Here is a 72,089-nt window from a genome sequence, read left to right as displayed (position 1 = left end):
TGTTTGACTTTTACTTTTTCAGAATAACATATTTACTAATGTTTCTAAAATTTTGATAAAATAATAACCAAGACAAGTATTATATTAATGACATTATAAACTATTCTAAAAAAATCATTTAACACTATGAGTATTTTATTACAAATCTAAATTATGTTCATTACTAGTATAAAGAAATCATCATCATGAGCAACAACACATAAATGGGTCATCAATAGGGATGACAATAGGTAGGGTAGGAAAAGTATAATAGTAAACATCCTCATACTCGCATTATAAGCAATACACGTAACCGCCCTCATACCCGCATTTGTAATATGAGAGGAGTGGTTGATGTCCAAAACATACGTTTTGCTCTAGGGACTTTTCCTTCATTAATGTATTATTTAATTTAATACAAAAATACAATTAATGTATACAATTCAATGATTTAGTAAATGATATTTTATACTATTCAATTCATATAATTAAATTCTAACAAATTTCACATTAAATAAGTAAATAAAAGAGTATGTAAAATAATTATAGTTATAAATTGAATATAGCTATCAATCTGAACGGATCTCATTCATAAGCTACTGTTGTGATGGGGTGTACATCTACCACTCAAGTATTTCATGAAGACAAATAGTCTCTAATGCAAACAATCTTATACACAATATATAAAGGATATATATTGAATTCAACCGTATCAATCATAGGTTCCCTTGACTATCGTTTCACAATGTCAGGAGAAAAATCACATAGTTAAATTAACATGAAGACAAATATTGTCTAATAAATACAATCTTACATACAATATAGGGTATATATTGAATTGGTGTGTATCAATCACAAGTACATCTTAACTATTGTATATGAGAAAGGTCAGAAAAAAATTACATAGTTGAATCAACATCATTACCCATGTGATTAGAATGATAAAAAAAACCTAAAAAATGAAATCAAAGACATCACATGATAATTAAAAACATACAATAACAATAAAAAATAGAAATATTAAAAATTAGATATACATAAATTAATATCATATACAGACAAAAAGATGTACAAACAACAACCTTTTAGTTGATTAAGAAAATATCATAATTTGTGTCTAAATCAGAACCTATCTAAATCCAAATGTGATGGAAAAATCACAATGCTGTAAAAGAAGAAATTATTCTGCATGGTGAAATATTGTCAAAGATCTAGCCCAAAAATACAAGGGTATCATCGATAAAAAATGTTAGCTATCAACAATAAAAGCTAAAAACAAAAGAATCCGTTAACTTTCTCTTAATTTAAGAAATTTCAATGATTTTGGTAAGCTGATAGTAGAAGATTAGTTCCCAATTCAATATTTATTTTATCAAATCAACACAGTAACTCATGCTTGTGTTCCTTTGCAAAAAGAAGAGAAATAAAAAAAAAATTCAAGTTATGGTTTAGAGGAGAAAGATGATGAAATAGTTTTTGTATCTTGCTAACACCCCTATCATCAATTCAAGTAGAGGATGTCAACCTTTTTCATACCTTGTCCATGGTGGTGCTAGAGGTGGCATTATCATCAGTCATGATTTATTGTTTTTAACTTGCGATGGACAATAGCCCCAGGAACTACAGAAGGTAGTGTTTTGTTTTTCGGATCAAACAATAAAACAAACAAAGGGCTTTAATGGAAAAGTGCGCAAAGGGTATTTTAATGATCTTGACAAGGAAAAATGAGAAGTTAGGGATGAAGAAGGGTTGAAAGAGAAGGTGGTTTTGGAGATGAAGAGGGATTGAGAGAAAAACATCAACGATTTTGTTAGGATTTTTTATTTGTAGTTTTGGATACTTTATATTTAACATCAAGTATTTCATAAAGGCAAATATTGTCTAATAAATATAATCTTATATACAATATAGGGTATATATTGAATTGGTGTTATCAATCACATGTACATCTTGACTATTGTTTAACAGAAAGGTCAGAAAAAAATAACATAGTTGAATCAGCATCATTATCAATGTGATTAGAATGATAAAAAAACCTAACAAATGAAATCCAAGACATCACATGATAATTAGAAAAATACAATAATAATAAAGAATAGAAATATTAAAAATTATATATACATAAATTAATATTATGTACAGAGAAAAAATGTCCAAACAACAACATTTTTGTTGATCCGAAATATATCGTAATTTGTGCCTAAATTGAGACCAATCTAGATCCAATTGTGATTTAAAAATCACAATTCTTAAGAAGAATAAATTATTCTGCATTGTGAAACATATTTAATGATCTAGCATGAAAATACATTGCAACCATAAATAAATATTGTTAGCTATCAACAATAAAAGCTCAAAACAAAAAAAAATCTGTCATGTTGCTCTTAGTTTAAGCAATTTAAATGTTTCTACTAATTAAGTTGATAGCAAAAGATTAGTTCTCAATTCAATATTTTTTTTTATCAAATCAACACAGTAACTTGTGTTTGCATTCTTTAGCAAGTGAAGAGAAATAAAAAAATCAGGACAAGGTTTAGAGGAGAAACTTGATGGAATTTTTTTGTACCTTGTTTAAAAACAATATATGTCCAATTAAGATTAAAAACAGCTTAAAACTTCTAAAATATATGTCCAATTAAGATTTTTAAGCCAATTTGTTATGATTGTCGATATAAGCCCCTTTTCTTGTAGTGTTACCACCGTAACATTTGATTAATTTTAAAAATCTATCACAATAAATTCACTACGTACCTATAAGAATTAAAAGATAATAATTCAAGTGTACTAGCTAGAACTTCAAATATTTGAAGCTTGGCTACCTCTCATTATGTGTCTCTCTCAGTAGAACTTAATGAGAATTCCCCATGTTCCCTTCCTTTTGTTCATATTCTGCTACTTCTTCTTGATACACCATAGTGTTTACTACACTGGGGTTTTAGCCCAAATTGTTGAGGATCAACAACAATCATGGCTCAAACTGAAGTTGATTAACATGTTTTCACAACTTTTAGACAACAAAACAGATGTAATCCAATGCAAAAATCAAACAACTTTATTTAATAAGGAAAACCAGCCAAAAGGATGGGAACATAGAAACAATTAATACACGTGCTGGCATACCCTAATTTCATCCGGGGACCATCTGTTTGTTGGGATGCGACCCTCGTTTGATCACTTCGAGGTACTTGACGCCCATCGTTAGGCAATCCGTGAAGTTCCGTGACATGTCGGGAGTTGAAAGAACATTATTGCGCAATCCGTAAAGTTCCGTAGCATTTCAGAAGCCAAAGAGGGGATGGTTGCTTAATTCGTAAAGTTTCATGACATTACGAAAAGAAAACAAGTATCGTTACGTAATTCATGAGGTTCCGTAACGTTGCGGAAAAAGAATCAGCAAAAAAGGGGAAAAGGGGGTGTATTTAGTAAAATGGGGGTGCAAATAGTAATTTTCAAATCTAGGCCCTTCTAGAGGTTTCTGGACATTTTCTTGCTTAAGGTGGAAGCACCCTAGCTCGCCTGGGCGAGCTAGGTGGCAACCACCTCCCTTGTTTTGTTAAAAAATGGGCTTTCGGGATACCCGTAATGCTTTCGTAAAATTTCCATAACCCTAAATAAGCATATTTCACTTAATATGGGTGAGAAGGAAGAGAAAAAAGAAAAAAAAAATCAAGTCCTATAGGCTTCCATAACTTTTCCGTAAATAACGAAAGAAGGGGGGCGAACATATCAAAATGGGGGGTGCGAATAGCAATTTTGAAATTTTGAAGTGGGTCTTCCAGAGTATTTTTCGAAGCTGGATTGCTTCTGGAGGAAGCAACCCAGCTCGCCTGGGCGAGCTGGGCGGCAACCTCCTCCCCACTTTTCCTATAAATAGGCTGAAGGGGGTTGTTCTAAGGATCCCTCAGCCCCCTAGCTATGTATTTCGGCTATTTTAGGTGGAAAAAATTGTTTCTGTGAAGAAAATCCAAGTCGAGGTACTTCCGTAACGCTTCCGAGATGTTTCTGTGAGCAAATCCGTGAAGGTTTTCTGTTGTTCTTCACCGTTCTTCATCCGTTCTTCGTTCGTTCTTCGTTCGTTCTTCGTTCTTCGTTCTTCATTCTTCATCCACTCATGTATTTCATGAAAACAAATACTGTCTCATACAAACAATATTATGCACAATATAGGGTATATATTGAATTGGATTGTATCAATCACAAGTACATCTTTAATATCATTTCATAGCAAGGTCAGAAAAATAGAATCACAGTTAAATTAACATCATCACCAATGTGATTAGAATGATAAAAAAACCTAACAAATAAAACCCAAGACATCACATGATAATTAGAAAAATACAATAACAATAAATAATAGAAATATTAAAAATTAGATATACATAAATTAATATTATATACATAGAAAAATATGTACAAAGAACATTTTAGTTGATCTAGCAAATATCATAATTTTTGCCTTAATCGAAACCTATCCAAATCCAAGTGTGATTGAAAAATCACAATGCTGCAAAAGAATAAATTATTCTGCATTATGAAACATTGTCAATGATCTGGCACAAACATGCATCACGGTCATCAATTAACAATGTTAGTTGTCAACAATGAAAGCTTGAAACAAAAAAAAAATTATTAGCTTGCTCTTAATTTAATTAAGTAGTTTAAATGCTTATGGTAAGTTGATAGCAAAAGATTAGTTCCCATTTCAGTATTTTCTTTTAATCAAATCAACACAGTAACTCGTGTTTGTGTTCCTTTGCAAGTGAATTGAAATAAAAAAAAATCAGGTTAGGGTTTAGAGGAGAAAGATGATGGAAAATATTTTGTACCTTGCTAATACCCCTGTCACCAATTCAGTTAGAAGATATCAACCTATTTCATACCTTGTACATGACGGTGCTCAAGGTGGCATTGTCGTCAGCCCCAATTTATTGTTTTTAAATTACTATGGCCAATAGTCACAAGAGTAGGAGAAGGTATGGTCTTGTTTTTCAGATCACAAAATATAATAAGTAGAGGGCTTTAATGGAACAATGTGCAAAGGGTATTTTCATGGTCTCTTAAACGATAGAATTTGACTAAAAACAATAAAGATAAAATTGCAAATTTTACTCTTTAAACATAGAATTTGGCTAAAATATCAATCAACACATTGCTAGTAGATAATGCAGTCTCCTTAGAAGGTCGTTTCCATTCGAAAAAGTGTACTCCTTTGTCAAAAAATGGACACGGATGACTTTTTTTGGTCAACTTTGGTCAATCTTGCACTGCAGGATCCTTTTCGAGGTGGAGATGATTCATCCTCAGATCAAAAGCCATCTCATCATCAGAAGAAGCATTACCACAATAAGGAAATTAACATTGAAAGCATCAGAACTATGAATATGACTCGATTTTGCTAGCAATAAGCTAGTTGTATTAATGAGTGGGTAAACGATCTTTACTCATGATAGCTCAGACAAAATCGCCAGCAACAAAGTCCACTGATTGGCGCTTCTGGTAAGCTTGTAACTCATAATTTTTAGTTGAAATTGTAAATTTAGACATGCAATCTTAATTCTCAACACACTTTTTGGATGAGTCTTCCAAGGATTGTGTTGCCTTCTCTAACTTTTCTTCCTTTTCCAGCGATAAGGTAAAGCTACAAAATTGAGTCTCCCAATGTTTGATATAAGTTTTGTAAGACCATCTTTAATTCGAACAAGTGGCTTAAAGGTGTAAATGCACAGTCCTTCCAAGCGAGCAACTCAAAGGTGTAACACCATCTTAGAATTTCGTATGAGCATCTTCAATGAAAATGGAAGACTTGAACGAAAATGGTTGGCTTGCTCCTCATTGTTCTGGGAATAGATAAGGATCTATATAATGAGCACAATGTATGAAGGATGGAAAAACTCCAATTTATGTAATCCCAGGTTAAGACTTGTAGTTCACACTAATCAATGACTAAGAAGCAAGAACCAAGCCATGTTTACAGAAAGGATATAGAAAAAATGACTTTCAAGTCTTCCTTTGAAGAAAAGAAGCAGATTGAGAGTGAATTGACACAAACAGATCAAGTCAATATGGTGAATGATACTACTAATACCATATTAATACCAATAATCGTAAAAATTAATAGAGAAAATTTTTCTCCATTATGTAATTGTTGGTAAAATGATGCGAGAATGATTACAAGTGTTGATCTCACATTTTATAAACAAACTTTCACAATTAGTGATAAAAGAAATAGCAAAATTGAATATTGAATATTGAAATAAAAAATTCTTACCAATTCCAACTAAATGTGTAGTTGCAAATTATCATCTAAAGTTCAAGCATTTATGACATGTTTGATTCTCATTCTAGTTGTAAATAGAGGAATTGAAAAATATGGAAAAGTTTAACAAGAAATTTGAGGCAACAACAAAATCAAAATGGCATAATAATTAAACAACAATTAAAGGCATCCCAATATATAGTTTAAGATTGTCTCGTCATTGGTCAATATTAATTAGTTCCAGAGCTTTTATTTGTCGTACGTCGTTTCTTACGCAGCTCCATAATGACCTGGATACAAGCAAACAAGACCACTAGTTACAAACAAGATAAATTAACAATTTATTACATGGTATCTAAAACTCAGAAGTAAACTATAAGTTCAGGTTATAAAAAAGTAAATATACACTAATTAAGAATAAAAAAGTAGCTTATCATACATCAATGTCATTAGAAGCTCTAATTAGTAAAGTTTTTCTTTTCTTCGTTGTAGATGTTGAACTCTCTCCCGCTAGTGTCTCTTTCTTTTTTACCGAAGTAGTCTTCTTAGAACTATTAATGCAAAAGTTAAAGATATATAGTTGATCAGAAATTAAATATACACTAAAAAGTATAAAAATGACTAGATTTATTAGTAGTACTTAGTAAATAAATAGGAGGATTATTAAAAAAAAATTATACCTTGTTTTTAATGCTTCTTGAACCTCGTTTATGTCTATTTGTTTTGCCTTGTTTTTTGAAACCTCATCTTTCTCCAAATCTTCAAATTCAACACATCCAAATAATTTTCACTGAGCATATTAACTCATTCTAAAAGTGTAATACATTCAATATTATAAAAACTTTATAAGATAGTAATCAATTATGGTCCCATATTCATTGAATTTGTAAGGATCATAATTTATCGAGAATAAGGAGCAATATTTAGCAAGACCAATATAAAAGGAATGTGGATGTTATCTTAATTAACAATTTGGGAAATAACATGTATAAAGGAAGGTATACATTTGTTATATAATCAACGCTCCCTCAAATTACTCACACCTACAAAGGATCAGGAGAATACAACAAAGATTACATCGGAAGAAAAATAATAACAAACACAATAATTTAACGTGGTTCGACACCTCTTACCTACGTCCACGGAACTGTCTCAACAATATTTTCCTATCACATAATTGATTAGAAGATTGTAATCCACCCTCAAATAGTGTATCACTTTACAAACCTGAGTACCACACTCAATGGTTACGAGAAATGATAACACTCTCACACAAAGACACTTTTCTCTCAACAAAGTGACTTTGTTTCACAATCTCTCTTTTCACACACACTCTCTTCATGCGTATCTTCTCCATTAATTCTCTTCTCTATTTATAGTGAAGATTGACACTGACTATAATAAATAAGTTCTCTAGGAAGTTGAAACAAAAACAACTTCCAATTCATCCAATCAAATACGTTTCATCTAGTAAAATGCAATCTTTCACTTTGTATTTAAACCAGCTAAACCTTTGTGATAAAAATTCAATTCCCACTATGTATTAAATGCACCTTATCTTTTTCGCTTGAAACACTACAATTCTCCCCCTCAAGCCAAAAGAGAAATATCCTTCGATCAATTTGAAAGTGAACAAACTCCTCCTCCAACGGAAGTATCTCCCAACACTTCTACAATATTAGAAAACTTCATTTTCTTCTTCACTTTGCAATCATGGTTTCTCTTCAAGGCTTGTCCATCCAAATAACAAAGGTTACCTTTATTTTTTTGTCCTTGCAATACCAAGTATCTCCCCTTGTACACCTCATCCAAATTCAAAGTTTATCTTCCAACATAATAGAGTAATTCTACACCATAGTTAGCCAAATGATCAGCGCATACATTACTATCTCAGAAAATATGGGAGACACGAAACTCCATTTGGGCCACAATAGAATAAAGTATTCATCCAGACATTTCTTAAATCCTAAGGAGCCACATTGATAACACTAAAAGCCTTGAGGACTAAAAGGGAATCCACCTCCAGCCAAAGCTTGCCCTAACCTTTGGAATGAGCTATAGAAATAGCCAAAACAACTCCCTCTAGTTCAGTTGTAAAGAAAGAAATATACCCACATATAAAACATATCCTCCTAAGAAAGCACCAGAGTAATCATGAAATAACCTACCATAGCGAAGGGAACCATGAAATGATTTTACCAGCCTTGGGTGCATGAATATTGATGTTAAAAGCTTTGATGACCTGAAACTCACTCAAAGAGGATCTCATACAGCTTGAAGTAAGATAACCGGCCCACAAGCAAAATATGAGCAAACATAAGGATCATTGCTTGCTGCTATGAGACAAAAAGATTATGAAAGCAGGCTTGATTGTGGCAACTTAAGATCGCCCAAACCACAGTGATAAAACTAGCAAGAACAACATCTTTAGCTTGCGGGCGAACAACTAATTTGCCAACAACCAAGATAAGATCCATAGGAGAAGCAAGATTAAAACCATGACCAGTTAAGTTATAGATGATAACCAAGACCAAATCTAATCTCCAACCCAACTTCTTCTAAAAGAGAGCATACTTTGTGCAAAGCAAGAATGGCCAAAATTCTTTGTAACATTTCGTAGAAATGGAAAGACATTAAAAAAATATATGGAAAATTCTGGTTGTATACTTTGTAGGAGTTTTATCCATCTTTAGTCATAAGACATGTAAGATGAAGAGAGAGAAAGTATGAATCGTAATAGGAGTCGCACAAAAAAGGTACCTTGAAAGAAAAGGTGACATTTGACAGCAACAAAGAAAAACAATGTCATGAATAGCTCTGTGGAATATGTGAGAATGTTTGGATTAAGATTTGGATAACATGTAGGGATTCCCTAGTTCTTTTATAGTGAATTCAGCTAGATTTCTATGGAACCCACAATACCTTTTAGAGGTATCATTAGGGGGCATTGTTTGTCCATCAAAATCAATTAATTACCTACCAAAGATTGTTTCTCTATACGAATCAATATCCATGTTAGTGTTTGAGCATTCACCTAGATTAAGGATTCTCTTGTGAATTGCATCACTTGCTCCAATGACAGTTGAATTCAAATCAACAAATATTTTTTTTATTTGAATTCTACTGTCAAAACATTTTTACATGAACTTTTCATGCTACCATGTTTCATATTTTCACAAAGAAATGTGTAAGCAAAACATTTCCTACCTTTGTTTTTCCCTTTAGCCTAACTAGTATCCCATTGTGCATAGCATTATTGTAACAGGTAGATTTACTCATTTTAAAATGAATGGTTGAATATTTTTTTCACTTTATTCAGTGTTCCCTTGACATTCCAACATCTTTAATCATGTAATTTCAAAATTTATGCTATTCTTTGTATCGTAAATTTAATTTTTCTACTCTTCCTTCACATCCTCTTGCCAAAAAATATATGGAACACTTTTTCTTGAACATATACATATTCATGATTTCCATTATGCATAAGAATCATATCAAGAGAGGAAAGATGACATAAAATAATTAAGTAAATCAACATATTATATCTAAGAACCATATTTAAAATATGCTAGTTAAACATCATAATTATATATTAGAGGCTAAGGACTAACTCACCTCCAATGTCCAAGTTTTGGGTATTCTCATTCTCAATCATTTTCAGATTGATGCTCTTGAAAACCCTTTATCAAATCCAACCAAGAATTACAAAATCAAAAATAGATTACTTGGACTGATAGAGATATGGTCAACAAGCAAAAAAGAAAATCTGAGAATTTGAATCAAGGAAAACATAATTTCAAAATTTTATCTAGATTCACCTCTTGACCCTCCTACCTTGCTTAAGTGTTGAGATAGAACCTTTAGCAAAAAGTTAGAAAGCGTGATTCTCCACCGACAGACACTTGTAACCTTCAACATAAATATATATGACTATAATGGTTTATTTCAATCATATACATTTTGCTCTAAGGACTTTTCCACCATTAATGAATTATTTAATTTAATACAAAACACAATTAATGTATAAAATTTAATGATATATTTTAATTAATAAATTCATAAAATTAATTTTAATTAATTTCACATTAATGTTGGGACATGTGTCAAAAAAGAAAAAGAAAATCATTTAAAAGATTCAAGCCCCCTTTTGTTGTATTACAACCAAAACATTTGATTATTTTTTAAAATCTCTCTGAATAGACTCACTACGTTCATATAAGCACTAAATGAAATTATCAAGAATGATGTACAAAAAAGGGAAAGAGAGATTAAATTAGCTATGATAGTATTCAATATATTTTATTACCAGTATTAAATATTATACTCTTAATTTCTAAATGTAAGTTTCTTTTATATATGGTTGATATTTTAAAACTAATTTTCTTAAAAACATAATTATATAACAAAATTGTGTCATACCATACATTTTATCATACTAATACATTTTTCAAATAAATTTTTCATTTATATATATATATGTATATATGTATATTTGAAATTTATTCTTCATAATGTTTTATAAAATAATTTATTTAAAATTTTAATCAAACAACAAATTGGCTTTATACCATAGGTTTTATTATAGTAATACCTTTCATCAAATCTAATTTCTTAAATATTTGTTTGACTTTTACTTTTTCAGAATAACATATTTACTAATGTTTCTAAAATTTTGATAAAATAATAACCAAGACAAGTATTATATTAATGACATTATAAACTATTCTAAAAAAATCATTTAACACTATATGAGTATTTTATTACAAATCTAAATTATGTTCATTACTAGTATAAAGAAATCATCATCATGAGCAACAACACATAAATGGGTCATCAATAGGGATGACAATAGGTAGGGTAGGAAAAGTATAATAGTAAACATCCTCATACTCGCATTATAAGCAATACACGTAACTGCCCTCATACCCGCATTTGTAATATGAGAGGAGTGGTTGATTTCCAAAAGATACGTTTTGCTCTAGGGACTTTTCCTTCATTAATGTATTATTTAATTTAATACAAAAATACAATTAATGTATACAATTTAATGATTTAGTAAATGATATTTTATATTATTCAATTCATATAATTAAATTCTAACAAATTTCACATTAAATAAGTAAATAAAAGAGTATGTAAAATAATTATAGTTATAAATTGAATATAGCTATCAATCCGAATGGATCTCATTCATAAGCTACCATTGTGATGGGGTGTACATCTACCACTCAAGTATTTCATGAAGACAAATAGTCTCTAATGCAAACAATCTTATACACAATATATAAAGGATATATATCGAATTCAACCGTATCAATCATAGGTTCCCTTGACTATCGTTTCACAATGTCAGGAGAAAAATCACATAGTTAAATTAACATGAAGAAAAATATTGTCTAATAAATACAATCTTGCATACAATATAGGGTATATATTGAATTGGTGTGTATCAATCACAAGTACATCTTAACTATTGTTTAAGAGAAAGGTCAGAAAAAAATTACATAGTTGAATCAACATCATTACCCATGTGATTAGAATGATAAAAAAAACCTAAAAAATGAAATCAAAGACATCACATGATAATTAAAAACATACAATAACAATAAAGAATAGAAATATTAAAAATTAGATATACATAAATTAATATCATATACAGACAAAAAGATGTACAAATAACAACCTTTTAGTTGATCAAGAAAATATCATAATTTGTGTCTAAATCAGAACCTATCTAAATCCAAATGTGATTGAAAAATCACAATGCTGTAAAAGAAGAAATTATTCTGCATGGTGAAATATTGTCAATGATCTAGCCCAAAAATACAAGGGTATCATCGATAAAAAATGTTAGCTATCAACAATAAAAGCTAAAAACAAAAGAATCCGTTAACTTTCTCTTAATTTAAGAAATTTCAATGATTTTGGTAAGCTGATAGTAGAAGATTAGTTCCCAATTCAATATTTATTTTATCAAATCAACACAATAACTCATGCTTGTGTTCCTTTGCAAAAAGAAGAGAAATAAAAAAAAAAATTCAAGTTATGGTTTAGAGGAGAAAGATGATGAAATAGTTTTTGTATCTTGCTAACACCCCTATCATCAATTCAAGTAGAGGATGTCAACCTTTTTCATACCTTGTCCATGGTGGTGCTAGAGGTGGCATTATCATCAGTCAAGATTTATTGTTTTTAACTTGCGATGGACAATAGCCCCAGGAACTACAGAAGGTAGTGTTTTGTTTTTCGGATCAAACAATAAAACAAACAAAGGGCTTTAATGGAAAAGTGCGCAAAGGGTATTTTAATGATCTTGACAAGGAAAAATGAGAAGTTAGGAATGAAGAAGGGTTGAAAGAGAAGGTGGTTTTGGAGATGAAGAGGGATTGAGAGAAAAACATCAACTATTTTGTTAGGATTTTTATTTTTATTTGTAGTTTTGGATACTTTATATTTAACATCAAGTATTTCATGAAGGCAAATATTGTCTAATAAATATAATCTTATATACAATATAGGGTATATATTGAATTGGTGTTATCAATCACATGTACATCTTGACTATTGTTTAAGAGAAAGGTCAGAAAAAAATAACATAGTTGAATCAACATCATTATCAATGTGATTAGAATGATAAAAAAACCTAACAAATGAAATCCAAGACATCACATGATAATTAGAAAAATACAATAATAATAAAGAATAGAAATATTAAAAATTAGATATACATAAATTAATATTATGTACAGAGAAAAAATGTCCAAACAACAACATTTTTGTTGATCCGAAATATATCGTAATTTGTGCCTAAATCGAGACCAATCTAGATCCAATTGTGATTTAAAAATCACAATTCTTAAGAAGAATAAATTATTCTGCATTGTGAAACATATTTAATGATCTAGCATGAAAATACATTGCAACCATAAATAAATATTGTTAGCTATCAACAATAAAAGCTCAAAACAAAAAAAATCTGTCATGTTGCTCTTAGTTTAAGCAATTTAAATGTTTCTACTAATTAAGTTGATAGCAAAAGATTAGTTCTCAATTCAATATTTTTTTTTTTATCAAATCAACACAGTAACTTGTGTTTGCATTCTTTAGCAAGTGAAGAGAAAAAAAAAATCAGGACAAGGTTTAGAGGAGAAAGTTGATGGAATTTTTTTGTACCTTGATAATGCTTCTCTCACCAATTTACGTAGAGGATATCAACCTATTTCATTCCTTGTCCATGGCGGTGCTCATGGTGGCATTACCATCGGTCTCGATTTATTGTTTTCTACTTGCGATGGCCAATGGTCACAAGAGCAAGAGAAAAATATTTAAAAGTTTAAAAACAGCTTAAAACTTCTAAAATATATGTCCAATTAAGATTTTTAAGCCAATTTGTTATGATTGTCGATATAAGCCCCTTTTCTTGTAGTGTTACCACCGTAACATTTGATTAATTTTTAAAATCTATCACAATAAATTCACTACGTACCTATAAGAATTAAAAGAAATTATCAAGTATAATGTAGAAAAAGAAGAAAAAGATGGATTAAATTAGCTCCAATGTTATTCAATGTATTATACTAACATAATTAAATGTTATAATCATAATTTTTAAATGTAATTTGTTTTATATATGTTTGAATTTTTCTTTTTCAAAATGATTTAAAGCTAAATTTCTTTAAATTTAAGTAAATAAAAAAATTGTGTCATACCATACATTTTGTTATACTAATAATAATATTTTCAAATCTAACATTCTTATTTATACATTTGACTTTTGTTTTTCAAAATGTTTTTAAAATATACATATTTACATTTTTAATTAAATAAAAAAAATTGGCTCATACCATAGATTTTATTATACTAATACATTTCTTCAAATCTAACTTTCTTAAATATGTGTTTCACTTTTACTTTTTCTAAATAGCTTATTTATTGGGTCCCATATCTCATTTAATGTTTGTCTCTTGATATTGTAGTTTTAAAAAAAAAATCATCGATTTTGGGATAATTACTTGACAGTTAATTGTTTTGCTTGCTGGATTTCGTTTGCATGGCTCGCGTTTTTGTGATTTTGGATTTCGAGTTTGAAATTTGGGTTTTCTTTGCCACGATCTCAGTTATTTTTTATTTCATTGTGATTTGATCATTTTTTCCTTTTCCGTTTAGGTAATCATGATTGTGTAATAAAGCACGCACATAAGATGGTCATGGTTTGCGAAGCATAATTACGACGCTCATTATTTCTGATTTGTTATATCAGTTTTTTGTTCCTCTTTTCTATTTGACTCTCATTCTTGTGTATAAATCACATGAACTTGTAGGAATTAGGATTTAATGCTTGAATCTGAAATCACCTTTGTTGTCCATTATTGCTTGATGAAATGTCAATTTGATGTGTGCCTATTCGATGATGTCAATAGAAAATCTCTTCTAATGAATTTAAGAACAGATAATTGCACTAAAGAATTTTTAGAGAGAGAGTGTGTATGTAAGATAAATAGAGAAAGTTATGGATGGCTTTGAAATTGAGCTTTGGAAAGTTCTGATATTATGTAAACATTGATCATTTATAAATCAAAATGTTAATCTTGGAAAAGCATGAGTACATGGCATATGATTGTGGTTTGATCTGACAAGTGCCTTCTTGTTGTATGAAGTGCATAAAAAATGAGTTCTAATTGGTTTCATTTGATTAGACTGCTGACAATACAGGTTAACTTTCTATTACCCCATGAAAAAAGGAGACATTTAACTGTATATCATTTTGTTGTTGTTTACTTTATCAAATTACTTTTTATCATGCATAAGTGTGCATGCACATGCTGCTCTCAAAACCTATTTGTGATTGAACTTTTGATTTATCATTGTGATAGTCTAGCAGGCCAGTCAGGCTGAATTCCAGGTAGCATTGTAGACTCATAAAGAAGTTGAGCCAATGTTCATTGGGTAGATACTGATGAATGAGAAGAGCTACACCACTACAAATAACATATCCAATGGGTAGATACTGATGGTCATGCATTTGACAAAAAGGAAAAAACATAAAGAAAAAGAATTGTAAAATAAAAATAATGGCAAAAGATATCACTAGAAGTCTAGAACTACATAGAAAAAAAATCATGAAAACAAAAATATAGCACCAACTAAACTGTACAAGGGCAGAGTAGAGAGTTCTCCGTTATTAATTCTGAAGATCCTTTAAAGATTATTTCTTTCTTCTTAATGTTTGAATCCCTATCCAAACAGTTCTGCAAATGGGGCTAAGGCATGCATCTATGTTATTAAAATAACTCCTACACACAAGTAGATAAAGCAAAGTTTGCCACTTCAAAATGACACCCATTTAAAAGAAGGGAAAAGTGTCAATGAAAAAATAAAGGAACCAACACTACTAGAAAAATATGATTTGACGACGCACATTCTACGTCGGTGTTGAAGAACCCGTCGTAGTTGTCAACACGGTGGCATTTACGTAATTATATAAGTTTTTTATGTGGCGCGTTTGTTGTACAACGACATTTGTCTGTAACCCCGTCGTTGTAGTTTTGATGGAGGTCATCAAAGACGGTGCTTGCAGGTCACCGTCCTAGAAATAGTCACATACAAAGTCGGTGTCATTAAACACCGTCGTAAATTTTGTAGTTAACATAGTCTCGCGGTAAACACCCTCTCTTGTACCCTCCAAAAACCTAGCGCCCCCGCTATTGCCTGAACTACTTCATCCCGCCGTGAACTCCGTCCCGCTACCATCCTGACGTTTTGTTTCCCGCCGTGGAGTACCTGAAGCCGAAGTGGACCTGCTGCTCCCACCATCGCCACGTAGCCGAAGTCTTGCCTTTTTGAGTGGCGTTGCCACCTTTCGAGTGTTCCTGAAGGTAAGGATGTCGAAGTTTTTGAGTTTTGTTTTGATAATGGTTCAATATGTTATAGTATTAAGGGTTTTTGAGTTGTTCTTTGGTAATGCTTGAATATGTGATTATCGACTTGTTCACTTGCCCTGACAATGTCATCATTCAATATGCAAAAAGGATTTGAAGCAAAATAAGTGAAAATCATGCCCTTTTGTGTTTAATTGTTAGTATTTGAATTGTTTGTGGTTGTACCTTTACATAAACTAAAAACCCTCTTTCCCAATTGGTATCCCATTTGATTTCCAAACATGCTCTAAGACGCTGATATTGAGAAAATGATTTCCGAACATGCTGCAATCCCTTTCCACTCATTGTTCATGTTACTGTACTAGTGTTGTTCACACTTATCGTGGGGAAACTCTGCTCGGGAAAAATGTATTGTTATAACAATCCTTTGAAAAAAATAAATTGTGTGAAACAAGTTACTATAGTATACATCTATCAACTGCAGGCTGCTATTTGGAACTAAGTACGAAAAGGTCACTCATAGAAACTAAGTACAAAAAGGTGCGTATCTTCTGAATCTGAAATACAGTTTTGCATCTGTTTCTATTGGTTCCAGGCTGTTATTATATGGGCTCTCTTCAGACTTTTTCGTATTGTCATATTTCATACCTGTGTTTAGTTCAAATTGTCAACTCATAGAAATAATGTTATTTTGTTCTTCAACGCCTGCATAATATTAAAATTATGGTATGCAATTCCTAATAATAAAACCAATTTTCATATATTTTTAATTTTAAATAGATATTGTATTTTTATGATAGATGTGTCAACATAGATCCAGAATTCTGGATGTTGATTCTATCATTGTTAACTGTGGCTTGTTAGCTATTGGAAATTTGGTTTTGTACTCATTTTATTAGATTCCAATAAGATTGTCTTAGTGAATGATAACTTTAATCTAGACCAAAAAAACTATTGGAAATTTGGAATAGGGAAAGAAAGCCATAGAGAATGGGCAACGACATCTTATATTAGTGCATGCGATTTGCCTCTGTGTCCAACTTGAAAAATTGTGAAGAGTGTAAAATTTATTATCTCCTTAATTAGGACAGCATAGCATCACCTTCATATATAGCTAAAAGATGCAATAGTTTGTTACACCTTACAAGACTATAGAATAAACACTAGAAATTAGTTTGCAACTCTCCTACTTGTTGCAACTCTCCTCTAAGAGAGGAAACTTCTGTAGCCAGGACATCCTTCTGTTTTATAGCCTCCTCTTGAGAAGACTAATAAAAGAACAAGGGAAACTAGGTAATATACCAGTTGCATGATAAGTAAGAAATAAAAGAGAACAAAAAAGACAGCAAAACAAGTTCAATAACTAGGGTCATCGGAATTTTTTTGAAAGATTGAGATAGTTATCTTAAATCTAAAACCAAAAATTACATGTGCCTAAAATTAAGATAAAACAATATAAAATAAAGTATTACAACAACTCTTAAAACTCTGCAATCAACTAAACTTGGTAGGATATTAGCACTTTCAGTTCTTTGATCCTTCTTAACAAGGATTCTTATGAGATCTTTAGGGCAGATATACCTTAAGATCATATAGTTTCCACTTTCCACTACTAAAAATAATGCAGAAAGACCAAAAGCATCAGGTCCTGTAGGAGTAACATCTTGTTACTCTCTGTTATTTTCATTAATATTCCAATTTCTTTAATATATGAAAAGTGTTATTAAATTCTTGCTCGTGTTTGTATGTTTATTAATAAAAGTTTTAAAATGATTTGGATAAAATGGTTTTTTTGAAATCAATCTTGGTTAAAACTAATTTTGAAGTGATGTATCATTTATGTTTTGTTAGTAGTAAAATTCAATGTTTTATCCAACAATGCAAACATTGTCAAACATATTGCTTCAACTTAAAATCCAATTACTTTGTTCGAATCCTAGTACATAGTTGTCTTAAATACTTGAAGGGAGAGTTTTACTGTCAATAATGGTAATCTGAGTTGGAAATTAAAGATTGTCTCAAGTGGAAGATACATGTGATTAAGACAAAAAAACTTAAAATCCAATTATATATTCATATACAACATGACATTAACTGGAATGACAAGCAAAATTTTACAAGACAGGCGTACTGGATGAATAAATGAAATTGTTGGTTGTGAAATAATGTTATTTTCAGTTATGCTGTATAATTTATCCCCTATAGGTTATTAAACTTTTCCCATTGTCATTTCTCAGGGTTTTTAAACATAGGACAACCAAGTGTTATTGCCATTGAGGATCCATAGGTTTTGTTGGAAGAACTGCCTTTTACTTTTATAAAAATGAATATTTTCTTTCTGTCAAAATAAATAAAGCAAGAAAGTGGATTGTATATGATGGATTATTCATGATTTTCCTCTTGCTTATGTTTGCATTTCTCAGTTATGAGCTTATTTCAATTTACTTGGGAGTTTTTTTTTGTTATGGGTGGGGATAAAATAGGGGGTTTGAATGTTGCTGTTGTCAGTTTCTTTTAGTGGACTCTTGACTTTGTAGAGGATATTGAACAGTTATGTCGTATTCTGTAGCTTCTTTGAATCTCTTTTGCTTCTCTTTCCCATGCTATTTTGGAGCAGTTGCTGAATATTTTACCAAGGAATATAATAAAAGTGGAAATTGGAGATATTTGGGAACCAAAATTCTAGGAAAAAACTATTCATACTAGGGTAGTCTACGACAGATTATCTAAGCTGGGGTTGAATAGTCTTGGAACTCTGTCTTCACTGCTTTCTTTAGTAAATGCCTTGCAATTTATTTTTTTACAATATGAAGTTGATTGGCACAAATTATTTTGTACATATTAGGCAAATTTTTGTCATCGATGTGGTTGATTGACTAAAGTTTTATTATTTTTCTGGCTGAATCAGGCACCAAAGAATCACATTGGGAATAACTCCTTTAATTATTTGCAGGTTTGTTTATTTTTTCTAGTAATTGATATTTATTATAATAGTTTTAAAAATGTTTTTCAAATTCCACAAATGACAAACATGTATGATGCCTAAAAACATGTATGCGTTTTTCCTTTTTATTCATGGCATGTAATTGTTCTTTTGAGCCCTCTACTATGATCTTTATTATGTCCTTTTGTCGCAATATCATACAATTACTAATGGAAATAGCTGACATGCGATTTTATGGGGTTGCATAACATGTTATTTTCGTGGTCTTCTAAAATGACCCTTTGTGACATATAGGATCAAAGCGTATGATCCATTCAATTCATTTTACTAAACTACTTTACCTTTTTTAATCTTTCACGTCATAGTAAGCAAATATTTTTACATGACTAACTTAGCAACATATGATATCACGTCATAATTTTGTGCAACATTAGTTATTTTTTCTGTTAGCATTAGATGATAATAACTAGGACTTGCTTCCAGCTTATATATAACAACTATTTTGTCTTTTCCTCATGTTGTTCCTTTAGAAACCTCTTTCTGCACCACCTTGGAATTTTCCTGCTCCTGTTGCACAAAACACACACTATTTTTTTGGCTCAGCAAAAGTAAATATATATTATATATATAAAAGAGTACCAGAGGTACTATAGGTACAAGTATAGTTTAAACACATAGCTGGTTCAAAAGATGAAATTAACATTTAGCTATTATGGACCAGCTACACCCCATAACTTAAGTACATATATGCTGCACCTCTCGGAAGAGGTCTCAGCATGTACCCTCCCTTTCTAATTACACAAAGGCATCTATCAAATTGGAAGACCACTGATTAATAGTAAAAAGAAATAGTAAAATCTTAAGGACAAATAGTTAAGAAACTTGTTCATTAGCTGCAAATATCCTCCCCTCCTCAAGTGCAAACTTCTTGCGTAGCCGCTCTTGGTGCTTAGAAAATCCCAAAAACAAATCCCTCTTATTAGTAGCTATTTTGAATTCTTTAGTTCCTGAATATACAACCTTCAAATTGTTGCTCGTTCCCCTCTTTGAGAATGAGGAGGATCTTCATAGGACTTCATCCAGCTGATGTTTGTCGGCAGTTTCATCATCCACCACCCTTTTCTTCTGTGCCTTCTCACGTTCATTGTTGTTAAACCCATATTTATGCCTTCTTCCCTTCATGTCTTGTTTTATCACAACTTTAGCTGAATCTCCCATCTTCAGCATAGTTAAATCTCCTGTCTTATTGTCCAATGCCACATTTTGATGGCCTGTATCTCTTTTGTTCGTATGTTCTACTGCTTCAGCTTCACAATGCATAGAGCAATCAGAATTTTCCAGTCATCACCAAAGGCTTCTGCATCAGCGTTGACACTCTCCACCCTCTTTGGTTTATGCTTCTGTGTTTTCTTCCATGCTTCCTCCTTATAATTCTCAGATTTATTGGAGGTCCCACTAGAAGGATCAGCACCAATCCGTGCCTGTTCCTCCTCTACCAGCTCAATATCTTTCATTTCACCTTTGCTTTTGAAAACTACACTGTAATTTACAAAACAAAAGTTGAAAGGAAAGATATTGACCTGATAGACGAGGAAGAAGCACAGATTGGTGGTGATCGTTCTAGTGCAACCTCGAATAAAGTTGAGATTTATAACGAGGAGGCACGGAAGAAAACACAGAAGCATAAACCAAAGAGGGTGGAGAGTGTCAATGCTGATGCAGAAGCCTTTGGTGATCACTGGAAAATTCTGATTGTTTTATGCATTCTGAAGCTGAAGCACTAGAACATACGAAGAAAAGAGATACAGGCCATCAAAGTGTGTCATTGGACAATGAGACAGGAGATTCAACTATGCTGAAGATGGGAGATTCAGCTAAAGTTGTGATAAAACAAGACATGAAGGGAAGAGAGCATAAATATGGGTTTAACAACAATGAACGTGAGAAGCCAGAGAAGAAAAGGGTGGTGGATGATGAAACTGGCGACAAACATGAACTGGATGAAGTCCTAAGGAGGCAAATTGAAACAAAAAACCGATGCCTCAATCAGAGAAAAATGTAGTTGTCACTTACTAGGTTTGGTGACCTCTATCTCTGCAGAAAATTACATTAGCCGATGTTAATCAATTCTCCTTCATCATGATCATTTCGATTTGCATGAACGTCGTCAGCTTCTTCTTCTCCGACAACGTTACAAGTGATTTGAGCGGTCAAAGGACTAACATATGTATGAATCATCATCTTCTACATTAACACCAACTGTTTTGCCCTGCAGAACCACGCACCACCTTTCATCACAAGGGTCTTGCACGTAAAATACTTGTCTAGCTTGTTCTGCCATGATGAAAGGGTCATTGTGGTAACCAAGTTTCTTTAGATCTACCAGGGTAAATCCTATATCATCGGTGCGCACACCGGTGTTGCTGTCAACCCATTTACATTTGAAAACACATACTGTAAATTTCACATAATTAAGCTCCCAAATTTCATCAATGATCCCAAAGTAAGGGATGGAAGCTACACAGGGATTGGCGTCATTGACACTTGCAAAGTGTTAAGATTTAGCCCTTAGGGTGACCCCGCTGTTCTGCATTGTACTTTTGTCATCTTGTGCTTTTGTGTAAAATAAATACCTGTTTATGTCGTATCCTTGCCAGGTTATAACATTTCTTTTAGGCCCATCTGCTAGTTTTCTTAATGTTTCTGAAGCATTCTCATCTACAAAGATTGTATCTTTAAACCAATCACAGAAAGTTTTGTTATGCTTTTTCAACGCCCAATTCTTTGACATTTTCGGATTATTCTGTTTGACTAAAGCTTCATGCTTAACTATGTATGGCAAAACTTCATTACTGTTGTTCAACATATACAAGTGAGCTTGTAACAAATCTTCTACACTTGGAGTGATCACCTACAGTCCTCTTGAACCCTTACCACCCACTCTGTCATCATGTCGACACTCAGGAAGCCCAACAGCTTTAGCCTTCTCTAAGTATTCTGAACAAAATTCAATGGCTTCTTCTATAATGTACCTCTCAACAATAGATGCTTCCAGATGATATAGATTCTTTGTATACCCTTTTAAGATCTTCATGTATCGCTCAACCGGGTACATCCACCGTAGATAAACAGGACCACAGCATTTGATTTCTCTGACCAGATGCACAATTCAGTGAATCATGATGTCAAAGAAAGCAGGGGGAAAATACATCTCCAACTGGCACAGTATAATTGCGGCCTCATTTTCCAACTCATCAAACATTACTGGATCAATCACTTTGCTACATATAGCATGGAAGTAAAAGCACAGGCGAGTTATCGTGAACCTGACTTTGTTTGGCAAGATGTCTCGTATAGCCACGGCTAACAATTGTTGCATGAGCACGTGACAATCGTGAGACTTTAACCCTACAAGCTTAAGCTCCTTCAACTGCACAAGGCTCTTAATATTTGAAGAGTATCCTTGTGGAACCTTCACCCGACGAAGACACTGACAAAAACTTATCTTTTCCTTCTTGGACAAAGTATGGCAGGTTGGGGGCAAGTAAATTTTCTTCCCATCAGACCTTGGATGCAACTGTGATCTTATACCCATATCAGCTAGATCTTGACGTGTATTCAAGCCATCCTTCGTCTTGCCTTGAATGTTAAGGAGCGTCCCAATCACACTGTCACAAAAAATTTTCTCCACATGCATAACATCAATACAATGTCTAACGTCAAGATCACACCAGTACGGAAGATCAAAGAAAATGGACCTCTTCTTCCATATGCAACTCTGACTTTTATCCTTCTTTTGGGTCTTCCCAAATACAGTGTTCAGGTGTTGAACCCGCTAATATACCTGCTCACCAGTGAACGGTATCGGTGCAATATCATGCTCTTGACTTCCATTAAAAGCTTTTCTCAGTCGTCTGTAAGGATGATTGGGTGTTAGAAAGCGGCGATGCCTACTGTAGACTATTTTTCTCCCATGTTTCAGTTGTATGTAACTTGTATTTTCTTCACAGATGGGGCATGCATGATGACCCTTAACACTGTAACCGCTGAGATTCCCATATGCTGGGAAGTCATTAATGGTACAAAAAAGCATTGCACGCATTTCAAACGTCTCCTTGCGAAACGCATCAAACACTACAACCCCCTCATCCCATAACTTTCTCAGATCTTCAACCAACGGACTTAGATAAACATCAATGTCATTTCCTGGCTGTCTTGGGCCCGATATCATCATAGACAACATCATGTATTTTCGCTTCATGTACAACCAAGGAGGCAAATTGTAAATTACTAGCAGAACTGGCCATGAACTGTGTTGAGTGCTTAAGGTGCCATATGGATTCATTCCATCACTGGCTAGTCCAAGTCTAAGATTTCTTGGCTCATTCCCGAAATCCGGATACAACCCATCAATCTTCTTCCACTGGGAGCAATCAGCCGGATGACGGACCATTCCATCAGAAATCCTTCCATTTGCATGCCATGTAAGGTCTTTTGCATCGTCCTCGTTAGCAAACAGACGCTTAAACCTTGGAATGATTGGAAGATACCACAAAACCTTCGCTGGGGGGCCCTTGTTGGAGTTTTCATCAGAATTGCTTTCCTCTTCATCCTTCACTTTGTACCGTGAAGTCCCACAGACAGGGCATTTGGACATTTCTTGGAATTCATGCCTATAGAGTATGCAATCATTGGGGCAAGCATGAATCTTCTGATACTCCATACCCATCGGACACAATATCTTTTTCGCCTTATAGTAACTTTTAGGCAATGTGTTGTCCTCTGGAAGCAGATTGTGCACTACCTCAAGCAGTGAGGTGAAACTTTTGTCACTCCACCCATACCTGGCCTTCACATTAACCAGACTTAACACAGCAGACAACAGTGTTAAGGAATTCTTGCAGTCTGCATACAAAGGCTTCTTAGAATCACTCTGCAATCCTTCATACACAGGGGCGTGTGCTTGCTGGAAAGACTCCTGTCCAAGGTCACGAATCATGTCCTCTAACCGATCTCCCATTTCTACATCAAACGGTTCAGATTGGGACCCACTCTGCATGTCTGTCACTTCACCATGCCATATCCACGTTGTGTAATTCTTCTTAATCCCATCACACAATAGATGGTCTCGTATGTCATCGAGTAATTGTCGTCTTCCATTCAAACAGTTGATGCAAGGACAATAATATTTTCCTTCTTCATTCGGTCGACCTCTTTCTGAAGCAAATTGCAAGAACTGTTCGACGCCATCCTCATATTCTGGGCTCATGCGACTTTCATTCATCCAACTTCGATCCATCTACGCAATTCCATGCATGAAAATCTCACTTTTTTATTTATAGGTGTGGGCCTATCCCATTTAGGAAAACTGTCTTTTATGTTAGCTTCAATCGTCAAGGTTACCATTATTTACAAAAATTTGACTAAATTTCGACAGCATTTCGCATTGGTCTCCAAGTACACGACATGACATCGGTCAAATGAATTTCCCGATAATCAAGTATGCACTCTGAGAACAACTTGAAATGCAGTGAACCGAAATTTAATCAAATTAATGAAAATAATAATAACCTTCACGAATGAATGTAACATAAAAATACCAGTCTCCCCAAACTGTCCAAACAGACAATTCAAGACTAAATACAATGGCTAATGCATACTGTCCGCAAGAGTCATTGCATTCAGTCTCAAACGGGAATCTAAGGTTCACTCACCATGAACAACAATTGTTTATATAGCAAATTACACTGATCACATACAAGAACATACAAAAGGTCAAATTCAATTACAGACAAATATAGACATCAACAGTTGTTTATGTAACTAATTTCAAATGCTGGGTTTGAAGGGTGCTTATGGTTTAATATTGTAGTTGGGTATATGTGTGTGTGTGCATATCATGAGGGTTGAGACAAGGAGACCCTTTGGCTCCATTACTCTTTCACTTAGTGGCTGAAGGACTGACAGGGCTAATGAGGGTCTGTGTGTGTGTGTGTGTGTGTGTGTGTGTGTGTGTGTGTGTGTGTGTGTGTGTGTGTGTGTGTGTGTGTGTGTTTCTGTGTGTGTGTGTGTGGCTGTGGCTATGTGTATGTATGTGGGTGTATGGCTGTGTGTCTGTGTTTCTGTGTGTGTGTGTGTGTGTGTTTCTGTGTGTGTGTGTGTGTGTGTGTTTCTGTGTGTGTGTGTGTGTGTGTGTGTGTGTGTGGCTGTGTGTGTTTGTTTTTGTGTGTGTGTGTTTCTGTGTGTATGTGTTTCTCTGTGTGTGTGTTTCTGTGTGTGGGTGTGTTTCTGTGTGTGTGTGTGTTGAAGAACCTGCCCCAAGACACAGCAGACACTTGTGCATACAGGATGCTACTACTGCTGTCCTTTGCATACAGGACAGCAGACACTTGTGTTGAAGAACCAAGCCAATTCATATTGTTGTTGAGGTTATACGAACCGGCTCTCCACGCAATCAAGAGAATGTTGCTGCTGTCTTGTGGTCACTATGCACCGGAGATCCACTGCAATTAAAACTAGCGAAAGAACATGGTGCAGAAGCAGCACTGCAGGAGTTGTCAGAAAATGGAACTGATAGAGCTAAGATAAAAGCTGGAAGCATATTGGAACTCTTGCAGCGAATGGAAGGGGTTGATAATCTGCAGAGTTCATAGTCTCAAAGAATGGAGGCTGGAGGGCATTGGAGGAAGGCATTAGAGGAAGCCAAGACTCTATTTGGTGGAGGGACCTGCTATCAAGTCAGCAGCAACAACAGAACCAGGTAGTCAAAACGGAAAGAAATTGGAAGGTGGGAGGTGGGGAGAAGTTAAGATTTTGGGAGGACCCTTGGACACATAATGCTAAACCATTAATGGACAAATAACCAAGGCTGTACCGAATTTCTTATCAACAGAAACAAATCATTATGAATATGGGGAATAACACCAACGGCGGATGGGAGTGGAAACTATCTTGGAGGACGGCTCTTTTTGATAGTGAAATTCAAATGGCAGATAATTTCCTTGGAGAACTATCACAGCAGCAGATTCAGCCAAATAGGGAGGATAGGTGTAGCTGGAAGCATGATCAAACTGGATACTACTCAACAAAAAGCGGATATGACTTGATATGGGAAGCACAGATGGGAGCTAATCAGAATTTGGACTTTGTGGACATTTGGAAGCTCAAAATACCAAGTAAATCACCGGTTTTTGCTTGGAGGCTAATTATGGACAGACTTCCAACTAGGATGAATCTTAGAAGGCGGCAGGTTGTGATAATTAAATGAGGTACAATGCCCATTTTGTGGAGATGTAGAGGAGGAACCTGTCCATTTAGAAATATGGAGACAGACTTTGGAACACATTTTAATCAGTGGTCCTCCAACCTAAAGGAAGTGTTTAGTAAATAGGTTGTAGAGGATTCACAATCTATGTATCAATTAGCTTGTTGTAAGTGGTTCTGTAATAAAACAACAACCAAATGCACATTTATATCTACCAATGTAATCCTAGTACCACTGGTAGTTTTCAATATATATAATATCTAATTTTGCTGAGCAAAAAAAAGGGAATTTGCGGACAAGACAGCTGGAGAAAGGCTTTGCCCAGCCCTACAACTATTGGTCTAGTAATTTATCAACAACATTTTTTGATTAGGGTAGCAGTGCAGGGTTATTGTATTCTATTTAGATTGGCACCTAATTCGTAGGACCTATGCTTCTGCTAGTCTGCTGGTTTCTACCTTGTATATTTAGTACCTCTGATACTCACAGTTATTAATACAAATTATAATTTTGCTGATAAAAAAAAGATAATACAAGAGAGAGAGAAGGGCAGTGGCAGTCACAACATATATATATAGAAAGGCAGCAGATAAAATTACAAAAACATTCAACACTAACAATGAACAAGTTATGAGAGTTTAAATCACAGTAAATACTTCAAAGATATCAGTCCAATGAAACAAAGGTCATGTAGACAGGCATAGCATAAGTTACAAATATACCAGTAATGCATACAACAACAATTTCAAATTAGTTTTTGAATCAAAGATATAAATACCTGACTTTGAGGCTTCAAAGATATAATCAAAGCGCTTCCGCAGCAACGCCAATTAGCAGTAGTAAATGATAGCCCTAAAAAAAACCAAACAGAAATTAGCCACAATGTATTTAAAGCCTTTTATCAACAATATGACTCTCACTTCATGGTGATAAATTGACTCTCAAAAGACATTATACTGAGAGTGTATTTAAAACCTTTTTCAGTCATTCTATCAAACAGCTCATTGACAATTTTTTAAGAATACATATCATATGAATCTAAATGACAGACCTTTATCCCAAGTGGAAGTCACTCTTAAGAAATCTCTTCAAGTTCAATTGTGGGAGGCAGCTTATGCATATGAATCTATGTTGAGACAAAAGGCTAGAATTAAGTGGCTAAAAGAAGGGGACAGCAACTCTACTTATTTTCACAGATTGATCAATCATAGAAGAAGAAAAAATGCTATTCCAGGTATTTTCATGGATGGTGTGTGGATTCATGAACCTTGCAGGGTTAAAAATGCAGCTGTCCTTTATTTCAAAGACAGATTTTTGGAGGATTGTTCTAACAGGCCAACACTGGATGGTGTTTACTTCTCCTCTCTGGATCTAAGAGACAAAGAAAGCCTTGTGTCCAGATTTAATGAATTGGAGATCAAATCTGCAGTTTGGGATTGTGGGGGGGGACAAAAGCCCTGGCCCGGATGGCTTCAATTTTAATTTTACTAAACACTTTTGGGAGATTTTGAAACCAGACATCATGAGATTCATGGATGAATTCTATTTCTAATGCTTCCTTTATAGCCCTCATTCCAAAGATTAATGACCCTCAATCTTTCAATGATTATAGACCCATCTCCCTTATAGGGTGTGTCTATAAAATTGTGGCAAGAGTTTTGGCCAAAAGGCTGGCTGCTGTATTACCTCACCTTATAGATGAAAGGCAGACGACTTTTATGAAGGGGAGACACATTCTTTATGGTGTTTTAATTGCCAATGAGACTATAGCTGAGGCCAAATCTAGAAGTAAACCTTGCATGGTCTTCAAAGCCAACTTTGAAAACGCGTATGACTCGGTTTCTTGGGGTTTTCTTGACTACATGCTTAAAAGGATGGGATTTTGTGAAAGCTGGAGGAAATGGATAAATGGTTGTCTAAATACTGCAACTATATCCATTTTAATTAATGGGAGTCCATCTAAGGAGTTTACTCCTAAGAGAGGTCTAAGGCAAGGTGATCCCCTTGCACCTTTTCTCTTCAACATTGTAGCGGAAGGTCTCACAGGCTTCATGAGGTCAGCTGTGTCCAAGAACCTATTCAGAAGCTACCTAGTGGGATCTTTAAAAGAAGAGGTGAACATCCTCCAATATGATGATGATACTTTGTTTTTTGGAGATGCTACTAAGCAAAATGTGAGAACCTTAAAATGTGTTCTGAGGTGCTTTGAGGAAGCATCTGGTCTCAAGATAAATTACTCTAAAAGCCACTTTGGTTGTTTGGGTAAATCAGCAAGTTGGTTCAGGGAAGCTGCCCAATTCCTTAATTGCAGTACTTTGGAATTTCCTTTTACTTATCTTGGAATTCCAGTTGGGGTGTCCTCTAAGAGCTGGATCGTGTGGCAGCCTATTGTAAGGAAGTTTGAAGTCAAACTTGCAAAATGGAAGCAAAGAACTCTATCAATGGGGGGCAAAATCACTCTTATTAATTCTGTCCTCTCAGCCTTACCTATCTACCTTCTATCCTTCTTTAGGATCCCCAAAAAAGTGGTGCAAAAAATTGTCTCCATCCAGAGAAATTTTCTGTGGGGAAGTCACCAAGAGGCCAGCAAGATTCCTTGGGTGAAGTGGGACAAAGTTTGTCTTCCTAAGAACAAAGGGGGTCTAGGGATTAAAGACTTATCTTTATTTAATGCGGCTTTACTTGGCAAATGGGGGTGGCAGCTGGCTAACAATCAAGACCAGCCTTGGTCTAGAATTTTAATCTCTAAGTATGGTGGGTGGAAGGAGTTGATTTGTGGTGGAAGGAGGAATTTCACTTCCCAATGGTGGCAGGATTTGAAGAGTATCTTCCAACAGCATCACAATGAATGCTTAACTGATAATTTAAAATGGAGAGTGGGAAGGGGGTCCAGCATCAATTTCTGGAAGCATAAATGGATGGAGGACAACTGTACTCTCCAAGGAAAATATCCCCAGTTATATTTAATAAGTAAACAGTAGAATTCATCAATCAATTCTATGGGAGATTTTGTGGAGGGTAGGTGGGAATGGAAGTTATCATGGAGAAGGAATTTTTTTGATCATGAAATTCAATTGGCAGCTGATTTCCTAGTTGAGATCGATTCTGTTCACATTCACCAATCCAGCAGAGATTTCCTTTGGTGGAAGCCAGACACTAATGGAGTTTTTTCAACAAATTCTGCCTACAAAGTGCTGCAGGAGGCTCACCATAGTGATAGTGAAGACAATGCTCTTAACATTATGTGGAAATTGAAAATTCCCCCAAAAGTGAGTGCTTTTTCTTGGAGACTTTTCAAGAATAGACTTCCTACTAGGGACAATCTTAGAAAGACACAGGTCACACTGCCTTCTTATAGCTGTCCTTTATGTGACCATGAAGAAGAATCGATTTATCATCTTATGTTCAACTGTGAAAAGACTAGGAGTCTTTGGTGGGAGACAATGAGATGGGTTAATAGAGTGGGTTCCTATTCCATAGATCCAAAGAATCATTTTTTACAATTCACCCAGTGGAATAGCAAAGATAGTACCAACAAAAGATGGGAATTTTTGTGGCTAGCCCTGTCCTTCTCCATTTGGTACCATAGAAATGCCAAGATATTCAAGAACCAGTCGTTCACTCCTGAAAAGGTCATGGATGATGCCTTGTTCCACACCTGGTCCTGGATAAAATGTGTGGAGAAGGACTTCCAAATGCACTTTAATTTCTGGTCAACCAATCTAAAGGATGTTCTTTCTTAAAGGGGATGGGTTTGTATTTTTGTGGGCTATATTCGGTCTCTCCTAATTGGATGCAGACTATAATTGTCTTGCTTTTTAACTTTGTATCTTCAGTACACCTAGTACTGAATTTCATATATAATATATTGATTTTTGTTGTGCAAAAAAAATGTCTCTTTGTAATCTGTAGTACCACTGGTACTTCTAATTATCAATATAAATTATCTTTGCAATTCAAAAAAAAATATTAAACAGAACAGTAACACAGGTACTGAAAATAAAAGATACAAGACACAAAAGTGCCACCTTCCAAAAACCAAAACAAACCCAACAATAACCCAGCACAAGGACCCCAATACATATAATCAGAAATTTAACCAAAGGCCATCATAAGCACCTTTTGAGGTTCAAAAGGAATGCCATGAAATAGCAAGGAATTCCTAAGCAATCACCAGACCTTTCTATTTCTATTTTTTACAGATTTAAAACTCAAACATATAAAATAAAAACTATATAACAAACTAACAAAGATAAAGACAAAAAAAGGAAATATAAACTCACCTCAGTTGGTGCTGCTGCCCATCATTTCACTCTCACAACAAATAGGAATCATGTACCTGCATGGAAGAAATAATCACACAACACACAATGATCATAATAAGCAAATGCATATAATTAAGCATGATACAATATCAATATTCATGGAAGTAACAATGACTTGTCAAAAATTTGGATGAAATTCAATATGTAAATCAAAGCTTTGTCCCTGAAACCCTCTGTGTAAATCAAAGCTTTGTCCCTGAAACCCTCTATGTAAATTTGACAGCCTCATGTCTCTCTTCCTGAAAATCCACTAAAAACTGCCTAACCCCCCTGCTGTTACTCCATAATTTATTCTGCAATAACTGCTTAAGGTAGTTACATATAGTCCTAAATCACTACACATTCAGTTACGATTAACCCTTTGTGCCTAACTAGGGTTTCAAAACATCACAACAAAGACAGACCATTGAACAATGGATTTTCATCATTAACATACAACAGAGACACACCTTCGATGGAAGCGCAGACACGAACTCCACAAACGCGAACTCAACAATGTGGTTGCAGTCACGGAAGCGCAACCCAGTTTGCGACAAACACGAACTCAGGCAGAAGGAGAAACAACAATAAAGCCCTGGGTTAAAACAACGAACGCCTAATGTTAAAACGACGAACGCCTAATGTTAAAACGAAAGGACGTACCTCAATGGATAAGTGCCAAAGACGATCTCCACAAACACGATCTCCATAATGTGGTTGCAGTCACGGAAGCGCAGGCGACTTTGACACAAGGAGAAAGAAGAAGAACGATAGGGTTCAAGTGCAAGGAGAAAGAAGAAGAACGATAGGGTTCAAGCGCAAGGAGAAAGAAGAAGAACGATAGGGTTCAAGCGCGGGTTGTGCAATTTCAGAAGTTTAATTTATAATGATAACAACATTGGTTTTTTAAAAATAACCGATGTTAACATCAACTACGTAACATCGGTTATAATAAAACTGATGTTAACATCAACTCGATAACATCAGTTTTTACAAAACCGATGTTAACAATGGCATACTAACATCTGTTTTTCCAAAACCGATGTTAACTAAGTCTACTTGTTTACAAAAATGCCACCGCGCTTTCGTTAACATCGGTTTTAGCTATAACCGATGTTAATTGGGCGATGTAGAAAGCTGTTTTTTTAGTAGTGCAAGTAGCTATGTCCTCTACCATTAGCATGTACTATCATAGAAAGAAGAACAGCATTATCATTTAGAGAGTGCCTTTATTATTAAGATTCCACTCATGCCTTTTCTTTGACCAACAGAAGATGCGAAGAAGGAGTGTGCTTAAAAGAGTGTATTCCTGTCATTTCTTTTGGGAGAAAGATCAATTCAGTCATTTGCCAATAGGCTTTTCTCCCATGACCTATATATGCACTACATAGTACATAGTCATACTCACATGCTTGTTCGCATGCCTCCACTCTAAACTGAAAACGTTGTGGACAATGGTAACTAATTGATGAATAATAGTAACATCCAAAAATCCAATTACATAGTTGGCTCCAAGCAGATAGCTAGAGCCAACAAATCATGACACTTAAAATTCTTTCAACAAGTTTGCCTCCCCATAACCATTTTCATCTTGTCGGCAAGGTTTAGGTCTTATGAATGTTAACCTTTAATCTAGAAATACCTTCAAAACATCTAAACACAATTACATCCCCACAAAAACTTTATCATTAGCTTATCACTGAAATCACTCATCTGCAACCCAAAACCATAAATTAACTTCCCAATCTCTGCTGCCCTGTCACATAAGCCTACTCAACCCCAGCCACTACCAGGCAAAGGTAAAGGAGCTTAAGAAAAAGATAATAATTCAAGTGTACTAGCTAGAACTTCAAATATTTGAAGCTTGGCTACCTCTCATTATGTGTCTCTCTCAGTAGAACTTAATGAGAATTCCCCATGTTCCCTTCATTTCGTTCATATTCTGCTACTTCTTCTTGATACACCACAGTGTTTACTACACTGGGGTTTTAGCCCAAATTGTTGAGGATCAACAACAATCATGGCTCAAACTGAAGTTGATTAACATGTTTTCACAACTTTTAGACAACAAAACAGAAGTAATCCAATGCAAAAATCAAACAACTTTATTTAATAAGGAAAACCAGCCAAAAGGATGGGAACATAGAAACAATTAATACACGTGTTGTCATACCCTAATTTCATCCGGGGACCATCTGTTTGTTGGGATGTGACCCTCGCTTGATCACTTCGAGGTACTTGACGCCCATCGTTAGGCAATCCGTGAAGTTTCGCGACATGTCGGGAGTTGAAAGAACATTATTGCGCAATCCGTAAAGTTCCGTAACATTGCAGAAGCCGAAGAGGGGATGGTTGCATAATCCGTAAAGTTTCGTGACATTACAAAAAGAAAACAAGTATCATTACGTAATTCGTGAGGTTCCGTAACGTTGCGGAAAAAGAATCAGCAAAAAAGGGGGCAAAGGGGTGTATTTAGTAAAATGAGGGGTGCAAATAGTAATTTTCAAATCTGGGCCCTTCTAGAGGTTTCTGGACATTTTCTTGCTTAAGGTGGAAGCACCCTAGCTCGCTTAGGCTAGCTGAGCTCGCTTAGGCTAGCTGAGCTCGCTTGGGTAAGCTAGGTGGCAACCACCTCCTCTGTTTTGTTAAAAAATGGGCTTCGGGACACCTATAATGCTTTCGTAAAATTCCCATAACGCTAAATAAGCATATTTCACTTAATATGGGTGAGAAGGAAGAGAAAAAAGAAAAAAAAATCAAGTCCTATAGGCTTCCGTAACTTTCCCGTAAATTACGAAAGAAGGGGAGTGAACATATCAAAATGGGGGGTGCGAATAGCAATTTTGAAATTTTGAAGTGGGTCTTCCAGGGTATTTTTTGAAGCTGGATTGCTTCTAGAAGCAACCCAGCTCGCCTGGGCGAACTGGGCGGCAACCTCCTCCCCCCTTTTCCTATAAATAGGCTGAAGGGGGTTGTTCTAAGGATCCCTCAGCCCCCTAGCTATGTATTTCAGCTGTTTTGGGTGGAAAAAATTGTTTTTGTGAAGAAAATCCAAGCCGAGGTACTTCCGTAACGCTTCCGAGATGTTTCCGTGAGCGAATCCGTGAAGGTTTTCTGTTGTTCTTCACCGTTCTTCATCCGTTCTTCGTTCGTTCTTCGTTCTTCGTTCTTCGTTCGTTCTTCGTTCTTCGTTCTTCGTTCTTCAACGGGTAAGTTTTTGAATCTGAGACTTTCAATTCATTTCTTATTTTTTTTACTTTCATCTTTATTTCGTTCATTTTCGGTTTTCTTTTCTTTCATCTTTATTGCGCTTTTACCGTTTATTTAAGTCGTTTTCTCACCTAATAAATGATAAAATGAATTTCAATCTATCATTTGTGTTGTAATATCATTTAATCACTTTTAAAACAAAATCTAACCGATCGTTCACGTTGTAACCTCAGTTAAACTAAAAAAAAAAGCAAAATAAATAATAAAATAATCAAAATATCTTGAAAAATAATAATAAAATAAAAAAAAATCAATCGGACGTTTTTCTTTGGAAGTTTCCTTAGATCAATTGACTAATAACCAAAGTGAAACTAAGGCTAATTATATATATATATATATATATATATATATATATATATATATATATATATATATATATATGTATATATGTATATAGATAATTCAGCCAAAAAAATATGGATAACTAAATAAATGGATGGTTAAATTATACTTAACGTTTACATTAAATGATTTTCATATGCATTTCACTATGGAAATTGAAATTATTTTTCTTAATTTAAGTTTTATATTAAGATATATATATATATAATCTCTAAATAACATTTAAATAAAAATTGATCCATAATTTCCTATCTCTTTATTTTTATATTAGCATGTTTATTTAATTTGATATTTATTTATTTATTCTAGATGTTTCTTTACTTTCTTAAGTATTATTTTCAATTAAACTTATTTAATAAATAAATAATTTTAATTCAATGTAGTCTATATCATACTTTCTGCTTACAATAATTTTATTATATTTTATTTACTATAGTAATTTTAATTTACCAACAATTATATTTTAATAATATTTTTTAGATGAGTATTCAATCAACTCAACTTCAAGTACAAGGATCAATATCAATCTAGACAATCCTGATTTTGTAAAGTTCAAATAGAGTAAAATGAACTTCCTTCTTTTATTTTATTTTATTACACATTTTGTAACATTCAACAAACAAAATTGTTAGTTTATTATAATTCTTTGATTGATGTAGCTAAAAAATTATAAATTTCATATTAAATAACTACTTTGTAGAAAAAATGGAGCAACATTAAATAAAAGAACTATCTTCTCCAAATTCTACCAACATTGATATTGACAAGAGAATGTCAAAAAATAGAATATCTTTGCAAGATATAATGTCCATGAGATGGGTATCAAAATCACATGTATGTAACCCTATCATGACCTTCATGTTCATAATATTCAATAATACTTTCTTTTTTCTTAGTTTTAACATATATAAAATAACAGGATAATGTGTTCACAATTCATGCAACAATCAATGAGATCGATGGTTCGGTTGCATTTTGAATTATGTTGCATGTGAGAAATGGTAAAAGAAAGTTACAAAAGAGGGAAATCAATACACTTGCAGAGAATGCAGACAATCATCCAAGTACCCAACAAGGTTTAATGTTTTGTATATAATGAATTATTTTTTATAACATAATTAAATAAATATTAAAAACTTTGAAATCTTGTTTGGTTCAAGATAAAATTGAAAGTATATGATGACACCAATGTAGCAACATTCACAATTTTCGATTGAGATGTGTAACAAATTCTAAACACAAAAGCATTTGAACTCCTTCACACCCGAAATGAAAATAAGGCTAACATACCCCATATTAAATACCTTTTACAAAGGCACTTTCATCCACTAATTAATATTTTTATGAAAAAAGGAGCCCACTTCAACACAACAAATATCATCGGATGAGTCAGGTGAAGAACTAATTATAAGTTAAAGCCCAAAGCTACAAGCATCCAACAAGTCAAAAGGTGCATGTTCATCATCTAATGAAGAAGTTTATCAAATCTCACAAAGTCCATTAGGAAAGAAGGCAAATAAACAAATTGTCAGAAATCAAAGTCCAAAGCTACAACTATTGAAGAAGTTAAAAGATACATCTTCATCATCAAAAGAAGAAGAAAATCTATTAAAAAGTGTGAAAAAACAATTTGTGATAAGTAAAAGCTCAAAGCTACAAGCATCCAATAAGTCAAAAGATGCATCTTCATCATCAAATGAAGTTTATTCAATCTTTGAAAGTCCATTAAGGAGAAAGACGAATAAATAAGTTGGTCTGACATCCTTTGATGAAGAGTTAATCTTACTTTTAAGTTTAAAATGGATCACACCAAAGAAAACAAAATTCAAAAGCAGGTCACCGGAAAAAGGAAATAAATACAAAAGGTCTATTTAAATGAACAATTTTTGGTGTTTATTTACATCATTTTTATGTTTTTTACCATTATGGTTGACTATTTTTTATTTCATTAAATATATTTCTTAGACTGCTTTATTATGTCAATTTCACTTTATTCTAATATTGCTCTTATCAAATTTATACCTAATGCTTACTTTTATCTTCAGGTTAATAAACTTTTGTTGAGTGGCCAGCCTCCAATTTTAGAATATTCCCTTCTAAATATATTGATAAATAAAAAATATCTTAATTTATACATAATTTTTTTTGTCTCCTTTAACAAAAAAATAATATAAAATATAATTCACAATTATATTTTAAAATTTAATTTATTGAACAAATAATTTATATAAATATTTCTTTAATTATTTATCAACCCGCACAACATGCGGGTTTGTGTCTAGTGTAATATGACTATAAGTATTTGTGCATGTCTTTGTTTGAGGCACATTCTCCACAAGTATGCCAATGAGGATGTCTCACTAGGACTAGATGTGGACCACATAATGATTGAAGACTCTATTGTGGTACACCACTAGGTGAAGGTTTTTCTTGCATTTAAAGATGATACTGACTTGTATATATGAATTATTTATATTAAATCAAACTCACTAGGATATCTCACTAAAACCAATGTTATTTTTGACACAACATTGGTTTGATTTTGCATATTTTACCTTTTCTGGTTTATTTCTTACTTTACAAAACATCAATTTTTTTTATAACCGATGCTAACATTAATACTTTTAACCTTGGTTCAAAATCGATGTTAAATGCCCAAAATAAATGATGTTAAAAGCATTTTTTCTAGTAGTGTGTATTGACATTATTGTTTTCATTATTTTAAACATTTCTTTTATCTGATACTAATTATTCAATTATTTTGGGCAAAATTTGAATTGCCTAAAAACTATGTGGACTAGTTATTTTTTCAATTTTTAAGTTTGGGGTAATTTAAAAAACATACAAGATATTAAAATAAAATTGCAAAAAAACAACATTGGTTTTTTAGAAAAATCAATGTTGTGAATGTACGACAACATCGGTTCTTCTAGAAACAAATGTTGTTGAGCAGAAAGCAACATCGATTTTAAAAGTCATTAATAATTAACCGATTTTAAAAGCCTATTTTCTAGTAGTGATTCCATTTACAATCAAGTGTATCTCTATATTTAGTTAATAACTAGATGTTTACCCAGGTGTTGCGCGGTTTATGAATGTATCTCAATATTTAGTTAATTTTGTTAACAGTGAAAATAAAAAAATAATGTCAATTTGTACAATTTCACCTTTTTTTTTATGTTCATTGTTAGCAAATGTTTAAAAGTTGAAACTACACCACTATGTGTTGGTGTAGGCTTAGAACCCCTCTATAAGGTTGTAAGTTGTGAGATTGATTTCAAAAATAAAAGAGCAATTGAAAAAGTTATGTATTATTGTGGATATGTTTGCATTATTTCCATTTTGGGTGTGAAGGAATTTGGAAGCCCTTCTATTTAGAATTTGATGAACATATCGATCAAACATTGTAAATGTTGCTACACTTGTATCCAGAGAAAGTAGAAATTCGAAAATGGTGACAATCAAAAATCAAACTTTCACTCCATTAGTGGAGGCGTGACTTTTCGGTAACTCGCATAAGCTAAAATGGTGCCTTAATTTTTTAAACCATGATGCAGCTCCACTCACCCACGTATTGCATCTTCAGTACACACCCACTCCATGAGTGATACGTATGCAAGAGTAATATGTGTGTGTTGCACTCGCCTGTAGCAAAAGACAAAATGAAACATTTGTCTTCAATGCATCCTCCAATGATCAGAAAAGGGCTGAATCATCATATATAAGGACATCATCCACCTGACACGTCTAATTTTGCTTGCAAGATCAAAAGCTTGTCCACCCCAGACAACTTGCCAGAAGAAGCCTAAACAACAGTCGTCCAAGCTAGGGGAGCTTGACATGCCTCACAAACCTACAACTCTTACACTAGTCGAGGTTACCACCCTCAACACCGAGCAATCTCCCTTAACACAAAATAATTTCCCTTGACACTTGATGATGGAAGCTTGCTTGTGGAGCTTTTATTGAGGTTGGATCTTTGAGCTTCAATGAGGTCCTTCAATGGTGGTTTTCCACCATGGAGATGCAGCGGAAGGAAAAGGAGAAGAGGAGAAAGGAGGCACCATCCACTAGGGAATAAGCCATGGAAGAAGGAGCTTCACCACCAAGAATGTGCCTTGGATAAGAAGTTTGGAGAGGATGATTCAATGGAGGAAAAGAGAGAGAGAAAGAGAGAGGGGGGAGCACAAAATTGAAGAAGGAAAAGGGGGAGAGAAGTTGAACTTTGAGTTGTGTCTCATAAGACTCTCATTCATCAAAGTTACAACAAGTGTTACACATGCTTCTATTTATAGACTAGGTAGCTTCCTTGAGAAGCTTTCTTGAGAAAACTTCCTTGAGAAGCTTCTTTGAGAAAACTTCCTTGAGAAACTAGAGCTTAGCTACACACACCCCTCTAATAACTAAGCTCACCTCTTTGAGAAGCTTCCTTGAGACACTTCCTTGAGAAGCTTCCATGAGAAGATTCCTAGAGAAGCTAGAGCTTAGCTACACACACCTGTCTAATAGCTAAGTGCACCTCCTTAAGATGAGAAGTTAGAGCTTAGCTACACACCCCCTATAATAGCTAAGCTCACCCCATGACAAAATACATGAAAATACAAAAAAAGTCCATACTACAAAGACTACTCAAAATGCCCTGAAATACAAGGCTAAAACCCTATACTACTAGAATGGCCAAAATACAAGGCCCAAAAGAAGGAAAAACATATTCAAATATTTACAAAGAAAAGTGGATCCAACCTTGGCCCATGGGCTCAGAAATCTACCCTGAGGATCATGAGAACCCTAGGGCCTTCTTTAGTAGCTTTAGCCCAATCCTCTTGGATTCTTCTATCCAATACCCTTGGGGGGGGTAAGATTGCATCACTAGACAACCTCTTTCGTTGACAAGCCGACTTAGAGCTTAGGGGTCTTATGTACTATCCAGGGTCCACAAAATACGCGTGACAAGCAATGTGGCCCTCAAATACACATGTTTGCCCTCCATGTTAGCCCTGCCTCATGAGCATGGACGTTCCACGCTTAGTAGGCGGGTTCCCAAACTGACAGGTTATCTCTAAGTACCCATTATTTGAATATGTTGTGACCTTTTTATCTCGTGGCAGGTATTCAATCATCTATAAGGTACACATTATCTGTAAGCTACAATTATCTACAAGCTAGTCATTATCTGCAAGGGTTGTTACAACACCGTAACAATTTTGTATGATAATTTTCTTGTAACAAGCTAAATTTTAGTGGATAACTCTGATAAAATAGTTTCAACTCAAGGCAAATTGTAGACATAGCTAAAAAGTGAAAATGATCATGTAGGCTGAGAATGATGGCTCTGAACTTAATAGTAGGATTTATTAACTTATAGATGGAGGAAAAGACTAGGTAGATGCTGAGAACTATTTCCCTTTGGATGATCTCCTTTCTAAACTTACTCTTTTTTCCTCTATTATGAATGTTGTTTTTCCTCTATTCATTTAGTTCATTCTTTGCTTTCATAATTAATAGTTTTGTCCTTTGTGGATTTTTCTAATATATATGACCGAGAATGAATTTTTTGCATTGACCTATTAAAAAATCATACTACCATTTTCAGCTACCACCACTATTACGCCTTGATTTATTAATATCATGTGAAGTATAATTTTGGATGAGGATTATTTATGTCTCTACTCTAACAAATACTTTGGCAATAAAAAAGAGAGTATATACTATGGACATAAAAAAATTATATACTATAGAAACGAACAAATAACGAATGGATGGATCAAATTAGGCTTATTACTAAATATGCTAGGCTTATCTGTTAAATGGGAATGATGGATCAGGTTTATCCCTTTTGGAAACAAAAATTTGCCTTTACTGATGTAGTGTTGCTTTGCTTTGTACATTTCAGAATTCATGAAACAACATGATGTGTCGTAACATAACTTCTATAGTGTGATCCAACTATCTTGTTTTAGTCTTTTTTTATTCATTTTTGGGTTTTACAAATTTAGAATTTAAAAAGTCTTTTCTCATTTTGTGTAGATATATCATAAAATTATATATACAAATATCAGAAAATTAGTAAAAGAAAAAGATACTTATTCTCTAAAATAAACTAACTGAACCCCCTAATCTCCATTTACACGGTGTAACGACAAGGAAAGAGAAAGGCATGGAGTGTAGGTCACGTGTCTTTCTCTCTCCTTGTTGCCGCCTAGGGTCTAGAGATGATTCATGTCCAACCCTTATAATTTAGGTTCCATGCTTGATTAATAAAAGATTTGTCAAGGAGCCATTAGTTTCAATGAAAATATTGCTTCAAACAGGAGAAAGGAGTAGATAATACTTTAAGGGGTATATCGTAACTACAATTCTACTTTTGTGCTGTTAATTTTGAACTTGTGCTGAACTTTTTTTATAGGCCTTAGTCATGAGTGAAGTTATTCCTTTAAATCCATTCATACCAAATTATCAATGTTGTAAGCCCCTGCTTCTAAATTTTTAAATTTAGAGCTGTGAATCGAAATCTTTGAGCTAATATTACGGGAATACCACTGTCAACTATTTTGATTGATGCATCAAATTAACAACATTGAGTTTAACACGGATGTTTTGAGGTGTTATTATTTCAGGAAAAACTTTATTAGTGGATAATCATTTCAACAAAAAGGAGGATCACGGGTTGGAACAGTTGATGTACTTGATTACATCCAGGTTGGTTTAGCATATCTTCCTTTTTTTATATAATATAGTATCATTGATGCATGCTTATGCTGATTGGGACTATGTGTAGCAAACTTCTGCATGTCTTTTACTTCTTAATTTCTTTGTTAGACTTTCCAAAGCTAGCAACTCTAGAGTAGCACTACAATATAAAGAGATAACAACCTTTCTTGGTCTTAATTAAAGATTAAAAAAGATACCGCTTCAATCAAGACGCAACCAAGTCAAATATGCACACATTTGCTTTTCTTTTTAGGTTCAAATTAAAGAATAAAAAAGCAGAACACTTGTCTATTTCTTCTTCTGATTTTTTCCTCTTTATAGGAATACAAATTTGGTTATAGACTTATTGTGGATTGATTATTTTTGTTTAATATGAATGTTTCCCACCCTTGACAATTTAATAGTGTGTTTCTTTACAATTTTCAACTAAGACCAGACACTAACCTTAGTTGTGGTGTGGTATTTTTGTTTAATATAAAGGGGCTATACATAATACATTTTTATTTTGGTGTCTAAAGTACGACAGAGAGTTCTAAGTGGTAACCGGTAGCTCATTCACAAAAGCCACACCTAGTGGCTAGGATGATGTGCTTTTTGTATGCTTAGGTTTCTCTTTTCAAAAAAAGTAACGAGTAAGAATTTAATGATTTTTTAGTATTCTGATGTATTTTTTCTGTTACAAAACCATCCATGTTGAATGGCAATTGATCTTTATTGCTTCCAAGACTTAATTTGAGATCCTAGACTTATCAAATACAGAAAAACTTGAAAGAGTAAATCTTGGTTCTTGTGAAAGCTTGTGTAGGCTCCATCTATCCATGTTGTCTCTCCCTAATCTCATGCATTTGTATTCAAGTGGCTGTAGAATGTAGAGAGATTGAAATCCTTAATGTTCATTCAAAATGTTTGTGACCCAAACCATAGTAGAATTCTGAGTCTACACTGGAAGAGAGGGTCTGGGCACTTCATGTTTCTTCTTCATCCATTGCTCCTCTATAACAATTTTTTCCTCCTCCTTTTTTTGATGGGCAGGCTTTTTGGTTTGGACCTTTCCCTTCTGCTCCCTAAGGATCCTTTTAACCTTTATAGCAAGGCCAAAAGTTTCCAAAGCCTTGTCTTTATTAGCAATAGCCTTGGCCAGTTTCTTCTGCCTCTTTTGCTGAATGTCATCCTAGTTCACTAGAGGAATAAGTATGTTCCTCTTGATGTCAACCTTCATTACCTTCAGGTTTACAACACTGAAGTGTTGTTATCTAGTGATGAAGCTACCCTTGTTGATAATGGACTGCTAGGAGTCATCATCCATTCCTTTGAAGACATGGAAGACTTAGTATTCCAAAAGAACTTTGTTGATGAGGTCGGCATAGTAGATGTCATCCACTCCTCCCAAAGTCTTCATATTCCTCAAGATGTTGATTTAGATTGTGTGTAAGTTGTTTTGTAAAAATGTACAGTAAACAATGTAAGCTAACTTTCAGTAATCACTACTAGAAAGTAAGCTTTTAACATCGGTTACTAACCGATGTTGAAAGTACCAACGTTGAAAGTATTATTGTTAACATCGGTTATTTAACATCAGTTAAAGTTTTAACATCGGGTTTTTAAAAAACCGATGTTTGTGTAGGTTAACATTGGTTTTTTTTTTAAAAAAAAAACCTATGTTGTTATTAGGAATTTTTTTTAATATACTGTCTATTTTTTCAATAAATCCAAAAATTAACGTTCAAATTTTAAATCATACCACACAACATAACATATATAATTTGAATTATATTTTGAAACAGTTTTAAGTAGAAAAACTCCATGACAAATTTATTAATAACTATGAATAAAAAATGTTCAATGTTAAAAGGAGACATGGATTGTAAAAAATTTAAAGCAAGCTAGTAAACTAAGTAAACTAAAATTACAAATTTTCCTAACATCCTAAATTTCATTTCTAACTTTCAGATAAAACATAAGTTAATAATATAATACCAATCATAACAAAATCAAATGTTTGAAATAAATAATTACTGTTTCCCAATTATTCTTGAAACTTCCTAAGATTATAATTGACATCCAGTGCATCACGCAATATCCACACTCAGTGCTTCCTTTTTGTCTATTACACTGAATACATAATGAAATTTAGATATTCAACGTTAACTACAAATTAGTCTACACATACATAAAATATAAGTAGAAGCATTGTTTACTTTAACAACAATCCACCTAGCACCAGCCTTGGATTTAGGTTGTGGAGTATCGTCAAGTCCTTTCAAAGCACTATTGAATACAAACAAGGATTCTTATTGTACGATTAAAATATTGATGTTCCTGACTAATGCTAATGCAAATGTATTGAAAAATAGCACTGACCTGTTAATTATTCCTTTCAGGTGGTTGTCTGGCCTATTATGCAATAAACAAAACTAGACGAAAAGATTTTCCTTAGGCAAAATGATGACCATTTGCCAATGTGCACTACAGTGGATACCAATATAGGCTATTATAGTATTATACATTATTTAAATTCGTTTGTTCAGTTTAACTTACCCATTCAGGTAGGCTCTTAGGTAGACATCCAGTTCTTCATGTAACTTTTTGATTCAAATTACGATTGCCTAGATCTCTGAATGGACTGTCGCTCGAGGAATCCATACACTTCGGCATTTCCTGCTCGCATACTTGTCTCAATCATATGCCTATTGTTGTTAACACAAAGTAAATTATGTATGAATTTAAAACAATAATTTAGGTAATTAACAATAATCTAAATTGACTTATAGAATCTACAATTGTATAATAGATATGCTGAGACATTGACCATCGTGTGCTATTTCAGACAGATCTTCATTCTTTATGTACAATGGGAAGTGTTCATTAAACACCCCAAACACGGTAGCATCCCACATAACCTGTGATGGCTTCAGAAAAAGTTGTGGGATGGTTAATGTCATCAGATATAGGGAATCATCGACCTCATGATCCGGCCTATCTGCAGGTTTTGCTGGTCCTACAGCTCCCTGTTTATCCAACAGATTGGTTAGCTTCACCACGAAAATATGGTCAAACTTATTGGTTACTGCACCGATTGTAAAAACAAGCTTCTACTTTGTGAGTTATGCATAAAGGAAGTTTGAAAAATCATTTATTCAGAAGTAAGTAGTACATTCACTCTTCAGCAATCAACATATTTAGTCTCAAATGATCGAATGAGTATTAATGGACAAATGAGTTGGAGGGACTGATCATATGGATTTGTTAAATCAAATTTACATGAGGTCAATTAAGCAGTGAACTTTTATTCTCTTATCATCAAAGTATTTATGTTTCAAATGCGACAAATTAAGAAAAAAACTTACTAGTATGAAACAAGACAGTATGTTACCAAAACATATATATAATTAAGTTCAGAATACAAGTCGCTGCTTATAATTAATCAGTCAACCAACCCACATAGCCTTTTTAATTTGCTAGTGCACATAGGAAGCTTGGTTGATCACTGCAAGTGTAGTTTTGTCACTGGGAGACAAATCATGCACTCACAACATTGTTTTGGCTCAAGAAGATACAATGCATAACTTGAACCATCATGTAGCAAGACATCTTAGTCATTTATCAGGTTTTGTGCTCACTTCTGATCTAGGGAAGTATTTAGGGGTTTTGTGATAACACTACGTACCCATTATTCAATCTCCTCATGCCCTGCCCCAATGAAAAACACTATCTACCTCAATCAAAATGAGACCAAGTACATTGATCACAACTATTGGAACACTACGCTACCTCAATCAAAACGAACAACACTACACTACACTATGCTACCCATTATTCTACTTTTGGAAACTCTGCCAAAACTGCAGTGGTCACAAGTATTGGAACATCGCACTCAAAGTGCGAAGTGGCCGCCATGGTGCTATACACATTACAATAGACATTAAGCATTCAAAGGTCTACAAAGTGAGCACGACTTACCTCAATCAAAATGAGACCCTATGAGCGTGAGTGAACACCCCAAACAAACTGCAAAGTGAGCACCAGTTCCACAAACCAAATCCTTGTAGTAGAAACAAACAAAGGACCTTGCAGTGAGCACAAGTTCCCCAAACAGACCTAGGTATTCAATAGAACATGTTACAGAGAAGAAAGAGTCATGAAATGTACCTAGGTGGAGAAGAAGAAGGTTAGATAGAGAAGAAGAGAGCTTAGATGGAGAAGAAGAAAGCGCGAGCAAATAGGGCTCACGTCTGATATATTTTAAAATGTATGTCCAACATCGGTTTTCAATAAATAAAAAAAAAAACCGATGTTAACAAAATGATGTTAATGTTAACATCAGTTTTCTAGAAGAAACCGATGTTAACTTATCATATATTAACATCGGTTTTCAAGGATTTATTTTGGGTTTTATTTTTATTTGTTGTTCAAATACTTTATACTTAATATTTATGAAGGCGACACGATAAATAAAAAACATGCCACCACAATAAGAATCATAAGTGACATGTTGGGACAAGTGTCAAAAAAGAAAAAGAAAAACATTTAAAATGTTCAAACAGTATAGAACTGCTGAAATATATATTTCATATTAAGATTTTTAAGGCAAATGGTTGTGATTGCAAGTAAAGGACCACTTTTTTGTAGTGTCACTACAAAAACATTTGATTAATTTTGAAAATCTCTCACAACAGATTCGCTACGCACATATAAGCACTAAAAAGAGTTATCAAGTATGATGTAGAAAAAAGGAAAAAAAGGGATTAAATTAGCTCTAATGGTATTAAATATATTATATTAATAGTATTAATTATTGTAATCAGTTTTTCAAATGTAGTTTTCTTTTAATGATTTATTAAATGATATATTTTATATTATTAAATTCATATAATTAAATTCTTATTAATTTCACATTAATCACTTTTTTATATAAAATAAGTAAATAAAAAAAGTATGTAAAATAGTTATAATTAGAGATTGAATATAGCTATTGATATAAATGGATCTCATTCATAATCTTCAATTGTGATGGGTGTACATCCACCCCTCAAGTATTTCATGAAAACAAATATTGTCTCATACCAACAATATTATACACAATATAGGGTATATATTGAATTGGATTGTATCAATCACAAGTACATCTTTAATATCATTTCATAGCAAGGTCGGAATAATAGAATCACAGTTAAATTAACATCATCACCAATGTGATTAGAATGATAAAAAAAACTTAACAAATAAAACCCAAGACATCACATGATAATTAGAAAAATACAATAACAATAAATAATAGAAATATTAAAAATTAGATATACATAAATTAATATTATATACACAGAAAAATATGTACAAAGAACATTTTAGTTGATCAAGCAAATATCATAATTTTTGCCTTAATCGAAACCTATCAAAATCCAAGTGTGATTGAAAAATCACAATGCTGCAAAAGAATAAATTATTCTGCATTATGAAACATTGTCAATGATCTGGCACAAACATGCATCACGGTCATCAATTAACAATGTTAGTTATCAACAATGAAAGCTTGTTAACAAAAAAAAAATCATTAGCTTGCTCTTAATTTAATTAAGTAGTTTAAATGCTTATGGTAAGTTGATAGCAAAAGATTAGTTCTCATTTTAGTATTTTCTTTTAATCAAATCAACACAGTAACTCGTGTTTGTGTTCCTTTACAAGTGAATTGAAATAAAAAAAATTAGGTTAGGGTTTAGAGGAGAAAGATGATGGAAAATATTTTGTACCTTGCTAATACCCCTGTCACCAATTCAGTAAGAAGATATCAACCTATTTCATACCTTGTACATGACGGTGCTTGTAACATCCCAAGTTTTGTAAACTAGATTAAAAAGAATTGTTATTTATAAATAAATAGAATTTTAAAAATAATGATGATATTTTTATAAATAAATAAATAAGGAGATATAATTATTAATTAAAATAATGATTTGAGAGAGAATAAAAAGGGTGTTTTATTTATTTGTTTGATAGAGAATAAAATAAAGTTTGTTTTTATAAAATAATAAATAAATAAATAGAGTAAATAGAGTAAATAATAGGTCGAAAATGTCCCTAGCTATAAATAGCAACATGATAGGTCAGTTTTCAGACTGACTCCTCAGCCTCCTCTGCCTGACCATTTCGTTTTTTCTCTCTCCTCCCAAAACCCTCTCTTTTTCCTACAGACCACCTAACCTGTCTCAGAAAAATGACGATCTTGGACTCATTCACCGTTGGATCTTTGTGAAATTTGAGCATCCCGTTCACAACCCAGTTCCGAGCATTCTTACCGTTGGAAATTTCAATATTATATATGAGATAAGAGAAATACCCCTCACATTGTAGCATTTTCCTTTCCCGCAGAAACCCAGAGCTGTCTCGGAAAAACTACGATCCCAGTTTCGTTAACCGTTGGATTTTCATGAAATTTGGATATGTTGTTAGAAATTCAGTTTATCACGCTTTCACCGTTGTAATTTTTTAGATAATATTTTTGGAGGGAGAAAAATAAATCGCATGATGACAGTACAAGTGGAGGCTTCAATCCCTTCTCTGTCTCTTTGACGTTTGGGAACTCTATCGGAGCAGTTAGAGGAAAAAAATTGGAGGAATCTCAAGGAACCGCTAGAGATGCTGCTATCGCTGGCTGAAGACACGTGAGCCCGCTTAGAGGTAAGGGATGAGTTATTCACAATTGGGAACTAGTGAGAACATGTGTAGGGATCCTTAGAGATATCAATTGGAATGAGTTTTGGGGTGTTTTTGTAATTTCATTTTATCCTTATAATTATTACAGTGAATTATATATGTTTGACAGACCAATTGTTGTAAAATTGATATGTTATTGTGTTGAGCGTGAAACCTATAAATTGAGTACTTTTTCCAATTAATATGAATTGATGAAATAAAGTAAGGAGAAATTTAGAGAGATATTGATTTTGTATTTTCTCTTTTTCTTGCTGTTTAAGTTTTTATATATAATCTAAAAAATTAATATCATAATTGAAATTGACTAAGTGTTCATATAATTATTTAGAATTTGTGCATTGAAAGCTTACTTTGAAATTTGTGATTTAATATGATGTATGCTAGTTTATATATATAGAGGTAGTTATTTATATTAATAATTTATGTAAATAATATTGTAGAGTGTTATAGTATGATTCCAAAAATTATTAAGTGTTGGAGTTTGAGAATATTATGATTAAATTTCATTAACATGTGTATGTTGTACCTTATGAATATCATTGGGAATGTTATGAGATGGTTGATGTGATGTTATGAGATGTTAAAGTGTGGACATGATATTCGATTGTGAATAAGTGGATGTGTTTAACACTTGATGTTACATTAATTATATCGTGAGCTATGAATTATACAATAACCCGACTAGTGTTTATGCGCAGTGTTAAAGAGAAAGTGTAGGTTCCTAGTTAGGAACCAGTGTTAAATTGTAGCGCAATTGTGTTAAACATGTTTGAAACATGAGTGTGAGGTCGTGGTATTGTATAATTCATGAGCAGTGCTTATAAATGAAATATTTGATGAATTGTGGAATAATATGTTGCCTTGAGATTATAATATTGTTATTGAGATTGAGTAAAAGTGTAAAGTAGAACAGATGTTGAATTGTGAGATACGTGAAAACATGCGATGGTGGATTGTGACATTATGAGATGTGAAATTGTGAATGAGTTTTGGTTGTGAATAAGTGTGTGATTAACTCTTGATGTGACATTATTTGTGTTGTATGCTGTGAATTGTACAATAACCCGACCAGTGTTATCTTGAGAAAAGTGTAAATGCGCAGTGTTAAAGAGAAAGTGTAGGTTTCCTATTTAGGAACAAGTGTTAAAGAGAAAATGTAGGTTCCTATTTAGGAACCAGTGTTAAATTGTAGTGCAATATGTTGTATGTGTTTAAGACACGAGTGTAAGGTCATGGGTATTGTATAATTCACTAGCAGTGTCTGTGTGCTAAAATGATTTTAGGGGTTGCACCTGAATCAGGAGGGAGAGGCCCTGACGGAAACTTCAGAGTGTAGGCCTTGGGGGTCACCGAGTTTGAGTGATCCTTTAAGCCTATGCTGATCCCATATGGTTGGAGCATTCTTGCAAAACATCGTGACCCTGACTGGTCTCCCTATGATCTTACTTAGTGAGAGTGACCTGGCAAACCCATTGTGTAGTGTGTCTTATTATGTACTCCTAAGCGCCCCAAGGTGGTTTTTCACTGACATGGTACCACATTGCATGTAGGCTTGAGTCATAGCATAATTGTCTTATGCGCTTGCTAATTGTTTAGTATGAAATTGAGGTGTTATTATGTCTTGCTCAGAACGTGTGATTCTTGTGTAATGTGATTGATGATTGAAAAGTGTGATTGATGGATGAAAAGTGAATTTTGAATGACAAAGTGATGAAATAATGTGAGATATGCTAAGTAAATTGTATTTGGCTACTATATGTTGTTTTGTTTCTCTCTAGTAGTTAGCAATGTGATAACTCACTCTCGATTTGTTGTTTGTGTTTGGATCTTGTGATGATCCTGAACCTTGTGTTCGGGGGAGCAGATGGCTAGGTGAAGTGCTTAAAGGAACCTTGTGCTGAAGGACGTCGGGACACAATGCTCTGATAGGATGTGACAGTGGGACATATGTTTTATATTAATTGCATAATGTTAGTCTATTTTATTTTATCTCACTGATTTAACAAAATATTTTTGTAAATTTTGACGGCCTTGTTTCGAGCCGAATATATTTTTAATAAGTTTTAATTGATAATAGTGAAGTGAATGTGAACCTTTTACCCGTGTGAATTTGGTTACCGATATTTTTTATATATTTTATTTATTTAGCCGACCCCACCTAGTGGGATAAGGCGTTGTTGTTGTTGTTGTTGTTGTATTTATTTATATGTCGGGGTAGAGGGTGTCACAGTGCTCAAGGTGGCATTGTCGTCAGTCCCGATTTATTGTTTTTAAATTACTATGGCCAATAGTCACAAGAGTAGGAGAAGGTATGGTCTTGTTTTTCAGATCACAAAATATAATAAGTAGAGGGCTTTAATGGAACAATGTGCAAAGGGTATTTTCATGGTCTCTTAAACGATAGAATTTGACTAAAAAACAATAAAGATAAAATTGCAAATTTTACCCTTTAACAATAGAATTTGGCTAAAATATCAATCAACACATTGCTAGTAGGGAATGCAGTCTCCTTAGAAGGTCGTTTCCATTCGAAAAAGTGTACTCCTTTGTAAAAAAATGGACACGGATGACTTTTTTTGGTCAACTTTGGTCAATCTTGCACTACAGGATCCTTTTCGGGGTGGAGAAGATTCATCCTCAGATCAAAAGCCATCTCATCATCAAAAGAAGCATTACCACAATAAGGAAATTAACATTGAAAGCATCAGAACTATGAATATGACTCGATTTTGCTAGCAATAAGCTAATTGTATTAATGAGTGGGTAAACGATCTTTACTCATGATAGCTCAGACAAAATCGCCAACAACAAAGTCCACTGATTGGCGCTTCTGGTAAGCTTGTAACTCATAATTTTTAGTTGAAATTGTCAATTTTACACATGCAATCTTAATTCTCAACACACTTTTTGGATGAGTCTTCCAAGGATTGTGTTGCCTTCTCTAACTTTTCTTCCTTTTCCAGCGATAAGGTAAAGCTACAAAATTGAGTCTCCCAATGTTTGATATAAGTTTTGCAAGACCATCTTTAATTCGAATAAGTGGCTTAAAGGTGTAAATGCACAGTCCTTCCAAGCGAGCAACTCAAAGGTGTAAGACCATCTTAGAATTTCGTATGAGCATCTTCAATGAAAATGGAAGACTTGAACGAAAATGGTTGGCTTGCTCCTCATTGTTCTGGGAATACATAAGGATCTATATAATGAGCACAATGTATGAAGGATGGAAAAAATTCAATTTATGTAATCCCAGGTTAAGACTTGTAGTTCACACTAATCAATGACTAAGAAGCAAGAACCAAGCCATGTTTATAGAAAGGATATAGAAAAAATGACTTTCAAGTCTTCCTTTGAAGAGAAGAAGCAGATTGAGAGTGAATTGACACAAACAGATCAAGTCAATATGGTGAATGATACTACTAATACCATATTAATACCAATAATCGTAAAAATTAACAGAGAAAATTTTTCTCCATTATGCAATTGTTGGTAAAATGATGCGAGAATGATTACAAGTGTTGATCTCACATTTTATAAACAAACTTTCACAATTAGTGATAAAAGAAATAGCAAAATTGAATATTGAATATTGAAATAAAAAATTCTTACCAATTCCAACTAAATGTGTAGTTGCAAATTATCATCTAAAGTTCAAGCATTTATGACATGTTTGATTCTCATTCTAGTTGTAAATAGAGGAATTAAAAAATATGGAAAAGTTTAACAAGAAATTTGAGGCAACAACAAAATTAAAATGGCATAATAATTAAACAACAATTAAAGGCATCCCAATATATAGTTTAAGATTGTCTCATCATTGGTCAATATTAATTAGTTCCAAATCTTTTATTTGTCGTACGCCGTTTCTTACGCAGCTCAATAATGACCTGGATACAAGCAAACAAGACCACTAGTTACAAACAAGATATATTAACAATTTATTACATAGTATCTAAAACTCAGAAGTAAACTATAAGTTCGGGTTATAAAAAAGTAAATATACACTAATTAAGAATAAAAAAGTAGCTTATGATACATCAATGTCATTAGAAGCTCTAATTAGTAAAGTTTTTCTTTTCTTCGTTGTAGATGTTGAACTCTCTCCCGCTAGTGTCTCTTTCTTTTTTACCGAAGTAGTCTTCTTAGAACTATTAATGCAAAAGTTAAAGATATATAGTTGATCAGAAATTAAATATACACTAAAAAGTATAAAAATGACTAAATTTATCAGTAGTACCTAGTAAATAAATAGGAGGATTATTAAAAAAAATTATACCTTGTTTTTAATGCTTCTTGAACCTTGTTTATGTCTGTTTGTTTTGCCTTGTTTTTTGAAACCTCATCTTTCTCCAAATCTTCAAATTCAACACATCCAAATAATTTTCACTGAGCAAATTAACTCATTCTAAAAGTGTAATACATTCAATATTATAAAAACTTTATAAGATAGTAATCAATTATGGTCCCATATTCATTGAATTTGTAAGGATCATAATTTATCGAGAATAAGGAGCAATATTTAGCAAGACCAATATAAAAGGAATGTGGATGTTATCTTAATTAACAATTTGGGAAATAACATGTATAAAGGAAGGTATACATTTGTTCTATAATCAACACTCCCTCAAATTACTCACACCTACAAAGGATTATGAGAACACAACAAAGATTACATCGGAAGAAAATAATAACAAACACAATAATTTAACGTGGTTCGACACCTCTTACCTACGTCCACGGAACTGTCTCAACAATATTTTCCTATCACATAATTGATTAGAAGATTGTAATCCACCCCAAATAGTGTATCACTTTACAAACCTGAGTACCATACTCAACGGTTGTAACATCACAATTTTCGTAAACTTGATTAAAAAGGATTGTTATTTATAAATAAATAGAGTTTAAAATAAATGATGAGATTTTATAAATAAATAAATAAATAAGGAGATATAATTATTAATTAAAATAATCATTTGAGAGAAAATAAGAAGGGTATTTTATTTATTTGTTTGATAGAGAATAAAATAAAGTTTGTTTTTATAAAATAATAAATAAATAAATAGAGTAAACAATAGGTCGTAAATGCCCCTAGCTATAAATAACAACATGCTAGGTCAGTTTTCAGACTGACTCCTCAGCCTCCTCTGCCTCACAATGTTATTTCTTCCCCCTTCACCCAAAACCCTCTCTTTTTCCCGCAGGCCACCTAACTTGTCTCAGAAAAACAACAATCTCGGACTCGTTCACCGTTGGATCATCGTGAAATTTGAGCAACACGTTCGAGACCCAATTACGAGCATGCTCACCGTCGGGAATTTCAATATTATGTCTGAGATAAGAGAAATACCCCTCGCATTGTAGCATTTTCCTTTCCCGCAGAAACCCAGAGTTGTCTCGGTAAAACTATGATTCCGGTTTCGTTAACCGTTGGATTTTTATGAAATTTGGATATGTTGTTCAAAATTCAATTTCGCACGCTTTCACCGTTTGGATTTGTGAGATAATATTTGTCGAGGGAGAAAAATAAATCGCATGGTGACAATACAAGTGGAGGCTTCAATTCCTTCTCTGTCTCTTTGATGTTTAGGAATTCTATCGGAGCAGCTAGAGGAAAAAAATTGGAGGAATCTCAGAGAACCGCTAGAGATGCTACTATCGCTGGCTGAAGACACGCGAGTCCGCTTAGAGGTAAGGGATGAGTTATTCACAATTGGGAATTAGTGAGAATATGTGTAGGGATCCTTAGAAATATCAATTGGAATGAGTTTTGGGGTGTTTTTGCAATTTTCATTTTATCCTTATAATTATTACAGTGAATTATATATGTTTGACCGACCAATTGTTGTGGAATTGATATGCTATTGTGTTGAGCGTGAACCCTATATTGTACAAAAAATGTGTGATTAATTCTTGATGTGACATTATTTGTGTTGTAAGCTGTGAATTGTACAATAACCCGACCAGTGTTATCTTGAGAAAAGTGTAAATGCGTAGTGTTAAAGAGAAAGTGTAGGTTTCCTATTTAGGAACCAGTGTTAAAGAGAAAGTGTAGGTTCCTATTTAGGAACCAGTGTTAAATTGTAGCGCAATATGTTGTACGTGTTTAAGACACGAGTGTGAGGTCGTGGGTATTGTATAATTCACTAGCAGTGTCTGTGTGCTAAAATGATTTTAGGGGTTGGACCTGAATCAGGAGGGAGAGGCCCTGACAGACTCTTCGGAGTGTAGGCCTTGGGGGTCATCGGGTTTGAGTGCTCCTTTAATCCTATGCTGATCCCATATGGTTGGAGCATTCTCGCAAAATATCGTGACCCTGACTGGTCTCCCTATGATTTTACTTAGTGAGAGTGACCTGGCAAACCCATTGTGTGGTGTGTCTTGTTATGTACTCCTAAGCGCCCCAAGGTGGTTTTTCACTGACATGGTACCACATTGCATGTAGGCTTGAGTCTTAGCATAATTATCTCATGCGCTTGCTAATTGTTTATTATGAAATTGAGGTGTTATTATGTCTTGATCAGAGCGTGTGATTCTTGTGTAATGTGATTGATGATTGAAAAGTGTGATTGATGGATGAAAAGTGAACTTTGAATGACAAAGTGGTGGAATTACGTGAATTACATGTAACTAAGTTTTATTTGGTTTATATGATATGTATATCTAGTTGTCTTGTTTCTCTATTAGTTAGGAATGTGATAACTCACTCCCAGTTTGCTGTTTGTGTTTGGATCCTGTGATGATCTTGAACTTTGTGTTCGGGGGAGCAGATGACTAGGTGAACTGCTTTAAGGAATATTGTGCTGAAGGACGTCGGGACACAACGCTCTGATAAGATGTGACATTGGGATATAAGTTTTTATGTTAATTTTATGATGTTAGTCTATTTTATTTCACCTCACTGATTTAACAAAATATTTTTGTAAATTTGACGGCCTTATTTTGAGCCGAATATATTTTTAATGAGTTTATTTGGTAATTGAAATGAATGTGAACCTTTTACCCATTTGATTTTTGTTTACCAATATATTTTATTTATTTATTTATATGTCGGGGTAGAGGGCGTCACAACGGTTACGAGAAATGATAACACTCTCACACAAAGACACTTTTCTCTCAACAAAGTGACTTTGTTTCACAATCTCTCTTTTCACACACACTCTCTTCATGCGTATCTTCTCCATTAATTCTTTTCTCTATTTATAGTGAAGATTGACACTGACTATAATAAATAAGTTCTCTAGGAAGTTGAAACAAAAACAACTTCCAATTCATCCAATCAAATACGTTTCATCTAGTAAAATGCAATCTTTCACTTTGTATTTAAACCAGCTAAACCTTTGTAATAAAAATTCAATTCCCACTATGTATTAAATGCACCTTATCTTTTTCGCTTGAAACACTACAACTCTCCCCCTCAAGCCAAAAGAGAAATATCCTTCGATCAATTTGAAAGTGAACAAACTCCTCCTCCAATGGAAGTATCTCCCAACACTTCTACAATATTAGAAAACTTCATTTTCTTCTTCACTTTGCAATCATGGTTTCTCTTCAAGGCTTATCCATCCAAATAACAAAGGTTACCTTTATCTTTTTGTCCTTGCAATACCAAGTATCTCCCCTTGTACACCTCATCCAAATTCAAAGTTTATCTTCCAACATAATAGAGTAATTCTACACCATAGTTAGCCAAATGATCAGCGCATACATTACTATCTCAGAAAATATGGGAGACACGAAACTCCATTTGGGCCACAATAGAATAAAGTATTCATCCAGACATTTCTTAAATCCTAAGGAGCCACATTGATAACACTAAAAGCCTTGAGGACTAAAAGGGAATCCACCTCCAGCCAAAGCTTGCCCTAACCTTTGGAATGAGCTATAGAAATAGCCAAAACAACTCCCTCTAGTTCAGTTGTAAAGAAAGAAAGATACCCACATATAAAACATATCCTCCTAAGAAAGCACCAGAGTAATCATGAAATAACCTACCATAGCGAAGGGAACCATGAAATGATTTTACCAGCCTTGGGTGCATGAATATTGATGTTAAAAGCTTTGATGACCTGAAACTCACTCAAAGAGGATCTCATACAGCTTGAAGTAAGATAACCGGCCCACAAGCAAAATATGAGCAAACATAAGGATCATTGCTTGCTGCTATGAGACAAAAAGATTATGAAAGCAGGCTTGATTGTGGCAACTCAAGATCGCCCAAACCACAGAGATAAAACTAGCAAGAACAACATCTTTAGCTTGCGGGCGAACAACTAATTTGCCAACAACCAGGATAAGATCCATAGGAGAAGCAAGATTAAAACCATGACCAGTTAAGTTATAGATGATAACCAAGACCAAATCTAATCTCCAACCCAACTTCTTCTAAAAGAGAGCATACTTTGTGCAAAGCAAGAATGGCCAAAATTCTTTGTAACATTTCGTAGAAATGGAAAGACATTAAAAAAATATATGGAAAATTCTGGTTGTATACTTTGTAGGAGGTTTATCCATCTTTAGTCATAAGACATGTAAGATGAAGAGAGAGAAAGTATGAATCGTAATAGGAGTCGCACAAAAAAGGTACCTTGAAAGAAAAGGTGACATTTGACAGCAACAAAGAAAAACAGTATCATGAATAGCTCTGTGGAATATGTGAGAATGTTTGGATTAAGATTTGGATAACATGTAGGGATTCCCTAGTTCTTTTATAGTGAATTCAGCTAGATTTCTATGGAACCCACAATACCTTTCAGAGGTATCATTAGGGGGCATTGTTTGTCCATCAAAATCAATTAATTACCTACCAAAGATTGTTTCTCTATACGAATCAATATCCATGTTAGTGTTTGAGCATTCACCTAGATTAAGGATTCTCTTGTGAATTGCATCACTTGCTCCAATGACAGTAGAATTCAAATCAACAAATATTTTTTTTTATTTGAATTCTACTGTCAAAATATTTTTACATGAACTTTTCATGCTACCATGTTTCATATTTTCACAAAGAAATGAGTAAGCAAAACATTTCCTACCTTTGTTTTTCCCTTTAGCCTAACTAGTATCCCATTGTGCATAGCATTATTGTAACAGGTAGATTTACTCATTTTAAAATGAATGGTTGAATATTTTTTTCACTTTATTGAGTGTTCCCTGGACATTCCAACATCTTTAATCATGTAATCTCAAAATTTATGCTATTCTTTGTATCGTAAATGTAATTTTTCTACTCTTCCTTCACATCCTCTTGCCAAAAAATATATGGAACACTTTTTCTTGAACATATACATATTCATGATTTCCATTATGCATAAGAATCATATCAAGAGAGGAAAGATGACATAAAATAATTAAGTAAATCAACATATTATAACTAAGAACCATATTTAAAATATGCTAGTTAAACATCATAATTATATATTAGAGGCTAAGGACTAACTCACCTCCAATGTCCAAGTTTTGGGTATTCTCATTCTCACTCATTTTCAGATTGATGCTCTTGAAAACCCTTTATCAAATCCAACCAAGAATTACAAAATCAAAAATAGAAAAAGAAAAAGAAAATCATTTAAAAGATTCAAGCCCCCTTTTGTTGTATTACCACCAAAACATTTGATTATTTTTTAAGATCTCTCTGAATAGACTCACTACGTTCATATAAGCACTAAATGAAATTATCAAGAATGATGTACAAAAAAGGGAAAGAGAGATTAAATTAGCTATGATAGTATTCAATATATTTTATTACCAATATTAAATATTATACTCTTAATTTCTAAATGTAAGTTTCTTTTATATATGGTTGATATTTTAAAACTAATTTTCTTAAAAACTTAATTATATAACAAAATTGTGTCATGCCATACATTTTATCATACTAATACTTTTTCAAATAAATTTTTCATACATATATATATATGTATATTTGAAATTTATTCTTCATAATGTTTTATAAAATAATTTATTTAAAATTTTAATCAAACAACAAATTGGCTTTATACCATAGATTTTATTATAGTAATACCTTTCATCAAATCTAATTTCTTAAATATTTGTTTGACTTTTACTTTTTCAAAATAACATATTTACTAATGTTTCTAAAATTTTGATAAAATAATAACCAAGACAAGTATTATATTAATGACATTATAAACTATTCTAAAAAAATCATTTAACACTATATGAGTATTTTATTACAAATCTAAATTATGTTCATTACTAGTATAAAGAAATCATCATCATGAGCAACAACACATAAATGGGTCATCAATAGGGATGACAATAGGTAGGGTAGGAAAAGTATAATAGTAAACATCCTCATACTCGCATTATAAGCAATACATGTAACCGCCCTCATACCCACATTTGTAATATGAGAGGAGTGGTTGATTTCAAAAAGATAAGTTTTGCTCTAGGGACTTTTCCTTCATTAATGTATTATTTAATTTAATACAAAAATACAATTAATGTATACAATTTAATGATTTAGTAAATGATATATTTTATATTATTCAATTCATATAATTAAATTCTAACAAATTTCACATTAAATAAGTAAATTAAAGAGTATGCAAAATAATTATAGTTATAAATTGAATATAGCTATCAATCTGAACGGATCTCATTCATAAGCTACAATTGTGATGGGGTGTACATCTACCACTCAAGTATTTCATGAAGACAAATAGTGTCTAATGCAAACAATCTTATACACAATATATAAAGGATATATATTGAATTCAACCGTATCAATCATAGGTTCCCTTGACTATCTTTTCACAATGTCAAGAGAAAAATCACATAGATAAATTAACATGAAGACAAATATTGTCTAATAAATACAATCTTACATACAATATAGGGTATATATTGAATTGGTGTGTATCAATCACAAGTACATCTTAACTATTATTTAAGAGAAAGGTCAGAAAAAAATTACATAGTTGAATCAACATCATTACCCATGTGATTAGAATGATAAAAAAACCTAAAAAATGAAATCAAAGACATCACATGATAATTAAAAAAATACAATAACAATAAAGAATAGAAATATTAAAAATTAGATATACATAAATTAATATCATATATAGACAAAAAGATGTACAAACAGAACCTTTTAGTTGATCAAGAAAGTATCATAATTTGTGTCTAAATCAGAACCTATCTAAATCCAAATGTGATTGAAAAATCACAATGCTGTAAAAGAAGAAATTATTCTGCATGGTTAAATATTGTCAATGATCTAGCCCAAAAATACAATGGTATCATCGACAAAAAATGTTAGCTATCAACAATAAAAGCTAAAAAATGTTAGCTATCAACAATAAAAGCTAACAAATGAGAAGTTAGGGATGAAGAAGGGTTGAAAGAGAATATGGTTTTGGAGATGAAGAGGGATTGAGAGAAAAACATCAACGATTTTGTTAGGATTTTTATTTTTATTTGTAGTTTTGGATACTTTATATTTAACATCAAGTATTTCATGAAGGCAAATATTGTCTAATAAATATAATCTTATATACAATACAGGGTATATATTGAATTGGTGTTATCAATCACATGTACATCTTGACTATTGTTTAAGAGAAAGGTCAGAAAAAAATAACATAGTTGAATCAACATCATTATCAATGTGATTAGAATGATAAAAAACCTAACAAATGAAATCCAAAACATCACATGATAATTAGAAAAATAAAATAACAATAAATAATAGAAATATTAAAAATTAGATATACATAAATTAATATTATGTACAGAGAAAAAATGTCCAAACAACAACATTTTTGTTGATCCGGAAAATATCATAATTTGTGCCTAAATCGAGACCAATCTAGATTCAAGTGTGATTTAAAAATCACAATTCTTAAGAAGAATAAATTATTCTGCATTGTGAAACATATTTAATGATCTAGCATGAAAATACATTGCAACCATAAATAAATATTGTTAGCTATCAACAATAAAAGCTCAAAACAAAAAAAAATCTGTCATGTTGCTCTTAGTTTAAGCAATTTAAATGTTTCTAGTAATTAAGTTGATAGCAAAAGATTAGTTCCCAATTCAATATTTTTTTTTATCAAATCAACACAATAACTTGTGTTTGCATTTTTTAGCAAGTGAAGAGAAATAAAAAAATCAGGGTAAGGTTTAGAGGAGAAAGTTGATGGAATTTTTTTGTACTTTGTTAATGCTTCTGTCACCAATTTACGTAGAGGATATCAACCTATTTCATTCCTTGTCCATGGCGGTGCTCATGGTGGCATTATCATCGGTCTCGATTTATTGTTTTCTACTTGCGATGGCCAATGGTCACAAGAGCAAGAGAAAAATATTTAAAAGTTTAAAAACAGCTTAAAACTTCTAAAATATATGTCCAATTAAGATTTTTAAGCCAATTTGTTATGATTGTCGGTATAAGCCCCTTTTCTTGTAGTGTTACCACCGTAACATTTGATTAATTTTTAAAATCTATCACAATAAAATCACTACGTACCTATAAGAATTAAAAGAAATTATCAAGTATAATGTAGAAAAAGAAGAAAAAGATGGATTAAATTAGCTCCAATGTTATTAAATGTATTATACTAACATAATTAAATGTTATAATCATAATTTTTAAATGTAATTTGTTTTATATATGTTTGAATTTTTCTTTTTCAAAATGATTTAAAGCTAAATTTCTTTAAATTTAAGTAAATAAAAAAATTGTGTCATACCATACATTTTGTTATACTAATAATAATTTTTTCAAATCTAACATTCTTATTTATACATTTGACTTTTGTTTTTCAAAATGTCTTTAAAAAATATATATTTACATTTTTAATTAAATATAAAAAATTGGCTCATACCATAGATTTTATCATACTAATACATTTCTTCAAATCTAACTTTCTTAAATATGTGTTTGACTTTTACTTGTTCTAAATAGCTTATTTTTTTTTTAATAAAATAACAAACAAGACAAATGTACCTATTTATAAATATTATATTAATAACATTAAGAAGTATTCTAAAAAACCATTTAACATTGTATGAGTATTTTATTACAAATAAAAATTATACCTATTACTAGTATAAAAAATATGAGTAGCTCTTGAGCACAAAAATGGATCATCAATATGGATAACAATGGATAGGATCTCATAAGGGTACTATAGAACCATTCTCATACGCCTGATAAAAACAATATTTGTACACGCCCCATACATGTGTTGGTAGAACTTTAATGTGAGAGGAGTGGTTCATTTCTATAAATTATGTTTTTCTCGAGGGATTTTTCCTTCATTATTATATTATTTAATTTAATACAAAAATATAATTAATGTATAAATTTTAATGATTTATTAAGTGATGTGTTTTAATTAATTAAATTCACATTAAATGTTTCTTGATAAAATAAATAAATAAATAAAGTATGGATAATAATTATAATTAGAAATTGAATATAGCAAATGAGTTCGATTCATATCATTCATAAGCTTGCATTGTGTTGGAGTGTACATCCACCTTTTAAGTATTTGACGAAGAGAAATATTGTCAAATAGAAACAAACTTATACAAATAATCGATTCCCAGATTTCTAAAGATGTAGAAAAAAGTATTAAAAAAAACAAAAAACATTGTTTAGATTTTGTAACGTGTACATTATTTTATATATCATTTGTTTAAAAAAATTTATATTTGTATTATTTGGGTAATTTTTTTTTTGTATTAAATAGGTAAAAAATTCTACTCATGTAAAACACAAACTTTTGTAAGTTTTGTTAGTTGAAATAAAAAAAATTATTGGGTCCCATATCTCATTTAATGTTTGTCTCTTGATATTGTAGTTTTCAAAAAAAAAAATCATCGATTTTTGGATAATTACTTGACAATTTGTTGTTTTGCTTGCTGGATTTCATTTGCATGGCTCGCGTTTTTGTGATTTTGGATTTCGAGTTTGAAATTTGGGTTTTCTTTGCCACGATCTCAGTTATTTTTTATTTCATTATGATTTGATCATTTTTTCCTTTTCCGTTTAGGTAATCATGATTGTGTAATAAAGCACGCACATAAGATGGTCATGGTTTGCGAAGCATAATTATGACACTCATTATTTCAGATTTGTTATATCAGTTTTTTGTTCCTCTTTTCTATTTGACTCTCATTCTTGTGTATAAATCACATTAACTTATTGGAATTAGGATTTAATGCTTGAATATGAAATCACCTTTGTTGTCTATTATTGCTTGATGAAATGTCAATTTGATGTGTGCCTATTCGATGATGTCCATAGAAAATCTCTTCTAATGAATTTAAGAACAGATAATTGCACTAAAGAATTTTTAGAGAGAGAGTGTGTATGTAAGAAAAATAGAGAAAGTTATGGATGGTTTTGAAATTGAGCTTTGGAAAGTTCTGATATTATGTAAACATTGATCATTTATAAATCAAAATGTTAATCTTGGAAAAGCATGAGTACATGGCATATGATTGTGGTTTGATCTGACAAGTACCTTCTTGTTGTATGAAGTGCATAAAAAATGAGTGCTAATTGGTTTCATTTGATTAGACTGCTGGCAATACAGGTAAACTTTCTATTGCCCCATGAAAAAAGGAGACATTTAACTGTATATCATTTTGTTGTTGTTTACTTTATCAAATTACTTTTTATCATGCACAAGTGTGTATGCACATGCTGCTCTCAAAACCTATTTGTGATTAAACTTTTGATTTATCATTGTGATAGTCTAGCAGGCCAGTCAGGCTGAATTCCAGGTAGCATTGTAGATTCATAAAGAAGTTGAGCCAATGTTCATTGGGTAGATACTGATGAATGAGAAGAGCTACACCACTACAAATAACATATCCAATGGGTAGATACTGATGGTCATGCATTTGACAAAAAGGAAAAAACATAAAGAAAAAGAATTTTAAAATAAAAATAATGGCAAAAGATATCACTAGAAGTCTAGAACTACAGAGAAAAAAAAATCATGAAATAAAAAATATAGCACCAACTAAACTGTACAAGGGCAAAGTAGAGAGTTCTCCTTTATTAATTTTGAAGATCCTTTAAAGATTATTTCTTTCTTCTTAATGTTTGACTCCCTATCCAAACAGTTCTGCAAATGGGGCTAAGACATGCATCTATGTTATTAAAATAACTCCTACACACAAGTAGATAAAACAAAGTTTGCCACTTCAAAATGACACTCATTTAAAAGAAGGGAAAAGTGTCAATGAAAAAATAAAGGAACCAACACTACTAGAAAAATATGATTTGACGACGCACATTCTACGTCGGTGTTGAAGAACCCGTCGTAGTTGTCAACACAGTGGCATTTACGTAATTATATAAGTTTTTTATGTGGCGCGTTTGTTGTACAACGACATTTGTCTATAACCCCGTCGTTGAAGTTTTGATGGAAGTCATCAAAGATGGTGCTTGTAGGTACACCGTCCTAGAAATAGTCACATACAAAGTTGGTGTCATTAAACACCGTCGTAAATTTTGTAGTTTATATAGTCTCGCGGTAAACACCCTCTCTCGTACCCTCCAAAAACCTAGCGCCCCCGCTATTGCCTGAACTACTTCATCCCGCCGTGAACTCCGTCCCGCTACCACCTTGACGTTTTGTTTCCTGCCGTGAAGTACTTGAAGCCGAAGTGGACCTGCTGCTCCCACCACCGCCACGTAGCCGAAGTCGTGCCTTTTTGAGTGGCGTTGCCACCTTTCGAGTGTTCCTGAAGGTAAGGATGTCGAAGTTTTTAAGTTCTGTTTTGGAAATGGTTCAATATGTTATAGTATTAAGGGTTTTTGAGTTGTTCTTTGGTAATGCTTGAATATGTGATTATCGACTTTTTCACTTGCCCTGACAATGTCATCGTTCAATATGCAAAAAGGATTTGAAGCAAAATAAGTGAAAATCATGCCCTTTTATGTTTAATTGTTAGTATTTGAATTGTTTGTGGTTGTACCTTTACTTAAACTAGAAACCCTCTTTCCCAATTGGTATCCCATTTGATTTCCAAACATGCTCTAAGACGCTGATATTGAGAAAGTGATTTTCGAACATGCTGCAATCCCTTTCCACTCATTGTTCATGTTATTGTACTAGTGTTGTTCACACTTATCGTGGGGAAACTCTGCTCGGGAAAAATGTATTGTTATAACCATCCTTTGAAAAAAATAAATTGTGTGAAACAAGTTACTATAGTATACATCTATCAACTGCAGGCTGCTATTTGGAACTAAGTACGAAAAGGTCACTCATAGAAACTAAGTACAAAACGGTGCGTATCTTCTGAATCTGAAATACAGTTTTGCATCTGTTTCTATTGGTTCCAGGCTGTTATTATATGGGCTCTCTTCAGACTTTTTCGTATTGTCATATTTCATACCTGTGTTTAGTTCAAATTGTCAACTCATAGAAATAATGTTATTTTTTTCTTCAACGCCTGCATAATATTAAAATTATGGTATGCAATTCCTAATAATAAAACCAATCTTCATATATTTTTAATTTTAAATAGATATTGTATTTTTATGATAGATGTGTCAACATAGATCGAGAATTCTGGATGTTGATTCTGTCATTGTTAACTGTGGCTTGTTAGCTATTGGAAATTTGGTTTTGTACTCATTTTATTAGATTCCAATAAGATTGTCTTAGTGAATGATAACTTTAATCTAGACCAAAAAAACTATTGGAAATTTGGAATAGGGAAAGAAAGCCATAGAGAATGGGCAACGACATCTTATATCAGTGCATGCGATTTGCCTCTGTGTCCAACTTGAAAAATTGTGAAGAGTGTAAAATTTATTATCTCCTTAATTAGGACAGCATAGCAAATTTTTGTCATAGATGTGGTTGATTGACTAAAGTTTTATTATTTTTCTGGCTGAATTAGGCACCAAAGAATCACATTGGGAAGAACTCCTTTAATTATTTGTAGGTTTTTTTATTTTTTCTAGTAATTGGTATTTATTATAATAGTTTTAAAAATGTTTTTCAAATTCCACAAATGACAAACATGTATGATGCCTGAAAACATGTATGCGTTTTTCCTTTTTATTCATGGCATGTAATTGTTCTTTTGAGCCCTCTACTATGATCTTTATTATGTCCTTTTGTCGCAATATCATACAATTACTAATGGAAATAGCTGACATGCAATTTTAAGGGGTTGCATAACGTGTTATTTTGGTGGTCTTCTAAAATGACCCTTTGTGACATATAGGATCAAGACGTATGATCCATTCAATTCTTTTTACTAAACTACTTGACCTTTTTTAATCTTTCACGTCATATTAAGCAAGTATTTTTACATGACTAACTTAGCAACATATGATATCACGTCATAATTGTGTGCCACATTAGTTATTTTTTCTGTTAGCATTAGATGATAATAACTAGGACTTGCTTCCAGCTTATATATAACAGCTATTTTGTCTTTTCCTCATGTTGTTCCTTTAGAAACCTCTTCCGCACCACCGTGGAATTTTCCTGCTCCTGTTGCACAAAACGCACACTGTTTTTTTGGCTCAGCAAAAGTAGATATATTATATATATATATATATATATATATATATATATATATATATATATATATATATATATATATATATATATATATAAAAGAGTACGAGAGGTACTATAGGTACAAGTATAGTTTAAACACATAGCTGGTTCAAAAGATGAAATTAACATTTAGCTATTATGGACCAGATACACCCCATAACTTAAGTACATATATGTTGCACCTCTTGGAAGAGGTCTCAACATGTACCCTCCCTTTCTAATTACACAAAGGCATCTGTCAAATTGGAAGACCACTGATTAAAATGTGTATCGAAATCTTTCTCCATAGCTTTAAGTCAGGACCAGACTAGAAGAAGCGCTTCATCCATCAGCTTGCTTGCATTAAAAGTTTGGTTATCAAAGACCACCTTATTTCTATGTTGCCATATGGTCCTTGTGAGGGCTATCTGCCAATAGCTCCATCTTATATCTTTTGTTCGTGTAGCATTCCTTCTGCTATGCTGCATGAAATGATCTTTCTGTTCTTTCAGGAAAGCACCCACTGAATTAACCCATGAGAGTGACTCCCACCACAAGGGGAGGACCTTACTGCAATTGAAGAAAAGGTGTGCTGCAACCTCCTCCGAATTGTTGCATAGCGGGCACATTGGGTCACTTATCTCTACTTGTCTCCCTCTTAGATTCATCTTCGTTGGTAAGAGGTCTTTGATAAGCTGCCATGTAAATACCGCTGCCTTAGGTGGTATCTTAAGTTTCCACAAAAGCACAAAAATCCCATCCTCTGTGTCCTCCCTTATTTCCTCTGCTTCTATTATAATTCACGCTTGTCCTTGTCCTTGTGCTGGTTCTTTCAACATAGCGTTTGCACTTTTTAATCAGAAGTAGCAAGACCAGGTACAGAAAGTACCGTGTTAGTTAAAAAAAAAAACTTTCATCAATTATTATGAAGTTTATTCAGTAGAGTAGCCTTGTAGGTGAACTATGTGTCAGCATTTTGAAGTTTGATTCTCTTTTATATTGATTGAATAGTTGTGTGTAGAAACTAGAAAGGTCAGTTCAAAACTTCAAATATTCAAAATGAGTATCAGGCAGAAGCTGCAGCAGATAGTGTTTTGGACCAGCCTTGACTTGGAGCAAAATTTCGGTAATTTTTTAGTACTTAATTTCTTCTAGTTCTCCTCTACTGTTTTTTTTTAGAAAAAAATAAATCAAAGAGTAGAGTAAAATTCACTAATCATCTTAGGAATTTTGTGAAATTACACAAAATTTTCATCTTTTTTTAACATTTTTAGCAACATTTGAGGAATTAGTGTAATATAGAAGAAGTGTTGGTCTAATATTTTTTAAATAATTATGAAAATTAGTATAAATGTAAAAAAATGTATAATTTCACAAAAACTCGTGGTTAGAATTTTTTTTTAAAGACATGTTAGAGTAATTTACTCTAATACTAATAACCATACATGATCAAAGTCTTATTTTAAAGGAAAAATAGTGCATATATTCTAGGAAGCAATTATTTGTTGCTTTTTGTTACTTTGGTTCTTTGATGTGAAAATGTTGGGGGAGATATGTGTACTTAACACGCTTCCCACACTGTAAAAAACAAGGACTCCACTTAATCAGATGTCCACAATTTTACTACTGTTACTTTATCGGATTTCCCTTGACTGGAGTACCACGGTAGTTATATTGTAACAAGTAGCTACGTCCTCTACCATTATCACGTACTATCATAGAAAGAAGAACAACATTATCATTTAGAAAGTGCCTTTTTTATTAAGATTCCACTCATGCCTTTTCTTTGACCAATAGAAGATGCAAAGGAGTGTGCTTAAAAGAGTGTATTCCTGTCATTTCTTTTGGGAGAAAGATCAATTTAGTCATTTGCCAATAGGCTTTTCTCCCATGACCTATATATGCACTACATAGTACATAGTCATACTCATATGCTTGTCCGCATGCCCCCACTCTAAACTGAAAACGTTGCGGACAATGGTAACTAATTGATGAATAATAGTAACATCCAAAAATCCAATTACATAGTTGGCTCCAAGCAGATAGCTAGAGCCAACAAATCATGACACTTAAAATTCTTTCAGCAAGTTTGCCTCCCCATAACCATTTTCATCTTGTCGGCAAGGTTTAGGTCTTATGAATGTTAACCTTTAATCTAGAAATACCTTCAAAACATCTAAACACAGTTACATCCCCACTGAAACTTTATCATTAGCTTATCACTGAAATCACTCATCTGCAACCCAAAACCATAAATTAACTTCCCAATCTCTGTTGCCCTGTCACATAAGCCTACTCAATCCCAGCCACTACCAGGCAGAGGTAAAGGAGCTTAAGAAAAAAGATAATAATTCAAGTGTACTAGCTAGAACTTCAAATATTTGAAGCTTGGCTACCTCTCATTATGTGTCTCTCTCAGTAGAACTTAATGATAATAATTCAATATTTTTTTTATCAAATCAACACAGTAACTCATGCTTGTGTTCCTTTGCAAAAAGAAGAGAAATAAAAAAAATCAAGTTATGGTTTAGAGGAGAAAGATGATGAAATAGTTTTTGTATTTTGCTAACACCCCTATCATCAATTCAAGTAGAGGATGCCAACTTTTTTCATACCTTGTCCATGGTGGTGCTAGAGGTGGCATTATCATCAGTCATGATTTATTGTTTTTAACTTGCGATGGACAATAGCCCCAAGAACTAGAGAAGGTAGTTTTTTGTTTTTCGGATCAAACAATAAATCAAACAAAGGGCTTTAATGCAAAAGTGTGCAAAGGGTATTTTAATGATCTTGACAAGGAAAAATGAGAAGTTAGGGATGAAGAAGGGTTGAAAGAGAAGGTGGTTTTGGAGATGAAGAGGGATTGAGAGAAAAACATCAACGATTTTGTGAGGATTTTATTTTTATTTGTAGTTTTGGATACTTTATATTTAATATTTATTAGGTGACAGGATATGTCACCTCAATAAGCATTGTAAGTGATATGTCGGGGTGCCAAAAAAGAAAAAGAAAAATATTTAAAGGAATCAAATGTACATTATAAAACTGCTAAAATATATGTCTAATTAAGATTTTTAAGGTAGTTTGTTATGATTCAGAATAAAAGACCCTTTTTTAGTGTTACTACAAAATATTTGATTAATTTTAAAAATCTCTCACAATATAAGTACTAAAAGTATGATATATAAAATAGGAAAAAAAAAGTCGTTTAACACTATAAGAGCATTTTATTACAAATATAAATTATTAAAAAAATCATCGGCATAAACAACTCTTGAACTTTAAGATGGGTCATCAATGGGGATGACAATGAGCAATTGTAGGATACGTACTATTGTACCCATTCCGATTCATGCAATAAAAACAATACATGTACCTATCCCAAACCTATGCGAGCTGAAACTTTAATATGAAAGGAATGATTGATTTAAAAGAGATATGTCTTACTTGAGCAACTTTTCTTCCATTAATGTGTTATTCAATTTATTACAAAAATACAATTAATGTATAAGATTTAATGATATATTTTATATTATTAAATTCATATAATTAAATTCTTATTAATTTCACATTAGTTGCTTTTTGTATAAAATAAGTAAATAAAAATATGTAAAATAATAATAGTTATCAATTGAATAAAGTTATCAATATGAATAGATCTCGTTCATAAGCTTCAATTGGGACGGGTGTACATCCACCACTCAAGTATTTTATGAAGACAAATATTGTCAAATAAATACAATCTTATATACAATATGGGATATATATTGAATTGGTGTTATCAACCACATGTACATCTTGACTATTGTTTAAGAGAAAGGTCCACTACTAAAAAAATGGCTTTTTACGACGGTTAATAAGTGCATTTAACGACGGTTATCAACCGTCGTTGTTTAAAACGTCGTTAAAACAATCAATTTTTACGACGGTTATTATAATAACCGTCTTTGAATGTAGGAACCTTTCAAAGACGGTTTTTAAGTAATAACCGTTTTTATATGTTGTATCAGAGTTTATATTCAAAAACGGTTATTTGCTAATAACCATTTTTGAACTGTGTGTTAGAATAGGCATTCAAAGACGGTTATTAGCTAATAACCGTCTTTGAAAGGTGTGTCTGACTTTACAATCAAAGACGGTTATTAGCAAATAATTGTCTTTGAATGCGGTGTCAAAATAGGCATTTAAAGACGGTTATTTGCTAATAACCGTCTTTGAATCTTGTGCCTTTCAAAGACGGTTAATTGTTATTAACCGTCTTTGAATGTTAAGCCAAATTTTAGATGGAGTAGTACAATAAACAGGTCTTTTTATTCCTTCAATAGAAGACTTTTACATAAATGAAAATATATCAAAATGTTTGTTTTACTCATTGATGTTATATCCAATAAGATGAATTTGACTGGTATGAATTGAATAACAAAAATTGGAGCTAAGAGTAGAACTCTATACAACATTTACAACAAAAAATGATTTAATATTACTTGAGTCATGTTTGGTGCAAAAACCATTGCAATATTACGTGCATTCATGTTGTTCAAGTTTTCCATTTGAGCAACATTTGCCATTAAGTTTATTGCCCAATCTAGCAAAGTAGCTTCTGTTGGAGGAAGAAGCCTCATAAGCTGAGCACATTCTTCTTCTGACTGGGATTGCATCACCTGCTCTAGCGAAAGAGGGTCCAATACTCCAGTTGGTAGCTCTCTAAACCAAGCCTATGAAGGAACAGAAACACATAAAAATTAATGAAATAATCTCTTTAATATAGTTGTCATAATGAGTTAATGCCTTAGTGGCCTCTTTAATGCATCCACCACTCAGCCCCATGGTTAAAAAAGGAAAACAATTAACATTAGTGTATTTATTAAATAAACAATTAACATTAGTGTATTTATTAAATTCACCTAGACAACTTTCAAATTCACCTAACCTCCTTATGCATACAAATGTTTTTGCATTAACAACAGTATTGTAGGAACACTATTCCCTCTAGCATCAAAAGAAAGCTGCATAGATTCTGTTGAAACTAAACTAATTAGTCAACAAAATTTTAACATGGAAAAAAATTAATTATTTTTGTTGCTTATCTTTTTTTCTCTCTATCAAATACTTCCTTAATAACTTTGCCGAAACAAAGTGTTAGTATATGAGTATTAAAAGTTGTATATTAGAAGGGAAAAATATTTTGTTTACAAGTTGATATATTTTAATTTTCTGGCAAAAAGAAAAGAATGAAAACATAAAATAAGTGAAGAAATAATAGAAAGAAAAAATGAGTTAGTGCCTTAGTGGCCTCTTTAATGCATCCACCATTATAAGAAATGATTTTTCAGCTAAGATGCTCTTAGGATATCAGAAAGCAACATTAGAGAATTTTTTTTATTTTTTAAACACACAATTAATCTTCATATTACTGTAATCTTTTTTCATCTTAAATATATAATTAAAATCCGAGTAAAATTAATACACTCGGGAATCAAATGGTGTATATTTACATTTTGAATAACTAATTAATTAGGTACATGTTTCCATTTTGAATGACTAACAAAAATATTCATTATTAAAAGTCTTATTCTCTTCTTTATCTTTTGTATTAATTTAACAATGAATAAAAAATTAAATTACTTTAAAAAATATACATATATAAAAAGTAAAATTTTAAGTAATCATATCTCTATCACATAGCCTTCTGCAAAATTACCAGGTTTCAGATATGACTGCAATTGCGTTACTGCACCAGTTACAAATAATAAAACACATCACTCATTTAAAACTTCATACTCTATTATCAAAATATGATTTACAGAGGAAAGCATAGTATATAATAAACTCAAGGATACTCATAATTTACAAAGCAACTCTTGTTTAATAAGCCAGTAGAAAGAAATAGAGTACACTACTTGTAATAAATATTGTTAGAGAAAAAAATAAGTGAAAAGAAATAGATCAATACATTGCTTAAAGGTATTCTGTATACATTTAGAACAAACTTGAGTCTATAACTCCCCCACAAGAGGGCAATACATGAATTAATAAAAACTAATGCAATTGGTTGTAATTTTTATTTAATGATTAAAAACTCAATATTCATTCAGCAGCACAATAACAACAATCAATATATATATATATATATATATATATATATATACACTAATAAAAAAGATAAGTGAGGACTGATTGATGCTTACTCAGAAGTGCCACACTGTGGCTAGCCACTTCCCGATATAAGAAGAACACGACGTGGAGCAGCCACTTCACTCATCACTTCATCTTCCATCAGCAAGATATATATATATATATATATATATATATATATATATATATATATATATATATATATATATATATATATATGACCTGATTTAAAATGTATTTTATAATAAAATCTTAAAATATAACAATTACATATATTTATAAATAATAATCATCACCTAAGAAGAATAAATAATCAAGTTGATCCAGAAAGAGTTTTTCTTAATGGTATATAAAATCTAGTATTTTTAATTAAATAAATGTATAATGTTAGACAAAAATATATATTATAATGTCAGACAACATTTTTTATATAATTAATTTTTTTCTATTTTAAATTAATCTTAATTATCAAAATTAAGACATATATATGTGTGGATAATAATTAATTTAATTATTTCAAATCAGAATATATAATTATTCAAATTACCTCAATTATTATATTTAAATAATTCTATGAATTAAAAATATAAAAAGTTTCTCAAAAATTTTCTTGCTCAATTGCATAAAATGTCCCTATAATTTTATCATAATAAAAAATTTAAAATAATCTTAATTACCTTAATTAAAACATACTTATTCTAATTAGAAAATATACTTATTCTAATTACCTTAATTACTATATTTAT

At 32.6% G+C, this 72,089-nt stretch overlaps 2 long non-coding RNA genes across 2 annotated transcripts in view; both read right to left on the bottom strand.

Annotated features, from left to right (window-relative positions):
• Positions 1 to 27,130: 27,130 nt before the first annotated feature.
• LOC114370730 lies at positions 27,131 to 31,137 on the bottom strand. Its single transcript, XR_003657911.1, has 3 exons — positions 31,096 to 31,137; positions 30,605 to 30,660; positions 27,131 to 27,173 (listed from the first exon to the last, which is right to left on the bottom strand). It is a non-coding gene; the product is annotated as an uncharacterized LOC114370730 (long non-coding RNA).
• A 38,376-nt stretch (positions 31,138 to 69,513) lies between these two features.
• The window catches only part of LOC114370833, a 5,540-nt gene continuing 2,964 nt past the window's right edge, over positions 69,514 to 72,089 (bottom strand). Inside the window, exon 5 of the long non-coding RNA XR_003657934.1 lies at positions 69,514 to 69,923. This is a non-coding gene — a long non-coding RNA (uncharacterized LOC114370833). The remainder of the gene's footprint in view (positions 69,924 to 72,089) is intronic.

Source organism: Glycine soja, chromosome 10 (assembly GCF_004193775.1).
Source record: "Glycine soja cultivar W05 chromosome 10, ASM419377v2, whole genome shotgun sequence".
Taxonomy (NCBI): domain Eukaryota; kingdom Viridiplantae; phylum Streptophyta; class Magnoliopsida; order Fabales; family Fabaceae; genus Glycine; species Glycine soja.
The sequence above is the reverse complement of the archived record's forward strand: the minus strand, read 5'-3'. Positions and strand labels throughout refer to the sequence as shown.